Genomic DNA, 66,787 nt, shown 5'->3' on the forward strand with positions numbered 1-66,787 from the left:
GCTGTTCCTAAAAATGTTCATTTTCCCTGTGCTTTTCTAACATAATGTAGCAAGTATTACTTGAGACTTCCCTGACTAACAGTTACTAGACCCTCCCGATTCCTGTGTTTGGTCATAGGTGAGCTTTCTTGCACTTTGTTGTGAACGTGAAACAGACATATTACTGTGTGCCATGTGTTATAGTGCCATGTTTTTCTTTCTTATTTTTATGCTTTTCCTAGGTATTAATGTACCTCCTCATCCTGATCCCTCGTGCTGTTATGCATAATGCCTTGTCACATAACAGTGTGTCTATCTACACCCTATCTACACTAAGGAGTCGGTGAGAGGGCTGCTTGGCTGTCTGCTGTCTATTCTGCCCAGCAACAGACGTCAGTTTAGATAAGTCACTGCATAGCGTCACTGATCTGGTATTTTCACTACATCATAAGGACATCTGTAAGTCAACCAAACTTGATGATATCAATGTGTGCTATGTCCTAATTCTTCACCCATTTCCTGGAAGTGTGCACTCCCCCACAAAATCATAGGATCGGCGTAAGCGTGGGTTTGAGGGCGTTTCAACCACACCTCCTCCTACACTGTCCATAGCTTCTAAATCCATGTGACCCCCCCCCCCCCCCAAACTACACTGGGTTTGCTAGACTGGCTCCGTGAACAGCAGAACCTCACATGCGGCTTGTGGCGCTACAGCGTCAAGTTTAGGATTCAAGTTTATTTTGAACCTCCGTCCACATCCAGATGAAAACAATACAAGTTGAGTCTGCCTTCCGTTACGGGCCTGGTGCAGCGTCACCAGTGCAACTTCCGGCGGGACACAAACATTCCACTGACGCGACAATGCCCAGTCTAGTTAGGGGGGTGGGGAAGTGCACCGTACTCTGCACCACGCTCTGTACTTCAGGAGAAGGATGGAGAATTGGGACACAGCAACAATGCAGTGTCGGCTCTAAACGGATGCCTGTGACCTATAGCAGGCTGCCTTCTCCCTGTGTGTCAGCGCAGTGCTGTATTACTTGAACAAAGAGGGACTTTTGATGCAGGGCTGTATGAAGCAGGCTACTGTAGCTCAGCAGACAACAGTTATTCTAGGTAAGAGACAAAGGAAAGGAAGGAAGGAAGGAAGGAAGGAAACCAGCGCATTACCTTTTCAGTATTCACTTTATTGATTTATGAAAGAATTCAATAGCAGTTGAACCCACACAGTTGGACTGACATACATAACTATGAAACACCAGTGGTGAAAAGTCATCCAACGTTAAAAGTTCAAGTCGTCCGTCTGTAGAACAATAGAAAACTGGTACATGAAGGTTTAGAACATGAACCCTGTTCAACTACTTGTAAAAAAGCATCCTTCATTCTTCCCTTCCTTGAGGTATCCACTGATCTAACATTGATTGGATTGGTAAAAGTTAGTCATTCAGTGTGTCGCTTTCACCATTCATGTCACGTCAGATCAGTGATTTTGTCAAGGAAGAGAGGAAAGAAGGATACGTTAGTGGTCGAGCAGGGCCATGGGATTTGAACAGGAGGTAATTGAAGCAGTTTGGTTGTGAGGTCATCTCTGTGCTGCTGTGGTAGTCATCACTGGCAGTTCTCTTGCATTGAAAACAAACATGGTGCCAAGCTTAGGAGATTAGTCTCCGAAACCCAGACTAGAGGTTGTACAATTACAGCGTTTACAAACAAAAATAAACAACACAAACAAACAAAGAGGCTATTTTTCTCTGGGTCACGAAGAAAACAAATGAAAATAATTTATGTAAATATGGATAGTTTATATCAAAGTCCTCATTCAATTAATTATTTCATGATGTATTGTACTTTTTAAATGTTCTGAACTGAACCATTTTATATTGTATATATTTTTGTTTTTATTTTGTACTGTTCATTGTACTTGCTTTAATTTAGGAACAATACGAATAAAGAACAATACTGTGGCAACATTCTCTCTGATCCTACGTCTACTCTAGCGTACTTACGGACTTCACTAGGAAGGAGGGTAGTAAATAGGGGAAAGCCGGTGGAGGTAGAAATCGGAGGACTCATCTCATGCATGGAATAGAATGAGGAATGGTATCAAATACATGAGGAATGGTATCATTCCACTCCATAATGAGCCAGTCCTCTGATTTCTACCTCCATCAGCCTCCGCTGATATCGGCCTACTTGTGTACTTCGCTAGGAGGGCAGTACACATCTAGGGGTAGATGAGGTGAACAGACATCACAGTCTTCCAACCAAATATTACAACCGTGACATGACAAGACTGCAATAAGACCATGAACTGTAAAACAATATTTGAAGATGAGAATCCCTTACAGGTTTGCATGGAATTACATTTTACACACTCACAAACGCAGCCTTCGGCAGCAAGCACAAGACATCCCAAACACCTCATCTAAAACATTTATTTGGAAATTACTCTGAAAATATAAAGACAACAGAAAATAGTTTATTTGGTCCTCTGTCTCTTGACTGGCTTCTTATCTGCCTCTGAATCTGAATCTGAGTCCAAGTCGGTATTCTTGCCATGGCAACCCTCTGTATTGAGGTCCTTCATAAAGGGGAGCTTCAGCTGATTGGCTACTGCCCACGCCCACAAACACAGCTCCACCCTATGGGGCGTCCAGTCTGGCTGGATGTCCACTGAGGAAGAACAGACACAAAATCTCATCAGCACAGAGCACTAAAGCATAGGATTTCCCAAATGATTAGTTACCCCCCTTGTGTACACACACACACACACACACACACACACACACACACACACACACACTCACACTCACACTCACACTCACACTCACACTCACACTCACACTCACACAGCGTTCCAGCTACTATCTGACCTTTGTTAAGTGCCTGTGTGCGCTGGACCATCTTTTTGAGGTAGAGAGTGTAGTGTTTGGCAGTGTACTGGATGGGACTGAGTCCAGGGATGCTCTCTACAGCCTCATCAGCCATGAAGGAAGCCTGCTCTGGGACTCCTGCCGCCAACACAGCTGGTACACAACGGACAGTCAGTCAGTCAGACAGACAGACAGACAGATAGACAGGCAGACTGAGGCCAAGTTAACATCAATGGCCAATGCTCTGATTGGAATAGTGATTCTGGTTGATTAATAAGTGTGCTCGATGCATTAATATTACAGTTCAGATCAGTCCTCAGAAGGATTTGTTTTTGTCTTAGACTGAGCTGCTGATGTGATTCCCCTCAGCATGGTAAACACCTTAACCTCGGGGTGGGCACGTGCTGCATTATTATTGCTTATTATTGAGACAGAGAGCAAGAGAGGGGGCTGAGCGAGTTCATTACATTTGCTGTCTGCTGGTACTTTTCATCCTAATCTGGTCCCAGGGGAGGCTGCTAGCAGTGGTAGCTAACCTGAGGCGGTGGCAGGTCCCAGGGCTTTGAGGGAGCTGAGCTCAGTGATGGCAGCCTGGACGTCAGGCAGGAGACTGAAGGCCTTCCTGGAACACCTCTCCACCTCCGCCTCGCTGTTAGTGGCTACCAGTTGCTGCAGACGTGGACGGAACTTCCCTCTCTGCAGACACGACACAACACATGATGTCATATATGGGACGCAGTCTAGTGTTTTTGGTCCGCATGTGATTTTCAACAACGTTGAAATGTATTTCCGTGTTTTCAAAATAAAAGTCTGAACATTTTGATTGGTTGCCGACATGATGACCAAAACACTGTGTCACATATACCTACACAGAGAGAGTGTGTGTGTGTGTGTGTGTGTGTGTGTGTGTGTGTGTGTGTGTGTGTGTGTGTGTGTGTGTGTGTGTGTGTGTGTGAAAGAGAGAGAGATAGAGAGAGAATGTATGGCTATATTGAGCTTGTATAGACTCGACTTACAGTGAGCTTCCACTCCATCAGTTTGACCAGCTCTGGGTGGGTGACGTGTCTCTCGGGTCGACCAGTGATGGCTGTCGGCAGCTCCTCCTGAAACCTGACCAGGTGAGAGGTCAGAGGTCAATATCATAAGCGTATTTGATACTCATTCCTCATTCCATTTCACGCATTACAATGAGCCTCTCCGATTTCTACCTCCACCAGCCTCCCCTGGACAGTACACTGGTCCTGGCTCTAGGCAATGGGATGCCATCCTGATAATGGAAAAGGATGAATCTATATGATTTGTACTTATTGTTTAGGCAGCTTGACAGTAGCTAGGACACTAGTCAGACCCTTATCAATGCAGGTGATCAGGGTTCATGGTCTTAAGTAAAGCTCAATACTGGCTTACCATTTGTCCAAGGGGAGCAGTTTTCCAGACTTCTTGCCCTTCCCAAGAGACTTGGCCTCCACCACCTCCCAGTATCTACCATACAGCCTCCTCCACACGGCTGGGTCCTCACAGGCAAACAGGGATCCACTCATGGCTGTACTGGTGAAGAGTTACCAGGCTTGCATGTGATGTCAGACCTGAGGACGGACGGACAGACGGACACACACACGCACACACACACACACACGCGCGCACACACACACACACACACACACACAGACACACACAGACACACGCGCACACACACACACACACACACACACACACACACACACACACACACACACACACACACAGGAAGGAGTACAGCTGTCAGATGCAGAGCAAGCTAGTCTTGAATTAACTTCTCAGAAGCATCAGTTCAGATGCAATAACCTAAACATGTTCGCTTACAATTGCAGTAAACTTCATCAGAGATGCCTGAGCCTGACTTCAACTGACGGTAACTTTATGGTCATTGTGTGAAAATGTATGATGATCACGTCTTGAATAATAAACGTTATCCTATGTGTGTAATCGTGAGTTTAGAATGATAAGGTTCTATCTCCGTTTAGGGCAGTTCAGAGATATTGAGCGTCAAAGTTTTTACATTCCATTATGTTTTGTGAGATGGCATGGAACCTTTGTATTTTATGAATTACTAACTAAAAAATGTCAACATTTTAAAAATAACACCACACAGGCATTAATAAACACCTAATGGATCAGATTATGTAAAAAACTCGATTTTGACAAAAATGGAGATAGAACCTTATAATTCTAACATCACCTAATGTTGTGGATCAAACGCTCTGAGATAAACGAGAGACTGAAAAACAATAACACTTACCACGCAGACGTGCACAGACAGTTTATCTTTAGGTCAGTGTGAGTGTGTCCAACACTTCCGATGATGTTACCTAAAAGTGAAAATTCATAAAACGTGCGAAAACTATCCAGTTCCGTTTTGTGGTGTTTTGGTTTTCGCGTCAGTCACAAAAACTGTCACAGACCATTTCCGGTATTCTCCAATGCAGTGAACAACACTACTTGTCTCAGAAGGTTAGTCCTCCAAAACTATTTAGACTATCAGTTATTTCGCCCTGAACTATTAATACCCTGTAAAAGTACTGCACTTGTTATAGTCACACACATGTACAGGATTTAACACCAGCGGATAAACAGAGAAGGAGTTTAGCCCGTTAGCATCATATGTAAACAGAGGCATGTTGCAAGCGGGGGTATTCCATCAACAGCGCTAAAAGAAAATCCAGGTTTAGTCTGACAAAGTCTCGCGAGAGTTCCTAAAATATACAGGCATATTCCGATAAATCTCGCGAGAGTTATCAAAAATAAGCCAGGATTTTTCCTTTAGCGACGTTGATGGAATACCCCCCAGCTAGCTAGGCTAACCACCCAGCTAGCCTGAGTGGAACAGTGTGTCCTCATACACATGGCAACCAGGTGAGCATCGTAAACCAGACCAATAATGTTAACCTAACTAGTTCGCTCGTATATGTATCATGGTTTCATCGTCTATAGATCGTTGACCTGTGAACCAACATTGATAAGCTGTATCGGACAGTGCGGCATGCGAGTGCGGTGACCCAGAGCAGACCGCCGACCACATAATCACCATCTGCCCCTTATATAGACCACCCTCAGAAGCCAGCCTCTTCGACCTAGAACCAGAGATGCGGGCATGGCTACGCGACACCGAGTTGGACCTCTGACGTTACACGAAAGAAGAAGATTGATAAGCTCAACCACTTTGGCGTAGTAACGTTTAGACACTAGCTAGATTGATATAAACACTTATACTTATAGGAATTATAGCAAACCAACTTCCTGAAACGTGTCAATGTTCAGTGTTAAATAAAAATGAACCCCAACTTTGTAGCGATGCTCCTTGATTATTAAGAAATAGCTGGTATCCATCACAAGGTTCACTCAACGACAGAGCACTCTCTCTGTTTGTGTTTAATAACGTGTGTGGCTCCCCCTAACAACTGAATATGTATGTGGTGGTTATGCAGAATTCATCAACAATGAAACTAGCCTCAGGGACCTAAATGTCATAGTGAGCTGTTGTGACTGGAATGGAATGGACTTTATTTGTCATTGCTACAGTACAGGTACCAAACAACGAAATTTAGGAGGGGTGGCTCCCCTGGTGTTAGGAAAGGGAAAAGAAAAAAAAAACATTTTAGAAAAAGCATAAAAGCATAAAATCACAAGAAGGTAAGGAGCTGGTTTACATCAATAAAGGCTATGTACACAAACCACTGTACTATACTGCACAGATAGTCAACTAGGGTTGTCATATTGCACAAGAGTATTTTTTCACATTATTTTAAAGTGTCACAGTTTGCAGGCTTGAAAATGTACATGTTTGTGCCTCAGCACTAGCTGCCATACAATCCGTCCGGACTGTCCTGGGCCCAGAACTTAGGCCTTTTCTGTGTTCAGGGCCTTGACGGCCCTGTGGTAGAAGCAGTCCTTCAGTCTGTTTGTCTTAGTGGCCGGGGTCCTGTACCTCCTGTTCGAGGGCAGCTTGACAAAGTGTACGTGCCCAGGGTGGGTCGGGTCCCTGGAGATCTTGGAGGCCCTCCTGAGACAGCGTGTGTTGTACAGCTCCTCCAGAGAGGGGAGGGGGGCGCCGGTGATCTTCTGTGCTGTTCTCACGACTCTCTGTAGCGCGTTTCTCTCCGCTGTTGTGCAGCTGTGGAACCAGTTGGAGATGTCGACGGTGAGGATGCTCTCCACTGCGCCGTGGTAGAAGGCCACCAGTATCTCCTGCTTGTTGTGTTCTTTCCTGAGGCATCTCAGGGTGTATAGCCGCTGTTGTGCCCTCTTGATGGTGCCTTTTGTGTTGTCCTTCCAGGCCAGGTCATCCCGCATGTTGTGTCCCAGGAATCGGAGGGTTGAGACTCTCTCCACGCTCTCTCCGTCGATGAGCAGGGGCTGGATCTCGGACTTTTTCCTCCTGAAGTCTACGATGAATTCCTGGGTCTTTGACTTGTTTAGCAGCAGGTTGTTAACCTTGCACAGCTTGCTCAGTTGCTCTACCTCATCCCTGTACGCCGCCTCGTCCCCCCCCGAGATACATCCCACCACGGTGGTGTCGTCTGCAAACTTTACGATGTAGTTGCTGGGGTGGACGGGGGTGAAGTCGTGGGTGTAGAGGTTGTAGAGGATGGGGCTTAGCACGCAGCCCTGGGGGGACCCAGTGCTGAGGCTGAGGGCTGTGGAGGTGTGGGGGCCCACCCGCACCCTCTGGGGGCGGTCGGTCAGGAAGTCCTTGATCCACGCACATATAGAGTGTGATAGACCCAGGTCTAGTAGTTTGGTCACTAGCCTGTCTGGAAGGATGGTGTTGAAGGCGGAGCTGAAGTCCACGAAGAGCAGTCTCGCGTAGCTGTTTCCCCTCTCCAGGTGGGATAGAGTGGCGTGGAGAGTCGTCGCTATGGCGTCCTCTGTGGACCTGTGGGCTCTGTAGGCGAACTGGTATGGATCCAGGTTGGGCGGGAGGCGTGTGAGTATGTGGGCCCGGACTAGTTTCTCGAAGCACTTCATGATGATTGGTGTGAGTGCCACCGGGCGGTAGTCGTTTAGGCAGCTCACCGTGCTGCATCAGGGAGGCTGGGGTATGTAGAAATGGGAGGAAAGGCTCATTGCAATGCAATGCATGGAATGGAATGAGGATATGAAATTCTGCTCCCTCAATTTCTGCTCCCACCGCCCTCCCTTGGACTGCATAGAAATGTGGGTGGCGTAATTGGACTTCAGTTGTGGGGCAGCTGTGCTGACACACTTATCCTCTCTCCCCCCCCCCTCTCTCTCTCCCCCCCTCTCTCTCCCCCCCCCCTCTCTCTCTCTCTCTCCCCCCTCATTCTCTTTCAGCACCTGGGTGTCTCATTCTTTCTCAGTTATCCAGGCCTCACCCCAGGCCTCTTTCTGCATCTGTGTATAATCACTCAAGACTCTGGAGAGCTGGGAGTGTTTGAAGAGGACACCATGCTCCTCCAGCATAGGGAGGTCTGTATTCTCTCCATCCATTGTATAGAGGATTTTTTTTGGGCTTGTAGGTAACTAAGCACTGTGTTTGGTGTTTGGTGTCTGTGTCTTTGTTCATTGTAGTTGTCTCAATCCTTCTTTTGATGTGTCAGTTTCGCATTGGAGTTAGAAATCAGAGGATGGGCTCATTGTAATACATAGAATGGATCAATGGAATGAGGAATGGTATACCAATAATAAATAAAAAAACGATCAAACCATTTCTCACTCCATACATTACAATGAGCCTGTCCTCCCATGTCTGCCTCCATCAGCCTTCCCTGTAGGGTCGCTCCTGTAATCGCTTGGGCAGACAGCATTGGTTTCTATGGTCTCTCTCTCTCAAGCACTCAGTCCGACATTTTGTTCCAGATCAGTTAGGAGATAAATCTTCCTAGTTAAACTAATCAGCTCTTCAGATTCTGGACAGGAACATGGTTCTCTATCGAATTATTTACCCCTCTCGTCTCAGCCCTGTGATAATAACGTGCTAAGTGGATAACATTATGTTGTATGATTACTAATATCAATCTCTCGTTCTCAGGTAAACTCTGACAAGGCTGCATGAGTACGCCTCAGTCTTGCTGTAGAGGCTGACAGGACCAGCACGGCTATTTGGAGTAAGTATGTGACACGCTGCTACGAACCAGCAACACTGCTGCTCATGTGCTAACCTCACCATTTCCCATAGCAGCCCTGCCATCTGCTGGTCAAACTAGTCGTTGTTTTGAAATCTTGTTTTCGCATTCCAGTCAGTGATATTGACTTTGCCATTGAAGATAATAGGTAAAAAAATATGACTTCTAAAATTATGTTCCTCTAATCTGTTGGGAAGGTCACGGTACCTCTCCTAAACCCAAATTGATCCCCACCTCTTGACAGAACGTTAAAAAATGCTAGCTAGCAAACTCAGACACTGGCTATGCCTTCAGAATTTAGATAGAAGTCCTCTGCATTCACATGTATTAGAGCGGAATGTTAGAGTGACAGTGAAATTAACTGATTACATTGTGACGTGCAATGGATGGGAGGGGATTTAACCCTGCCATCACACATAAATAAGTTACCGTAGTTACTAAACTACGTCTCTCCCTGTCCTCAGGCCATGGAGAAGATGTCGAGGGTCACCACGGCGCTGAGCAGCGGCACCATCAGCGGCCGCACCATGTTCTGCCACCTGGACGCTCCCGCCAACGCCATCAGCGTGTGCCGAGACGCCACGCAGGTCGTCGTAGCGGGCCGCAACATCTTCAAGATCTACGCCCTGGAGGAGGAGCAGTTTGTAGAGAAGCTGAACCTGCGGGTGGGGCGTAAACCCTCGCTCAACTTCAGTTGCGCCGACGTCATGTGGCACCAGATGGAGGAGAGCCTATTGGCTACGGCGGCGACCAACGGGGCGGTGGTCACGTGGAACTTGGGCAAGCCGTCGCGGAACAAGCAGGACCAGCTGTTCACGGAGCACAAGAGGACGGTCAACAAGGTGTGCTTCCACCCTACGGAGGTGTACATGCTGCTCAGCGGCTCTCAGGACGGGTACATGAAGTGCTTCGACCTGCGTAAGAAGGAGAGCGTCAGCACCTTCTCAGGTAATAATAACAGGGTTCCCACGGGCCCTTGAAATCCTTGAAAAAGAAAAAGAAATCAAGGTCTTAACATTTTTGGAAAATAGACATGGGTCATTGAACGGGTTCCCACGGGTCCTTGAAACCCTTGAAAGTTTGTGAATTTGAGGAAAAAGAAATCAAGGTCTTAAAAGTTTTGGAAAATAGACATGGGTCATTGAAAGTGCTTGAATTCCCCTCTCTCTCTCGTACTCTCTCTCTAAAAAATATATATATATTCAAAAATGTTTTACTTAGCTCGTCAACTAGTTCTGTCTCAAACTATGGCGTGTTGGGTCCTTGAATTGGAGGGAATTGAGTCTTGAAAGTCCTTGAAAGGTGCTTGAAAGGTGCTTGAATTTGATGTTTCAGAAGGTGTGGGAACCCTGTAATAATAATACCTTTATTTATGTAGCGCTTTTTTAAACGACATTACAAAGTGCTACTAAACAAGGGAAGAGATCATAGAAATACATCAGCGTAAGTAAAAGGTAGGAGGGAGGGAGCCGGTTCAAATGAGCAATGAGCCCGTCTTGCGCCTCTCCTGATGTGTGTTCACAACTGTTCTTTGCTCCATCCCAGGTCAGTCTGAGAGTGTGAGGGACGTCCAGTTCAGTATGAAGGACTACTTTACGTTTGCTGCGTCGTTTGAGAACGGTAACGTCCAGCTGTGGGACATCCGACGGCCGGACCGCTACGAAAGGATGTTCACCGCCCACACCGGGCCTGTGTTCTGCTGTGACTGGCACCCTGACGACAGGTAGGCTAGAGAGAGGTAGAGAGAGGCTGTATAGAGAGGTAGAGAGGTATTCAGAGGTAGAGATATAGGCTAGCATAACATCCTGATACTTGTTATTGTTGTGACATTTTTGTGATGGACGTTGTATGTTGTAGTGCATGGATATCTGAGGAAATACTAGAGAAAGTTACACAAAATAAATGTCATCTAAGCCACCAATGTCTCTGCCTCATTCATTATTTCATTCAATCTCTCATCCTCTGTAGGGGCTGGCTAGCCACGGGCGGGCGAGACAAGATGGTGAAGGTGTGGGACATGACCACTAACCGTGCCAAGGAGATCTACTGCGTCCAGACCATCGCCTCCGTGGCACGGGTCAAATGGCGCCCGGAGAGGAAGTGGCACCTGGCTACCTGCTCTATGATGGTAACTTTAACGTTTATTGTCCCAGAGTAGTAGTAAGTGGTAGTAGTAAAACGTTATTGTTCTATGGTAGTAAAACATTATTGTTTTAGTTGTAAAACATTATCGTTTTAGTTGTAAAACATTATTGTTTTAGTAGTAAAACTTTATTATTCCAGTAGTAAAACTTTATTGTTCCAGAGAGGAAATATGTGCGGCAACATACAAGTAAAAAAACAACAACCTTATGAAAGACACACAATCACAATAACTAGTTAAAAAAGATAACAATAGGCCAGTGTACATCTGTATGAGTCTGTTGTTTGTGTGCTGTGTATATGTGTGTATATGTGTGTATATGTGTGTGGATCACAATATGTGTGATCAGTCAATGCCTTTCTTATTTGCCCCTGAGGGGATGAATAAAAATGATGTTTTTTTTTTTTATTGAATTCTATTCCAGGTGGACCACAACATATACGTGTGGGACGTGCGACGCCCCTTCATCCCCTTCGCCACCTTCGAGGAGCACAAGGACGTGACCACGGGCATCGTGTGGCGCCACCAGCACGACCCCTACTTCCTGCTGTCGGGCTCCAAGGACAGCACGCTGTACCAGCACATGTTCAAGGACGCCAGCCGGCCCGTGGACAAGGCCAACCCTGAGGGGCTCTGCTTCGGCCTGTTTGGTGACCTGGCCTTCGCCGCCAAGGAGAGCTTGATCAGCGGCGACGCCAACAGGTGGGTTGTGCTGTTGAGCATTGCATATAAATGGATCAGGGGTGCAAACTTGTCACCTTTTAGCCATTCTTGTCACCTTTTAGCCGTTTTTACCTCAACATTTTCATAAATGTTCTTTGTTTTAAGCCCCCCAAAAAATTTGCCACCTTTTTGGGCCATCATCAGTTTGCATCCCTGATGGATAGCTCGCTCTAAAATCGGATGACTCTATGATTACGGTAACCACCCCATACCTTCATTCCAGAAGATGCATCAATATATGGGGACTAATTTGTGGCCAGAAATTGGACATCAGTCACTTCCTGTTTACGTGCAAATTGCTAAATAACTGGGGGTATTGACTCCTGTTGTAATGTACAATAAACGTCTGAAATAATCTTCAAACAGGAAGCCGTACCCGGGCGGAGACCGTCGCTACCCCATCTTCTTCTTCAAGAAGCCGGACCTGACGGAGCAGTTCGCCCACGTGTCGAGCGCTCTCAGCGTGTTCGAGACCGACCTGGAGAGCAGCCGCATGGACTGGTTCGTGAAGACGGCCAGACTGTACCTGCTGAGCGGGAAACCCTTCGCTGAGCTGTGTGACCACAACGCCAAGGTGGCAAAGGAGCTCAATAGGCCTCAGGTAAGTTATTAAGACCATCAGAGATGAAACTCAACAGACCTCTGGTCAGTTATTAGGAACGTAACAGGCCACAGGTCAGTTATTAGGAACTAAACAGGCCTCTGGTCAGTTATAAGGAACCTAACAGGCCACAGGTCAGTTATTAGCCCCACAGAGATGGTTGTGTGAGAGTGTGTGATGAGGAGCTTAAGAGTTGGTTGTGGTAGTGTTTTTCTTAACTGGATGTAGTGGATAACAGGCCTGTTTGATTCTCCATTGCTAGGTTTCAACAACATGGACCATGCTGAGAATCATGTTCTCAGACCCAGCTAACCTGACCACACCTGGCCCCAACCACATCGGCCATAAGCTGGGCACACTGCCCTTGATGAGCAGGTACTTGGTCTGGGCTGAAGAATAACCTGTGGCTAGTCATCACATTCTGTTATGTTATGTTACAAGTTCAGGCATTCAGTTTGAAGTTGAACAATACAAGTCACACGTTGAATACATTGTCCTGTACATTTGAATGGTCTGAATAATATAACTTGTGGTCATGAAGACTTGGATCAGAGGCGGCAGGTGCAGGCAGAGATCGGAGGACGGGCTTGAGTTTGATACCATTCCTAAATTCCGTTCCGTGCATTACACTGAGCCGTCCTCCGATTTCTACCTCCACCAGCCTCTCCTGACTTGGATAGTATGCCAAGTTTCTCCAGTGTCCTTGGCCAGTTTAAGTACGGTCTGTTGACTGTGGAAAAGGGTACTTGATGAATCCACGTCTCCCTGTCTCTAGTTTCAGTATGAAGGAGCTGGGTCCGGGGTTGGGGGCAGAGAGCCGGCTTGACCGCGTTAAAGGAGAGAGCAGACAGGACAACATTCACATGGAACCTGGCAACTCTCTCATCATCAACAACAACGACGGTGAGAACCCTTTAAATACACTCTCCAGGTAACCCCTTTAACCCTTTAAATACACTCTCCAGGTAACCCCTTTAACCCTTTAAATACACTCTCCAGGTAACCCCTTTAACCCTTTAAATACACTCTCCAGGTAACCCCTTTAACCCTTTAAATACACTCTCCAGGTAACCCCTTTAACCCTTTAAATACACTCTCCAGGTAACCCCTTTAACCCTTTAAATACACTCTCCAGGTAACCCCTTTAACCCTTTAAATACACTCTCCAGGTAACCCCTTTAACCCTTTAAATACACTCTCCAGGTACCCCCTTTAACCCTTTAAATACACTCTCCAGGTAACCCCTTTAACCCTTTAAATACACTCTCCAGGTAACCCCTTTAACCCTTTAAATACACTCTCCAGGTAACCCCTTTAACCCTTTAAATACACTCTCAGTGAATGATCCAGATTCTTTCTTGCTATCCAGGATCAGATCGAGTTGGCTCCTTTTCCCTATACTGCTAGAAAAAATCTGCCAGATAAATCTGATCCTGGATAGCAAAAAAGAATCCATATAATTCTGATCTATAAACGTTTTGAAATACTTGGCCCCAGTAGACTTGGGTAGACAAGAATTGTTTTACCATTAGCAAAAGCGACTTATAATTACAGATTACAGGGACAGTCTCCCTGGAGTAACATAGGGCTAAGTGCCTCACTCAAGGGCACACTAGTGGTGGTGTTCCCAGGTGGGATTTGAACCCATGACCTTCTGATCACAAGTAACTGACAAGGCACTGATTCCTCGCACAGAGAACGAGGAGACGGAGGGGAGCGAGGGCCAGGCGGAGTACATGTTTGGAGACGCTGAGCTAGACGATGATGACCTCTACTCTATGGAGCACGACAACCAGGCTGGTCAGTCTCACGAGTGACGAGTCACAACCGTCTCTGACCTCTGACCCTAAAGACCCTATACGTCAGTGGAAGCTGGTGGAGGTAGAAATTGCATTACAATGAGCCCGTCATCCAATTTCTACCTCCACCAGCCTCAACTGATCCAATTAAACCTAGCCACCACTAACCTAAAGATCTACGGTCTCTCTCTCTCTTTGATGATGGATACATTCAATGGATACTTTCAATTGAACTCAGTTGTTTTCCCCCCTTTCTTAACCTCTCGTCTCTTTCTGACCCCCCGCCCCCCCCCCCTCCTTTTCCCCCTCTCTCCCACCGACACCTCTCCGTCCCCCACCCCTTCATCCCTTCCCTCCTTCAGGGGAGGAGCAAGAGTACACCCTCCCCCAGGAGGCGTTCCCGCTGCGTCACGAGATCATGGACAACCCCCTGGCCCCGGAGCACCTGCAGCAGCAGGACAAGGTGGACTCCCCCCACGTCAGCGGCAACGAGGCGGAGCTCACCTGCCTGACGCCCATCGAGTCCTTCTCCCTCATCTCCATCTCCAATCCCCTGTTCAGCCCTCACCTGCCCGCGGGCTTCTTCTGCCCCGTCGTCACGGAGATGCTGACCCACTACGCCGAGCAGGGGGACGTCCAGATGGCCGTGTCGGTGCTTATCGTCCTGGGAGACCGGATCCGCAAGGAGATCGACGACCTCACTCAGGTAGAGGGGTAGCGGAGAGGAACGAGGGCCGCTTTTCTCTGCATGATCCAAAAGATCCAGTTGTCGTCGGTTCCTCAGATTGAATTCAGTTCATTCAGATTGGATGGTTTATGGTGTGCAGAAAGGTCTTGGTGAATACTGTGACCATCTATTAGCCTTATTGAAATGGTTACGAGGAATTGCTCGATCGAGAAACGAGGTGATCCGAATATCCACCCCAGTCTTTGAGTCGACATCCATTTGGGCGGCTGTGGCGCAGGAGGTAGAGCCGGCGTCTAATGATCGCAAGGTCGGCAAAAACGGCGTTTCGAACCCCGGCTGGCCACATGTCGAGGTATCCTTGGGCAAGACACTGAACCCCAAAATTGGTGAATGAGAGGCCACTGTAAAGCGCTTTGGAATAAGGCGCTATATAAGTCAGTTCATTTTATGATGATATTGTTACTGTTCAACCTGTTCTAATGTCTGTACGCTCCCTCCCAGGAGCACTGGTACACGTCTTACATCGACCTGCTGCAGCGCTTCGAGCTGTGGAACGTCTCCAACGAGGTGATCAAACTGAGCACGTGCAGTGCCATCACCTGCCTGAACCAGACCTCCACCACGCTGCACGTCAACTGCAGCAACTGCAAACGACCAATGAACAACAAGGGATGGATCTGTGACAGGTGCGAGCGCGCACGCACACACACACAGACACGCACGCACACACATACAAGCACTCACCCTAACCATATAACCTAAAGGGTTAGTCAAAAACGTTACTTGTCTAACCCCTGAGCAGAACTTAGAAAAGCATGAGCGGTCAATTTAATTGTCATATAATTCCCAGCTTTATTGATAGGGACATTCTTACGAGTCATCAATCTATGCTCATCATTGGAGGATGGTGGAGGTAGAAATCGGAGGAGGGAGCTCATTGGAATGCAGGGAATGGAACAAGGAAGAGCCCGCCTCCAAATTCAAACCTCTACCAGCCTCCATTGTGCTCGTCCTTACCACCTTTAACCCTTTCCCCTCCCTCCGCAGGTGCCACCAGTGTGCCAGTGTGTGTGCGGTGTGCCACCACGTGGTGAAGGGTCTGTTTGTGTGGTGCCAGGGCTGCAGTCACGGAGGACACCTGGAACACATGATGAACTGGCTAAAGAGCAACTCTCACTGCCCTGCAGGGTGTGGTCACCTGTGTGAATACACCTGACCTCTAACCCCCCCCCCCCACCACCACCTGACCTCTACCCCACAAATGACCTCTACCCCCTCACCTGACCTTCAGTGTAAAGTCACACAGGTCCTACACTTCACGCAACTCCTGCCCGGTCGACTGCAGACACCTGTGTAAATATCACCTGACCTCCACCACACGCCTGACCCAGCCCTGCCCCACCCAGACACCTGTGTAAATATCACCTGACCCTATACCTGGCTCGCCTCGCTCCACACGGCAGGATGCAGACAGCCGGACACCTGTGTGAGCACACTTGACAACTCTACCTCTCACCTGACCCCGCCCCGCCCACACAGCCACCTTTGTGATATACCTAATCTTACCTCCAGTCCACCTGACAGAAGACAGGTAGAAGAAGCCGGGGAGAAGGCTAGAATCAAGACAGCAGGTCAGGATCCACTGATCCTTTCATAGCCAGGATAACGGACAACCAAGAAAACCTTGCCCAGCAAAACCAATGATTAATTTAAAACGTGGTTAAGAGTTGGGCCCTGGCCGCACCAAACTATGCTATCCGTTAGATCCGTTAATCATTGAGCCAATGATTTCTCTGTGGGAGTCAGCCGTTGAAGGACAACGGAAACGACAAGGGTCTGTCCGTTTCATACATTTTTGGCAGTTTCGTATTGAGTTGCATTGTTTCGTTGCTAGGTTTCAAAAGTACATGCCTGAATTCCACGCATCATTTCATATGGATATGTTTAGTTTTGGTGTGGCCGGGGCATCGGTTGTCGCGTCGATTTTACGCAGAAGTTTAAATCGGCCTTAATCTCCCAATGAGGAAGTGCAGTATACGGCTCACTTCCTGCCCTCTCTCAGTGACGATAACATGAACTCTTGAAGTGAACACAATCATGTTGTGAATATACACATATTTGCTGAGATTTGCCTATTTTTGTTTTTAAAACTCACTTGTGTATTATTGTTCAGCAGGCCATATATCTTAGGCATAGCTGGGAAGATCTATTGTTGTGTATGTAAATATGCCGATAAAGTTATTTTGAGAGGACTGTTTTGAATGTGTTGATAAGGATGGTGGTGTTGGCTTTGCTCAGAGCATTACAACCATCCAACTCTTCCACTGATGATCACCATGATCAGGTATGTATTTCTATGGCAATAAATATTTAGGCAGAAATTGAGCTGTCACTGCGTCTTCATCCTATTGCATCAACGTTCACCCTTTGTATATAAATGTCATAAAACACAATTATTACATTTAAACATTTACTAACATAAAATACATTTTTGAAAAGCTATATTCAGTGATGATCACATACATGTACTGAATCCTTAGTTGAAACGATATGGGCATAAAAAGAAAAACATTTGACAGAAGATTGTGTGGTATGTTTCAGAACAAAACAAAGGCTATTCATTCTGGGTAGAACAAAGGCATAATGGCATAATGGCACACAATTAACACATGACAGGAGACTGACACTTGATACACAATGGAGACATTGTTGGGACACTAGTTTCTATCTATGGGGTTTCACGTCTAGAATGTTCATTCAGCAGGACTACATATATTTACAAAAACACTACTTAAATCATGTAACAAAGTCAGAATTAAAATATAAGAATGTCCTATTTAATTTCATCTTGGACTGATTGATTGCAGAAATAATTTAGCAAAAAATATAAATATTACTATTGATTCATTGACGAACAAAACTGAAATAAGAATTAAAATGTCATGTCAAAAGAGTTTTGCTTTTGAAATACAGGCGATCATTCATCGACACAACATACGTTTCATATATCGACGATAACTGCATTGAGAATCTACAGTCAACATATTTCTCAGTCAGACTGCTTCGGCCCTCAAACGAAGGGTCTTGTTGGTCGACCACCTCTCCCCTCTTTCTCTCTGCAAGAGTCCAACATCTCTAGTTCTGTAGCACAGGCGTGTGTGAGGAACAGCTGTCCTTCTAGCCCGCTTGTTGTGTACCTGCAGAAGCTGCAAATGGCCAATCTCTGGCCGTCCCCTGCTGCTCCAGCCCAGGCGACCTCCTGGACGACTGGCCTGTTCCCACATAGAGCGGCCTGGCTGGTGACCGCTCTGGTCCACACCACAGCCATCTCTCTCTGGTTTGGTCTGGCAGGGTAGGCAGGCCTCAACTTAAGCTCCACTGGCTCCGTTGAGTGTGTTATAGTCTAGGGTGGCACGCTCACCCTCCGTCAGCAAAGTCAAGAACCCCCTGGGGAACACAGGGAAAGACAGTGGGCTATTTTCAACCGGCGCAAATAGGACGCAAGTAACAATACTCATATACCACTCCTCTCACTAACATTAACAGTCATATGCTGAATTTAATAATAAATCGACCCCTAACCCCTTCCCTCTACACACTAGTGGAGATCTGAGACGATTGGATAGATATAAGTAAACGATAATCGCTCCATCTTGCCTTCTCATTGTTCTGGGTGAGAATGTGCTATATTCCATGATACACTTCGATACTCTCAGACCTACAGGTGGGCAGAGGGGGATTTCAGCAATAGGCGCCAATAGAGCTAGTGGTTAACAATAGCGTCAGACATCCAGACCCAGACAAGAGACTCACCAGTGCTTCCTAGGGTTGTTCCCAGCTGTCTGTCACCTTCTCTGGGACACTCAGTCTCCTCAGGCTCTGGAGGACAGTCTGGAGCGTCTCCCCTGGTTGGGTCAAACAACCAGAGTCACACAGTGAGGCGACAGAGACACACACAGACACAATCTGTGATCATTTTTACCTACCCAGCGTTTGTTCGTAGGAATCCAGCTTTGTCATTAGTTCAGAGACACTAGTGGACTTCAAGCCTTCCCCACCTATTGGACAAGTAAGAGGGGAGAGTAACAGCCACTTGTTGAACGGCATCTGGAAGCTGAGGAAGGTCATTCTATTCCATGTCTGTGATTTGCTTTAACTGAATGTTGCCGTAGTAACCATGGCCACAAGTCACTGGGGAATGTGTGAATATCAAGCTGTCAATCCAGCAGCACCACCCAGCTGGTTTCTAGACCACCCACCTTTCCCTTCGGTATTACCGCCCGTCGGTTTGTCGTCGTTGGTGATGTGAGGGCCGCCGTTGCTCTCGGTGCCGAGGCGAGACAGGAGCTCAGAGCGACAGCCCCGCGCCTTCTCCAGCAGAGAGCTCACGTCCTGAGCTAGCCTGTGGTAGAATAGGAGAGCGCAGGAATAAAATCTCTTCTGGGAATAAGAATGCCTTCAAACATTCAGTGAATGCTGGGGATGGGGAATTCCAGACTCACTAATAAGTGCTTTTCAGCTTTTCATTCAGTAGAGGTCAGACCGCTGACTGAAATATATGAAAAGTATTCTAAGCGTTCTTGGAGTATTCTCAGTGTGTGAAGTTTTATTTTTATTTTTATTTCTACGAACCTGTGGTTGTCAACCAGCTCAGTGTGCACCCTTCTCCAGGCCATCTTGTCCTCCATCAGACATCCCTCCATCACGGTCCTCAGTTCCTTCTCCTGGGACACCTGGCCCTGCAGGCCCTCCACCTCCTCGCACCGCTACAGCAGGGGAGCGAGAGAAGAAAGGGATGATGGAGGAGGAGGGAAATGAAGAATAACGTGGCTGAAGCATAGATGTACAGTACTGTATATGGGTTAAAGTTAGCAAATCCATATTGTCTTCACCTCCTCACTCTCAGAAGAGAAGGGGGAAAAAAAGGGGGGGTGGAGGTGTGTGAGGGATTGTTAAGGCTAGCTTGACTGTAGAAGAGAGGCATAGGGGTCACCTTGCGTAGTTGCATGGCGTGTAAAACAGTAGTGTTAACCAGACTTAGCCTAGCATAGTTACCTTGTGTAGCTGGATGGTGTGTAAAGCAGTAGTGTTAGCCAGGTTTAGCTTAGCTTAGCATAGTTACCTTGTGCAGCTGGATGGCCATCTCCTGCATCTCAGCCTCCAGCTGGTCAGCGTACGCCTGCTCCAGGGCATCACTGGGAGGACGGGCACTGCTGTGCCAACGGGCGATCGCTGATGTCATCTTACGCTTGGGCCCAAACAGCCTGCAGGGGAGAGAACATACAGTCATTCATACCAGAGAGAAAAGGCTTATTATTCTATAGACCCAGGGAAGAGTTCATTGGGCTTTGATGTCTAAGAGGCTTTTTTTTTTCTACACAAAACCAAAGCTCCTACATCTATGAGGGGGAGTGAACAACTGTACACTTAGGAGAGACGGGTAGAGCAAATGAATTCAGCGTATATATTCAGCGTACTACATATAATATGCACTGTGGGGGATATATTCATGTGAATTATTGCTGCCTGTACTGTATCACAGGGTTATGTAAAAAAAAAAGTGTAAATGTACAATGTAAAACTGTATTGAATGACACATTACACACAGAATGGGGTAACGTGACGTACGTGATTCCCACTTCCTTCAGGTCGTTCTCTGTCAGGGTCAGGAAGATCCTCAGGTCAATATCCTGTTCCTCCAGCAGGGGGAGGTATTTGGAGAAGCCGATCTGCTCCAGGAACTCTCCCAGGTCCTACAACAGGCCAGGGAGCAAAAGGGGCAACGGTTAGGTAAGAAACCGATGCACTCCCATTCAGTAAAGTAGAACTGAGAGGATGTTCATCAGGGAAGGCTGGTGGAGGTAGAAATCACAGGACAGGCTCATTATAATGCATGGAACGGAATGAGTAATGGTATCAGAATACTAGCAGGACCCTCAAGTGTGCTACCAGTGCTAATGGTGTGATGTATGGTTGGGTGAGCCAACACTGCCACCTGCCTTGGGACCTGCGTAGGAGGGAGGGAGACCGGCGACAGGCGAGCGTATCCCACAATCCCCTGTGCCGCCGGGCGCCTGCAGCACCACGTCGTTGCTGATGTGGCGACCCTTGCCTTTAGGGTGGTGGCCCTTGTTGGCACGGCGGGAGCTGCTCTCTTTGGCTTGGTCCGAGTCCTGGGGGACAGAGGGGTGGTGTCTGGGTCATTGTGGTGGTGGGGGGGCGACACTTCTTGTTGGAAACACAGTTGTGATGTGATGGGTGCTGAATCACAAATTAACCCCTTTTGCCCCTTATCCCGAGATGATGATGATGATGATGATGATGATGATGATGATGTGTTACCGCGGTGGTCTCCAGCGATCCTTTCGTCGCTGAGTCCTACAGTATGACCAGTGTGTGTGTGTGTGTGTGTGTGTGTGTGTGAGTTACCTCGTTGCTCTCCAGCGACCCCTCGCGGCTAAGTCCAATGACACGGGGGAGACCCTCGCTGCTGCTGCTGCTGCTCCTCATGGTGGGCATGTCGTTGTCAAAGAACGGGCTCTCATCTACAGGCAGACACAGGGTTGGAAATGGACTAGTCCCATCAACAGCAAAACATACACTCAGTGTAGTTCAGTACCTAGATTACAGTGGCTAGAGAATAGTGGCTGTGGATAGCAGGGAAGGCTGGTGGAGGCAGAGATCGGAGGACGGGCTCATTGTGATGCATGGAAGGGAATGAAGAATGGTATTACCGTAAACACAAGTGTTTAATACCATTCCTTATTCCGTTCAATGCATTGGCTGTGGATAGAGACGAGTAGATATGAAGTTGATGCTAGTTAAGAATACGCAGAAGCAGAACACCAGAGAGGTCCCAGACTATCTATATTCTTCCTCTCATCCATGTCCGCTCTCTACCGTATTTCCTAGGTTAAGTGAGCAGGGGGAGACAGGCCCCGTGTCCCTGCACACCTCGGCTGCTGTTGCTCTGGCCGTCCAGCTCGTTGATGGGCGACGTGACGTCACGGTAACAGATGCCCTCGCTCTGCTCCCCGGCGGCCACGTCAGGGAACGTCACGTACCCCGGGGGCGCCACCGCCGGCTCTACACAGGGACCAATGAGAAGCCAAAACAGGGATGAATAAATTAGATGCTAACAGTCACAGTGTCTAATAAGTGAATGGAAATAAGTAAGTAGCTATGTCACACAAGGTTTAACGTAGCAGTTCTTAACCCGGTCTGCTGGGACCCAGAGCCACATTCCACATATTTGTTTAGTTCCACTACCCACACACCTGATTCAACTAACCAAGTGCTTGATGCTCAGTTGACAAGATGAATCAGGTGTTCTAGTGATGGGGATGGAAAGAGGAAATATGTGGAATGGCTTAGGGTCTCCTGTGGACCGGGTTGATAAATACTCAACATGACTCTATATGTTACATAATCCTCTGTGGGACCCGATTTGCATGTGCAAAATGTGTCAAATTGGGGCAAAGTCGGCCATCTTTACCTTAATATTCCTGATAGACACAATGAGAAATAATCCAATGGGAGTCTAGCGTTTCCATGCTATGCAACGCTCGGACCGTTTACTAAAACTCTGATTGAATAATTACAGTTCTCAAAACCATCATGCTGTATCATGCAGCTTGGCATTATTTGCCATATTAGGGCCCTGTATGAAGTACTAAAGGCTTTATAACAGAGAGAGGTAACCCCGGTAGAGCCTACCTACCACTGTGTTTGCTGGGGCCTCCCACCCTGAACTTGGCGATGGCTTGGGGTCCGTCGTGGATGCTGGGCCCTTTAGCCCGGCTGCTGCGACTCAGGCGACTCAGTCTAGGGGGGGCGCTGTCAGAGTCCTCAGACGAGCTCAGGTCCTCAAAGTGGCCTGGGGGGGCGGGGGGGGGTTGAGAAAGTCATGTAAGCTCACTATTTGCTGCCCCCGACTTCTAATCAAGTTATAGTGCAGTGGAAGCTGGTGGAGGAAGAAATAGGAGGACGGGCTCATTGTCATGTATGGAATCAAACACAATACAGGACCACGGTACAGGACCATGGCCGCAAGGACAAACAGACTGAAGCTCAGCTTCTACCCCAGGGCCATCCAGGCCCTGAACACAGCAAAGACCTAGGTTCTGGGCCCTGGACAGTCTGGACGGATTGATGGCAGCTGCTGGATTGAAAAAATCAGGTGTAGTGCTGAGGCACAAATGTGTAAATTTCAAGCCTGCAAACTGCGACACTTAATTAATGTGCAATAACACTATGTGCAATATGACAACCCTAGTCGTCTTATCTGTACAGAATAGTATAGTGGATAGTGTACATAGCCTTTATTTATGTAAACCAGCTCCTTTCCCTTCTTGTTTTTTTTCTTGTTTTTTTCTTTCCTAGCACCAGGGGAGCCACCCCTCCCAAATTTCGTTGTTTGGTACCTGTACTATAGCAATGACAATAAAGACCATTCATTCATTCATTCATTCATCATTCAATACCATTGCTCGTTCCATTCTGTGCAATACAATGAGCCCATCCTCAAATTTCGGCCTCCGCTGGTCGGCTCACTCTACCTGCTTTGGTCTTAGGAGAGCGGCTGTCGATAAGGCTGGCGATCTTGGTGTAGCCGTACAGCATAGCCAGGGCACGGGCTGTCTCTCCTTTCGAGTTCCTCTCATCTACCTTGACCCCCTGAGAAAGAGAAAGAGAGAACACACACCCACACCCGCATTATTCCTCCTTTGTCAGGTTTACATCCGTTACACCGGCAGATCAGTCTCTTACATCCACAACTGGCAGGTATACTAGTAATAATGCATTCTTTATATAACGCATTTCATTTATTTACAGCTTCTGAAACATCAAATTCAAGCACTTTTCAAGGACTTCCAAGACTCAATTCCCTCAATCTCAAGGACCCAACACGGCATAGTTTGAGACAGATCTAGATGAGAATTCATACAATAGGAACTATCTGCTCACAGACAACAATTAAAAAGAGAGTCTTTTGAATGTAGAGGCTTGAACACGAGATGGTCTCTTGCCTTCTCTACCACAGCACAGCAAAACAATATATTGTGAAATATGTGTAAAGTTACTGTGTAAGTTAAGCAATACAGACTTATCTACTATAATTACGTAAAAAAATAAAGGAATATATATTATTATTTTTTTAGAGAGAGAGAGAGAGAGAGAGAGAGAGAGAGAGAGAGAGAGAGAGAGAGAGAGAGAGGGGAATTCAAGCACTTTCAATGACCCATGTCTATTTTCAAAAACTTTTACGGCCTTGATTTTTTTTTTCCCGCTAATTCACAAACTTTCAAGGATGTCAAGGACCCGTGGGGACCCTGTATTTACAAGATTAACAATATCCTACTCACGTGGTTGAGGAGGTACTGCACTATGATCTCATGCCCAGAAGCAGCAGCCTCCATCAGTGGAGTGAAGCCGGACGCTGGTTCTCTGAGGGAGGACAACTGTCGCATTACAACTTCCATATGTCCCATTGTCCTTCGAGGCCTATGCCAAGTCAATTAACTTTCACTGTAGAGCACTGATCTTCCTTATATCTCACAAGAAGAGACAGACACTATTATTGTGCTATTCTCTAGAAACCATCTCAAGCCTCTCCTCCGTAGACACTTGTGTATATCCGAAAGGATAGGGTTAAGCTATCTGACAGGTCAGAGGGAATCTTTAATCTCTTGCTTGTACCTATCAGACCCTTTCAGATCTGCACAAGTGTCTCGGGTTTGGGGTTGTTTCTGGACAGAGCCTTTGGTATGCGTTTGAGTGAGGGGACTCACTTGACGTTGGCATTGGCGTTGTTGTCTAGCAGGAACTTTGCCATCTGCTGGTGGCCTGTGGCGGTGCAGTGGAGCAGGGCCGTCCAGCCTCGGCAGTCCTGCAGCTCCAGCTCCGCACCTTGCTTTGGGGAGGGCCGACAACTAAGAACCTTACATATGCATTTAGTCTATTTCATGTCCTTATAACAGGGTTCCTACAAGTTTCAACAAGTCAAATTTAAGACCTTTTTTTAGACCTCTTTGAATAGAATTTTAGACCTATCGCGACACCATATGATAGCTTTTTGTCATCCTCGAGGTGATGAAATTAGGGATTTCACTGCCATACAGACAAAAAAGGAAGCAAAGTGGCATTTTTTTGGTTCCAGCTTGATTAATTTCCACGTAAATAGATGTGGTCTATATCTATCCTAGCACCACATTTTCTTTGACCGAATAACTGAAAGGTAAGACCTTTTTAGGTCATATAAATCGGATTGCTGGATTTTAGACTTTAAGGCCTTTTAAGACCAGCGCGGGAACCCTGTTATAAGACATGTAAAACACAATATGTATAAACTTTACACATATGGGGCCGGTTTCACAGACAAGGCTTAAGCCTAATCCTAGACTAAAAAACATCTTCAATGGAGATTTTGCATTGAAAGTGTGATTTAGTCCAGGACTAGGCTTAAGCCTTGTCTCTGAAACCGGCCCATAGTGTTTTACATGTGTATGTATTGTAGTCATGCATACATGTGAATGATTACAATGAACCCGTTCTACCTCCACTGACTAGCACTGTGACCACATCTTCAGGATCGGTGGCAAGAGAAGCATAGAGATAATGTGAGAAAAGAGGGAGAGTCTGACCTGCAGGAGGAAGTACGCGATGCTCTCATTGCCACAGCTGGCTGCCAGCATCAGAGGTGTGAGGCCTTTAGCGGTGGTGGCATTTACGTTCACCCCCGCCTCCAGCAACAAGTTAGCGATGTTGTCGTGGCCAATGTAGGAGGCATACATCAGAGAGGTCCAGCCACCTACGTTCTTCCTGTCCAGGTCAACGTCTCTTCTGGAAAGACATCGCACGTTTCACAATGGAACGGAATGAAATAGAATAGAATAAAAATAGAATAGACCACAGTGGAGTAGTGGAGTAGTGGAGTAGTGTCATGAATGTAATAATTCACCCTGGTGAACTTCAGGTGATGAATCAATAGATCAACACTATCCTCACCTTTTAATGCACTCTGTTACCACATCATACTGGCCGATAGAGCAGGCCGTGTGTAGGTCCAGCGGGACGTCTAGTTCCTCGGGTCTGACCGGAGTGTCACCCAGCCATAGAGAGAGGCTGGCACCAAGTTGCTCAGACTCACTCAGAGCCTCATCGCTCAACTCCGACATCCTGGCTCACCTCACCTCACCTCTGCTCCCCTCCACTCACTCAGCTGGAACCTGCATACACGGGGGGTGATGACGGAATGATTGGACCACATTGTGATCTCTGCGGGGTGACCCAGAGGGTGATGATGCAAGCAGTGCAGCCCCAAATGCAACAGTAGTACAGGATAAAGACAGTACTGCATCAATAAAAGTGTGAAACCATGACGTTAGAATTATAAGGTTGTATCTCCATTTTTGTCAAAATTTTGTTTTTTACATAATCTGATCCATTAGGTGTTTATTAATGCCTGTGTGGTGTTATTTTAAAAATATTGACATTTTTGAGTTAGTAATTAATAAAATACAAAGGTTCCATCTCACAAAACATAATGGAATGTAAAAACTTTGACACTCAATGGGCCGGTTTCACAGACAAGGCTTAAGCCTAGTCCTGGACTAAATCACACTTTCAATGTAAAATCTCCATTGAAGATGCTTTTTAGTCCAGGATTAGGCTTAAGCCTTGTCTGTGAAACTGGCCCAATATCTCTGAACTATCCTAAACGGAGATAGAACCTTATAATTCTAAGCTCACGAAATGTCATTGGAGATCAAAGTGAATCAATGTAAACGCAACTTGGGCGTGGCAGGTTAACTCTTTCTAACGACGTTGAACACAAGTATTCCGGATAGTCAATGAATGTATCGATCACTGTTGTGGTTGGGGCTCAATGTCAACATCATGTATCTATGTTTGCTTGCTGTAGCTTAGCCTGTTAGCAATTAGCTCCCTACGCAACTTTATTGGAAAGCCTAACGAGTTGAAAGTGAATAGCAAGTCTCAAGAAGATCTGGCAGTTTGATAGAACAAAAAAAACATATATTCAGAAACAGTTTTTTGATGTTATAACTTACTGTACCAGCTGGTTATTGTAGCTAGGGTGTTTTTGCAAAGTTGCCGAATCTTCCAGTCTGCGCTCCTGTTTTGCTTGGTGTTACAGTGAAATGTGCCCGGGTAGGTGTGTATGTGTCCGAACTGTGTTTGGAGTTGATAGGTGGCTGGTATTTGTAGTCATTCATCTTCGAGCAAAAGTATTATCCCAGAATCTAAACATTTGTTGTTGAATCAGTGGTATTTCAAAGGTTGTCTCCATATTTATATTGTGTTAATGTAGACTTTCATAACAGACTTTCAATGAAAGCATGCAAGTGGTAGGCTATGAATTTACAAAAGCAACTCGGATCAATTGGATTCATCAACAGGTTTACATGACCAAATCAGTTGGTTTGTCTGTTATTTCCATTATATCAAATTCAACAATAATTCCGAACAACATCAAACAAATAACTTTATTGAGACTCAAATGATGACATGCATAGGCCTACAATCCACAACGTAAGACGTAAAAAATAAAATGTCAGGTTCCTCCCTGTAGTTTTCTCAAATCAGAGGAAATTGAAGCAGAACTCCTCCTTAGCGGGAGTGAAGACAAACGCTGAGGTGTCCTCCTGGCTCTGCGCACCTGTGTTCACATTCAGAGACATAATCTGTGTTTCCAAGGTTTCTGGTTGACTCTGTGGCTGTGCGTCTGTTGTCTGAGGTAGAGTCTGTGTTCGGCCTTCTGCTTTCCTGTGAAAAACAGATGTCTTGGCAGCAGCAGAGTTGGACACTGTTTTCATCTGAACTGCTGTCATATCTGTGAGTAGGGGAGAAGAGAACAATGGGTTAGGGTCAAACAGTTAAACATCAGTCTTTCTTCAGGCCATATCGCTCGTCACTGGACCACGGCCTTCTCTCTGGTCTAATATCCATAGCCTCTTGTCTGTTCTTTAACTGTTTTATCATTAGTCTGGGGTCCATAGATTAAGGTGCATGTTGTTTTCTTTACTAATTCTCTTTCACTTTCTGTTTAACTACTATGTGTTGTACTGTACCCTCATTAGGGAAGGCTAGTGGAAGTAAACGTCGGAGGTGTGGCTCATTATAATGGATGACAGTGTTTTGTTTTGTTTAGTTTTTTTACTAATCCCTCTTTCTAGCAGTCTCTCTCTACTCACCAGCCTGAATGAGTTTGAACTGCTTGTCCTTCTCCTCCTCCATCTTCTTCCTGTAGTCTCCAGACATCACTCTCATCACCTGCCTCTTCTTGGCCAGGGGGGCCTTGGAGCTGCGCAGGGTCCTCAAGGCACGGGACGCCTCCTCTTCTATACATAAAAACAACACAGGATGATAATAACTGATTGGATTATCAGTTATATTATATATCAACCATAAACTATTCCAAACATGTGGGCCCAATTAAAACACCCAACAGTAATCAATATGTTTAGGCTAGTTCTAAAACAACAGTGTGCAGTTATTTTATATTAACATACATATATATACCCACTCTGTTTTGGTGTTCCCTTCTGGGTCCTCATGCCCAGCTCCAGCTGCTCAATGCACCAGTCCAGCTCTCTCTTCAGCTGCTGCTCTGGAGACTGAAAACATACAACCAGATATACACTAACATACTACATCAGACACACATTTAGGGGCGGTTTCCCAGACACAGATGAAGTGTTTTAGGGTAATTCTCCATTGAGAATGTTAAGTCAAAGCCCCGCGGTGGTGTAGCGGTCTAAGCACTAGCCACTAGTGCAAGCTGCCCACCGGGGACTGGGATCGAATCCCAGCTCGCCAGATCCGGATATGGCCGGGGCACACACAGGGAGCCGCTCCCGAGGGCGGTATAGGACTATTTCCGGACAAGGATCCGTCGCGCAACAGCGCCCCCGGGGTGCCGGAATAACGGTGCTGGGCTCGAGGAGCCAGACAGCTAGTCTGCCTGGCGGTCTCCTCTGGGGCTGCCGGCCACGGGGTCGTGCGGCGGATCCTACGCAATAGGCAGGGGATAATTGGATGCTAGGTTGGGTTCAATTGGATACCAAATTGGGGTGAAAAAAGGGATAAAATCTGAAAAACAAATTTAATGAGAATGTTAAGTCAAGGACTAGGTTTAATTTAGGTCCAGGAAACCTGCCCCTAGTCTAGAATCTCAAACTCTGTGTCCCTGAATCCTAAATGGACCCCTAGTTTCTAACCCTGATGCACTTGTGTAGACCTGAAAGGATTGGATCGGTGTAAACAATACTGTGATTGGTATGGTTTTCACCATATGGTTTTTACCATATTGTTTACACCGATCCAACCCCCCTAGGGATCCACTTGGGACTATTGTTTAATCATTCAATCACACAATTAAAGCTTCCACTGACACCTACCAGCACTGTGCCCTCATCGCCATGACCCGCCTCTGTCGCTGTGTAGCCTGTCACATGTTTCTGTGGCCCTTCAGTCCCCTCTGGGGCTTCCTTCTTCTGGCCTGACTTCTTCTTCTTCTTGGCTTTAGAGGAGGTGGATACATCAGAGGTTTGACTGACATTTGTTTCCTTCTGAGGCTTTTCCCCTTTGGCATCTTTCTGGGCGCCTGGGGCAACTGCGGCCTCTGAGGGGGCTGTTGCGGGTGTGACAGTCTCGCCCTTCATCTCACCTGCTGTATCCGCAGGGATTTGGAAGTTGAACGCGAAACCGGAACCCTGTCCTAAAGTTGATCCTCCGGACTGGGCAGTTTGGGGTTTCCCAAGTTCCTCCTTTACTGCTGGTGGCATTCCCTCAGGGAAGAAGTTGAAGTTAAAGGAATTGTCGCTACGGTTCCAGCCGCCTGGTTTCTCTGCTGCTCCGCTGTGGTTGCCTGGGACAGCTGTTGAGTCATTCACCTGCTGGGGCTTCTGGATATCTGCTCCAGACAATAAGAAACACAGCTTAACTTGTCGTCCTCCTTTCTCTAGCACTGTGTTGGCTGATGGCACTTCTTCTTATCGAACGTTTTACTTACATTTACTGATGTATAGTTGATTTACTTAGACAAATGTACTTATTGTAAGTCGCTTTGGAAAAAAGCATCTGCTAAACGACTTAAATGTTGAATGGTAAATGATAGAGGAATTTCAATTAGCTTGATGTGACACCTTATGTACAGTAAGTGTCATTCACCTGAGGCATATAGGAGCAGATATTCCCCCCAATATCTGCTCCAACCTCCTGTGGAAGATTGTGATAATTAATCAACTGATTATTAATCCTATTAAGTTTCTGTCTACTTGGCATAATAATAAAATTAGCTTTGAATTAACTTTGGTTTCTTGATTACAGAATACGTAGTATACTAGATTGTGACTAACCATAAGAACTCAAGTTTGGAGGGGTTTTCCTCCACACTCCAAACAATAACAAACACAGACAGATATGTACATGACCATTGACACACAGATCATTTCTGACACAAATTCAGCACCCAAATGAAACAGCAGGATACAGAGGCATTTACAAGAGATTGATGTGATGATGCCATAAATCTTATATTACCTATACTTAGTGTCCTGTGCTCTGTCATAGTGGTCCACTCAGCACTGGCGGTTTCCAGGAGTCAGGTCTAAAGACATTGGACTGGGAATGGTGTTTCAGATGTAGTTAGCTGCAAAGAAGACGAGTGTCAGTAGAGTGACACTAATACTATTAATAGTTTAAAAGTTAGTTTATTAATATTATAATAGCCCTTCTGAACAGAGATTAGGTTATTTGTTACTAGTAAGTCTGCAGTGAAAGGTGTTAACTTGACAGATGATCAGAACATTGACTGCTTTAAGGACCTTTATGGCTACTAAATTAATGTTAACTTACCTTTGAAAACTGATTACAAGCAATGAATCTATATTTGTTGTTCGGACTTCACGAGGACAATTTTGTCAAGCATGCCCAAATGGAGATGTACAGTATGCCTAATTCCGACCAGGCAATGTTTCCTTACGCATTGGGTTCCGCCTGCACTTGAAATATCATAGTTATTACCCTAAAAACACAATTGTAATGGGAGACGTTATGAAGAGTTCGTTTTTATCTGTTATAGAGTGGGATACATACATTATCAATAATAGCAAACACTATGAGAGGGAAAATGCAGATGTATTGTTTATTTTTCTTCGAATATCCCCTTGGCGCTCGATCGAAGGTGTTCGAAAACAGTTCGTTATTTCTCTTTCAGATAACTTTACTATCATCACTACACTATCAACTTTCTAAACATATCATCTGTTATTATTGTTTGATATTGTATTCATTCAATTTGTAAACAACATTTAGCTTTTTGGTACGTTATTTAGGTTTGGCCAATGCTAAAGCTTGGTATATTATAACGACATTGCTTTGACCAATGAAAAACGTTCGTGGGCGGGTCCTCGACTAAGACGCGTCATAAGAAGTATAAATAGCTGCGCTCGTCTTCAATTCTTTACAGTTTAACCAACATCGGAGATAACGACGACTCGAAGGACCAACGACATTTTGGTAAACTTATTTTTTTAATATTGTTTGTTCTCGCAGGTCTCAAATCTATTGTTAATTTGATTATATCGATTGTTTATTAATACAAGTCTATTTTCACGGCCGTTACTATTTGAAAAAGGCTTATTCGGTTAGCTAGCTAGTTAGCTTTAGCTAGTTAGCGTTAGCTCGTTTACACAGGCTGTTGTGTGACCAGCTTAGGCCAGCATTTTCCTATTTTTGTTGTTTGCCAACAGTAGTCGCTTGTTTGTCGGTTAACGAGTCTGATGTTTTAGTTAGTGGTGTTGTTCGCGTATTAATTATGCGTTTGGTAATTGTAGATGTGATATTCAACGCGTTTCATTGTGGCTACACTTCGAGCAGACAGCAGTATATTGTACGTAGGGTTCTCCCTCGCAGAAAGGACAGAACAGTTCAAAATGGCAAATATGTCGTTGGTGTAGCGAGACGCCATGTTACAAACAGCTACATGGAAGAAGATGAAGAACGAAACGTGTCTGTTGCATCGCATGTAATGGTGGCGTAATATGTTACTATGTTGGCATACACAAATCGTCGTTTTTCAATGCGATTTAGTCTTGTTACTAAGATTTGTCTGAAACAAAGCACCTCTTTAGATTTGTTTGCTATTTAGCTAACGCTATATTTACACATTGACCCTGTTTAGAGAGCCTGGACAGGATCCGCTTATGGCGCTGGCGCTGTGTCCAGGCAGCTAGAATATTGAAAAATGCAACCGTTTCACTGTAGCTCGTGTGTCTAATCGAATGTTAAGCTACGGTGTTCGTTTATTTTTAAAGGGAGATTTTTTAAGATATTGAGACTATTTACCTGATGAGAGTTTGGACGAGAATAGAGGTTTCCCTCTTGTTTTGAACGTTGTGTTGCCTACGCTATAGCTTCTTGGCGCCATTAGCTTAGCTTTGAAGCTAGCGACATTGTTTGTTTCTCACACATTTGAGGTGAATGTGAGGTGCAATGTCAATTAACCATTATATTAGGAATTAATAATTCGAATTTGTCCATGTTATTGGCTGACCTTGGTCAAAATAATCCGGATTAAGGGGGGGGGCACGGGAATCTTGACATAAAATTAACTTGCGCTGAATCTAAAATGTATTCCTTTATCTATAATTGTCATTTTCAGACAAATTTCAGACAAATACCAGTGAACCATGGCTCGTACAAAGCAGACCGCTCGTAAATCCACCGGAGGAAAGGCGCCCAGGAAGCAGCTGGCCACCAAGGCTGCAAGGAAAAGTGCGCCCTCTACCGGCGGAGTGAAGAAGCCCCACAGATACAGGTGATTCTTATCACCTGGACTTTGCATCTTAATGTTATTGCATTTTAATTATGTCTTCATCTTCCTAGGTGTGCAGTAGTTAACTCCTTCACGTGAGCTCAAAAGTGTAGACATGTTGGCATTGGTGGGAATTGTCCCCCAATTGTATGGTTTCATGTTTGTGGGAGTGCTGTTCATGGTAAATTGTATTAAAACATTTATAAATTGTGAGGCAGCATGTGCAACAGTCCTGATTAAGTGCTTTAACCCAAAACCTGTTGCATTGATTATAATATTTCTTGATTGTTTTAAGGCCCGGAACCGTTGCTCTGCGTGAGATCCGTCGGTACCAGAAGTCCACTGAGCTGTTGATCCGTAAGCTGCCCTTCCAGCGTCTGGTGAGGGAAATCGCCCAGGACTTCAAGACTGACCTCCGCTTCCAAAGTGCAGCCATCGGTGCTCTTCAGGTGAGCTGACTCGTTTGTGATTAGAATCTGTGGCCAATATATTGCATTGTGATGTACAACTAATGTAGCTATTGGAACACTACTTGTCTTGGAGTGCTCTTGGGCTTGGATGTGTACATTGGTGCTAATTCAAGAGGAAGTGGTACACACTAAGTGTAATTGTTGCCCCTAGAACTAATATTGCAGAGGGTTATGTGTAAGACATTCCTTTGAGCTTTCTCTGACATAGTTTCTTGTCCCCTTATAGGAAGCCAGTGAGGCATACCTTGTCGGCCTGTTTGAGGACACTAACCTGTGTGCCATCCATGCCAAGAGGGTTACCATCATGCCCAAGGACATCCAGCTGGCCAGGCGAATCCGAGGAGAGCGTGCATAAAAAGAACCGAACAATTTTTTGAGATCTAATCTTTTGAGGGGGGGCAGGGTGGGAATGGCTGGGGTTATGTGTTTTCTCAGAACTATTGAGTTACTGTTGTAGTTTTTAAATTCATTTATTTTGTAATTGTCATTGGTAGGATTAAAGAGCTTGTTGTGGTTTATAACATGGAGTAAAGTAGCAATGTGTCATATGCAAAACATTCCTAACCTCCTCAGGTTTTGAAATTGTTTGTATTTTAGAATTTGTTATACCTTCAGGTCCATTGTTCTGTAGTGCAGTGTTTCCCAACCCTCTCCTCGGGGCACCCCAGCCGCTCCACATATTTGATCTGTTCCACCACCAGCACACCTGATTCAACTAATCACGTACAAATCAATTATGGTTTGTACTTGATTAGTTGAATCAGGGGTGCTGGTGGTGGAACAGATCAAATATGTGGGTGCGGCTGGAGTGCCCAGAGGAAGAGGGTTGGGAAACACTGCTGTAGTGTGCATGAGTCATATGGAGTAGAAGTTGTTTTTTTATCGCATTGTGGCCATTTGTTGTAAATAAAACTTTCCACTACCTCGATTTGACTCCTTTGTTGTCAATGCTGGAATGTCCAGGTTTGTTTTTATGACTCCAGGAACTTTTATTTCAAATCTAGAGTATTACATTTCTGTAGTTAAGCCTCACATTCTATTTCCAAATAGGAAAAATACATTAACATGACTGACTTAACCCTTCATCCTGTGAGACACTACCTGAGTTCCTCCACTTATTTCTCCATGGTAACATGTGCCTCACTGGTGTTTACACCTCCAGGTAGAGGTGACACAATTCCGATTTTTTTGTGGCACAGTTCGGTTATGTACATGTAAAAAGCAAATTGAATCGGATCCGATTCAGGCCTCAATCTCATACCGGTCTCAGTCAGATACGAATCTGATGGGTCATTTCGACTGCGATCTAAGCAGGCAGGTAGCTCTACAAACAATAGTAGTTCAAATTCCGTCACGTTTGCCTGTGACTGCAGCTGGATATACTTGCATCTAAAACGGTCAATTCCGATTTGCACGTCATTGAAAATACGACGGTCTTCGCGTCTTGATGACGTTTGACGTTTCATTTTTCCGCCTTAAATTGTAAATTGTAAATTTATTAAAAATAATTTATATTTTTGCGGACCTTTTTAAACATACTTCGAAAAGCTGATTGATGATGAATACTTAGTCTCTGTTTGCGTCCGTTGCAAGTGCCGGCTGTTTTACTTTCGTTTTCGGTAACCAAAGCAGCATGTGGGATGTTTCAAGTGTTAGGAGTGTCAGCACAGGTATCGGATATGGGTCATTTTTTCAAACTATAATAATGTAAGCACTGAGCAGGCGTTGAAAATCCTTATTGCTGACGCTCTTCCTTCACGGTCCTGCACTAGGTAATCTTGTGTTAACTGGGTTTCCCTTTCATTTACTCTGGTGTCCATCTGTGTTATGGCAACTTGGTATGTGGTCTTGAACTGTTGAGGTTAATGTGGCCAAGCCATCAGAGTGGCTGTCAAGTGATGTTATGACAAATGATCGGTCTTATGCAGTTTGATATTTTGGATTTTGTTTGGTCAGAAGATGCATCAGATTGTCCTGAGGATCCATTATGGAAAGACTCCTCCATGTGATATCCAGTTAATTTTTTTGCCTCCCATTCGTCAGTTGATCTCCTGGCCTCACTGCAGATACATGTCTTTAAACTTGCATTTAATCGTTCATTTATTTAAATGTATTATTGAGTAATGTCTGTTTAAAATGTAATGTCTGTTTTTGATTCTTTTATTTCAACGTTTTTCTTCGTTTGGAATTGTACTTATACTTTCTATGATCTCTCTTTTAATAGCACTTTGTAACCTTGTTTATAAAACAGGTTCACAAATGAAGGTATTATTATGGAGGGCACTGCCTATGCCTCAATCTTGAATTAAATTGATACGGACCATTTACTTCCTGATGTGTTCACTGCCTATCTTTTCCATTTATCTGGGATTGAGCCATGGAGATCTACACCACAGAGGTTGACAGGATGTTGGCCCATCTTGAAATTTGACCACTTAAAGTCTGGAAATATGACTGTTTTAGGTTGTCACTAAATGCATTTCCTGCTGGATTGATGTGCTACTGTTGACATGATCAGCCGAGAATTCTAACCTGAGCAAGGGCAATGTTCATATAAAACACAGGGCAATTGGCATCAAAGCAACTTGTCCTTCCTCAACATGTAAAAGGCTCACTGTTCAGTGCCACTGAGATCAGGCATCCTCTCAGCAAGCCTCAAGCCACTGGCGGACTCAGGGGGGGCGACCGGCCCTCCTGGTGCCCCCACGGTTGAAAAACGTCTCTCTTAAGTGCCCTTTTGAGTGGTGAAAATGAGAGGACGTGCCCTATTGGTGCCCCTCCAATGGTCTAAACTTGACCATGTGCCCCCACAGTTGAAAAGCGTCGCACTAAAGTGCCCTTTTGAGTGGCAAAATTAGAGGATGTGCCCTATTGGCTGCCCTTCCAATGGTCTAAACTTGACCATGTGCACTGATGGGGTCCCATGTTGTGCAGTAGGTGCCCTTTTTTCCTTTTCGCCCCTGCCCTTCAAACAGCCCGAGTCCGCCACTGCCTCAAGCCATAGCATAAATCATACACACCCACAGTTAAATGACATGGCTAAGTCTGCATATCCACATACAAATCAACTCAGATTGGAAAACCGTTTAATGTATTTTGGAGTAAATCACAGAAGTCAAAGTGTTGCTTGTCAGTGTAGTGTTGGTTATACAACCAAAACAAACACATCAGCATCACTTGACTTGAGAAGCATTAGCTTTAATAACTTAGGACAGAGTCATTCTAATGCATGGAAGGTTTTTGATACAATTTCTCATTCCATTCCATGCATTACAGGGGTTGTAACTGTCCTACGATTTCTGCCTCCACTGCTTGAAACTTGGTTGATATCGAGACACCTTTGTACTGCTGTGGATGGACGTATCCTGGAAACAGATTGACATGGACGGCCGCCATCATCATCATCATCATCATCCCTCTTGGCACATACACACCACTTGTGCATACTACAGACTGAATGAATCAAGCTAAAACAAATAAATAAGATCAGCAAATAAAGATGAACTCGTGTCTGAGCTCATGTTCAAAATATTAGCTCGATTTGCTTTCGACTTCCTCCTCCTCCTCCACCTCCTCCTGGTCTGAGAGCAAGCCAGGTAAACGTTCATACAGGTTCTTCCCCAGTTGCTCATCAATGGTCGCCTCTTCCCTGAAGAAACACCACAGCAGGAAGCCCATCCCGATCACACTCAGGGGCAAGACCTTCCACACGGGTCTCCGGTAGTTGCTGCCCAGGGAGCGATCTACACTCCAGTTAGTCTGACTCGCTTTGCTGGTGGAGAACTTGATGGGCCGTGAGTCCACCTCCTCATTGTCCCCATTGTCTGTTGGTTTCTTTGATGTGATGTCCCATCTCTCTGAGGTCAGGGACAGGGTCTTTGTGTTGTTTAGTCTGCTCAGATGGAAAAGAGAGAGACATGTTCAGAATGTTCAAAATTCACATTAAGCCAAACATACTGGGTTGTAAGGATGATTGATTAAGTCCACAGACACGGTGAATTTCACTCACCAACACAATTACCTAGTGATGGACTATTGAGGTATAACGCCATGTGGGGGGGGGGGGGGGGGGAAGAATCGCCGAAACATGGTTCAGGGTAAGTCCCCAATTAAACGTTGAGTAACCAATACATATCGTGAGCTTAGAATGATAAGGTTCTATCTCCGTTTAGGGCAGTTCAGAGATATTGAGCGTCAAAGTTTTTACATTCTATTATGTTTTGTGAGATGGAACCTTTGTATTTTATGAATTACTAACTCAAAAATGTCAACATTTTAAAAATAACACCACACATGCATTAATAAACACCTAATGGATCAGATTATGTAAAAAACTCAAAAATGACAAAAATGGAGATAGAACCTTATAATTCTAAACTCACGATATTACACTATATTAACGCGTCAGTGATGATTTAGGTCATCTCTGGAGCATCGATTCGTCACAGAGATAAGGGAACTTCTAGAAGCTTTGGTGTCAATCACTGGCTACGGATTTGTCATTGAACAGAACAGGATGAGCTATATTATACATACCTCAGAATTGTCCTCTTTCCATCAGTGACAACTCCACGTCTACCAAGCAAAGAACACCGTGTCAAACTACACAAAAGACGTCCGACTCCAGACATCGTAGAGAAATGGTCATTTCAGGACGAAATCCCCAGGTTCGAAGTCAGGTCATGTACTCTTCGTTGTGCAACACTGAATTGTTTCCGTCGAGACTAGGAATGGCGTTTACCGGTTAGAATGAATCGTTCCTACCGAACTATCGAAAATGACAAATATCGGAAACCAATGCCTCTGATTTGGTTGCGGAAAAAACATTCAATACTAGCTTGTTTTAATTAATACCCTTTATCGGATGAAAATATATCTATGTTTATAATATGAATCATGCTGATTCCAAGGGTAAACTTTGACCCAAACGACATTGGTTGAGGACGACTGCCGTCTATCGTTTTGTTTTGGAAGTGCGATTGCGCATAATCCTTAAAACTACAAATCCCACAGACACTTAAAACATCCGTGACCGTTCACAAAAATTGAGAGAAATATCTGACCAATGATAATGCAGCAAGCTACACTACTTCCGTAACCGCTCTCACCACGTGTTGTGGCTGAAAACCCTGCTCGTCTTCTATCACAGTAAGTTACTTCTGTTGATTATCGTTGCCTGGTCTGTGAACATTAAAACGAGCAATAGATCATAAGAAACCACATGAGGGCAAGGTGATTGAAATGTTGCCGTGATGTTAGAGACCATTATTAAAGAGAGAGTAATTGATTGTGATGCTTTGCCAATGTAAAGTGAGTGCTGAGTATTCTTGCCTGCCTGCCTGCATCACTACTTTCATGTGTCCTGTGTTTTGTCTTCTTTAGGTTCAAGCTTCTTAGGTTCAGAGATAGGAAATTTTAGGATATTTATAGCATAGCATAGAGTACAGCACAGTGTTTTATTTGTATAGTATAGTATAGTGGATAGTGTATATAGCCTTTATTTATGTAAACCAGCTCTTTTCCCTTCTTGTTTTTAGTATTTTTTTCCTAGCACCAGGGGAGCCCCCCCTCACAAATTTCGTTGTATGGTACCTGTACTATATTAATGACAATAAAGACCATTCATTCATTCATTCAAGCTGGTCGCCATGGTAAAGAAGTCCCATGAGTCAGAGACCCGTGGGTCCAAGAGGAAGAAGCCAGCTTCAATTGAGTCTGAAGTCTGTACAGACCAAAACATGGAAATCAAAGTGAAAAAGAAAAGAAAAAAGACCGAACTAGAGGTGAGAATAGTGTGTGTAACTGGGTGTCTGTGTCTGTGTCTGTGTCTGTGTCTGTGTCTGTGTCTGTGTCTGTGTATATGTATATACGGTAGTGTTTTTATTTTTATTGTATATTGTGTGTTGTAATGTGTATTATTTGCAATGCCTTTTGTACAGCTGCAAAACCAATTGCCCAAGAGTTTGACAAGTTTTTTTTTTACCCTGAATCTAAGAGCTTTGATGATTCTTTCATTTGGCCTGTTACAGTGGAGGCTGGTGGAGGTAAAGGATGTAGAACATGTGCATTGTAATGCATTGAAGGGAATGAGGAATGGAGCCCGTCCTCCGATTTCTACCTCTACCAGCCTCCCCTGACCTGTTCTATAACTGCAAAAGTCCAAACTCTCTCGCTCTTTCCTAGGAGGCTCCTGTACCAGCTTCAATTGAGTCTGAAGTCTGTACAGACCAAAACATGGAAATCAAAGTGAAAAAGAAAAGAAAAAAGACTGAACGAGAGGTGAGAATAGTGTGTGTAACTGGGTTTCTGTGTCTGTGTATATGTATATAGTGTTGTTTTGTGTTTTTATATTATGTGTTGTAATGTGTATTATGTGCAAATGCCTTTTGTGCAGCTGCAAAACCAATTGCCCAAGAGTTTGACAAGTTTTTTTAACCTGAATCTAAGAGCTTTGATGTTTCTTTCATTTGGCCTGTTACAGTGGAGGCTGAGGGAGGTAGAAGGATGTAGAACATGTGTATTGTAATGCATTGAAGGGAATGAGGAATGGAGCCCATCCTCCGATTTCTACCTCTACCAGCCTCCCCTGACCTGTTCTATAACTGCAAAAGTCCAAACTCTCTCGCTCTTTCCTAGGAGGCTCCTGTACCAGCTTCAATTGAGTCTGAAGTCTGTACAGACCAAAACATGGAAATCAAAGTGAAAAAGAAAAGAAAAAAGACTGAACTAGAGGTGAGAATAGTGTGTGTAACTGGGTTTCTGTGTCTGTGTATATGTATATAGTGTTGTTTTGTGTTTTTATATTGTGTGTTGTAATGTGTATTATGTGCAATGCCTTTTATACAGCTGCAAAACCAATTGCCCAAGAGTTTGACAAGTTTTTGTAACCTGAATCTAAGAGCTTTGATGATTCTTTCATTTGGCCTGTTACAGTGGAGGCTAATGGAGGTAGAAGGATGTAGAACATGTGCATTGAAGGGAATGAGGAATGGAGCCCGTCTACCTCTACCAGCCTTCCCTGACCTGGAGGCTATTCCACGAACGTTGATTAATATATCGGCGATAAAAATAAATCCTGCGATCAGGCAACTCGGGATTGGAATTCAAGCCTCAGGTGATTCCTCGAACGAGGATCAGGCTTGTGTCATGAGTGTTCACAGAACACCGGCTTAGAAATCCTCGATATGGGCGCGTGCACACAGACATAAAGAGCCCCGAAGAGTCAAACTGTCGAAATGAAGATTGATCTTTATGAAGACGACAAATAAGATGTAAAATAGTGTAATACTGCCGCAATTAACAAGGCGAGGGAAATGGTTTGGCAAGAAATTGCTGACCGATTAAATGCGTAGGTCATACTAGCCCCAGTTATTATTATATGTTCATATTTTAATAAATGAATATTTACTACTGTGGTGATATCAGCAGCAGGCTACAATCCGTCATATCGTCACGATGGCCTAGTGGTATTGACCGCTGCCATGGTATTTATTCGTCATTTTAAGACGGTGGTTCAAATCCCTCTTCAGACACACTTTTTATTGCATTTCGTTGTCTGAATCTAATCTAAAATCTCATCTAAAAAAAAATATAGGCTATAAAATGATGGTGCAGGCTAATTTACAAGAACTGACACGATTACAATGGTGTTTGAAGCCTTTCTGAGTAAATTATGTTCTTCTAACTGGACCCTGGATTTGGCATAGATAATATTTTCTTATGATTACTGATGGATAGATGATTCACTTAGACATATATATATATATATATATATATATATATATATATATATATATATATATTGTAAATCGATTTGCATGAAGGCTTCGGTTAAATGCAAAAAAAACACACAAAGAAACGTTAAGTTAAATCAAGTCTCGAACCCGCAGTTTTCGGAACTCTAACTGGCTGCCTTAACCCCTGCGCCAGCCACACCGCTGTCATAATGGCAATGCAAGTTGATAGTCACATACCTATTTTATTAATTTTTTTACACTTTTTAATTTATTTATCTATCTATCTATCACACTTTCAAAATATCAAGTCATCTATCACACAATCAAAATATCTATCTATCGATCGATCACACTTTCAAAATATCAAATTATCTATCTATCACACAGTCAAACTATCTATCTATCTATCTCGTGTGAAGTGGGAACTAATATTTCCTAAAAGACACTTGAGGAACTGTCGTTCGGGATGTAGTTTCCGCCTGTGAGCCTTTTTTGACGCACGCATTACCTAAACCAGCCTGTAAGTCTGCTCGGGACCAGAATTACTCAGAATTAATTAAGCAGCGAATTATTTGAGCCACATTGATGGAACCGACCGCAAGCTTATTTAAACCTGGATCAGAGTTAATCGCCTGGATTAGAGTTAATCTCGCGTAGTGGAACAGGCCCCTGTTCTATAACTGCAAAAGTCCAAACTCTCTCGCTCTTTCCTAGGAGCCTCCTGTACCAGCTCTAACTGAGACCAAGAAGACAAAGAAACACAAACAACAACCAGAAGAGCCACAGAAGGAAAAAAAGAAAAAGAAGACAAAGGTAAAATGCAAATTCAAACTTGTCTGATATTTGTATTTAATGTGCAGTGTATTGCAACACCAGGAGGTGGGGCTGCGCACCCCTCATTGTGGCTATTTTAACAAACTGTTGGAAAGAAATATGGCAGAGTTATCTGTTCTATTTATATTGCTATATTGGAGCTACGTTGACACTGGTTTCATTGAACTGTATTTTTTTCATACCGCAGATAAGGCCTCAGGTCAGGCCTATATGGAAACAGGCTTTGGTTGATTGAGATATAATTCCATGCATACATGTGCCTTTTCACCAGGGGAGGCTGGTGAGGGTAGAAATCTGATTAAGGGATCATTGTAATGTATGGAACAGAATGAGACAGACATTATGTTCCATGCATTACAATGAGCATGTCCTGATCCACTAGCTTCCCTTGCTTTCCACGGTGTGTTATGCTTGGCATGGAGGCAATCAACCTGTGTCACTGCAGAGGTGTTAGGGTAGCCCAGGTTGCTTTGATAGCGGCCTTCAGCTCGTCTGCATATCCATGGAAAGTTGACTGGAAGGGAAACGTGTGGTAGGAAAAGGTGCACGAGCTACAGGGATGACCGCAGCTTTGCGAGGATTGTCAAGCAAGGCCAATTCAAGAACTTGGGGGAGCTTCACAAGGAGTGGACTGAGGCTGGAGTCAGTGCATCAAGAGCCACCACGCACAGACAACCAGTAATTCGTGCAAAAGGAGCCCAGACCAAGTATTTAGTGCATAAGTTAACATACCTTTCAGAAGGTCAACATTTCTGTTTTATAAATCCATTTTTTTTTAAATTATTGGTCTCATGTAATATTCTAATATTTCGAGATACTGGATTTTTGATTTTCATGAGCTGTAAGCCATAATCATCAACATTAAAACAAAATAGGCTTGAAATGTTTCACTTTGTGTCATGGATCTAGAATATATAAAAGTTTCACTTTTTGAATTCAACTACGGAAAATAAGGAACTTTTCCATGATGTTCAATTTTTGAGATGCACCTGTATAGTCCAGAGGCCGTGGTGTTTCCTGTATTTGCCTCTGTTTGTCAAAGAGCTGTATTTCGAAGCACTGTCAGTAATGTTCAGAGCTGGCCTTTACATCTGTCAAACTGCCTGAAACGGGCCTTTCCTCTAGTTGCTCTTGCACTGTCCGGAGTCTGAGGTATTCCTTGTATGTTGAGGCAACGTCAGTTTGCAGCTGGCCTGTCCTTTAGCTGTCCAGGGCGTATTTGTGCGGTAGGATGTCTGGTAGGTTTGGGTTTGAGTGATGCATAACAGGCTTGTGGAGGCAGTAAGAGCTTGGAGAGGGTTGCGTAGAAGGACAATTCGTTTTGGGGCGGTAGGAGTTCCCAGCAGGCAGGTCAGAGGAGTTCCCCGAGTGGGAGCTCTGCAGCTTGGCGAAGCTGGCGTTCTGCTTGAGGAACACCCTGAGCTTGTCCCGGAAGGTCTCCCCCAGGAAGCTGTAGACCAGGGGGTTCAGACAGCTGTTGGAGAATGCAGCCAAGCTGACCACGTGTGCCGTGAGGGGGTAGTCATGCCACAGCGTCCCCGCGCCAAGCCCGCCGCTTGTGCCGTCCCCATCCGGGTCGCCTCTCAGCAGGTGAACACTGACAAAGACATTCTCTGGGAGCCAGCAGAGGAAGAAGACAAGCACAGCAGCTGAGATCATCCTCAACGCCTTCTGTCTCCGCGGGCGCCGCCTCCGCCCGCGACCGTCTTGCGTCTCACTGTGAGAGCGGTCTAGCACATGCCCGATCCTACAGTAACACACACCCAGCACACAGAAGGGTACCAGGAACCCCAGAGTCACCTGAAGTCAGAGAGAGGGAGAGTGAGTTTATTTATTCTTCAGGACATTACTGTACATTGTATCAATGGCAGCAAGAGCTGAATTTCTCTGTATAATTACAAATTATAGACAGATAGAATAAGTAACACAAGTAATAGACAAACAACATGAAGACTAACCTCCAGCCACTGGATCTGGGAGATGTTGGCAAAGCAGAAGTGTGTCTCCCCTGCGTGTTGGACCTGGGCTATGGTGAAGGGCAGGAGGGTAAGGAGGGCAGAGGTCCCCCAGATCAGACAGCAACTGAGGCGGGCTTGGGGCATGCTGCTCCCCAGCCTCCCCAAGCCTCTCTGGCCCTTCGAGGAGCAGCCCCCCAGTGCAGAGCAGCCCCCCAGGGCCACAAACCTGTCCAGGCTCATCCAGGTGAGGAAGAAGACGGAGCTATACATGTTGACCTGGAGGAAGAGCTCCATGAAGGTGCACAGGGCGGCCATGTTGTCATAGTACCTGATAGGAAGAGGAATTTCATTGCGCATTCTAAGATTCTGTTGTCCATTGGGGCATACATTTGATCAATATTCAGTTTACAAGGATGTAGCTAGGTTTCCTGAGTTCTGAAAACAGCATCTCATGAAAGCCAACTGTCGTGTTGAATAAAAATGTAAACACACTGCACTAAAATGCCCAAAATTGGCATACAGAATAGCCTAGAATGAAATGGGTATAATTAGCCCTCATCATTCCATTGCAGGGACATTTGTCATGTTTTAGTTTTATACAGTATGTTCCCCAAAGCCCCAGTGTATTCCCTACACTGACACTCGGGTACTTCCAAGTATTTCAGGTATTGCAGTACTTCAAGTTTATAAGTAGTTCAGTACCTGGCACTCAGGTTGAACACCTCGATCAGGGAGTCTACCACCAGGATCAGGTCTGCCGCTGCCAGGTTAACGAAGTACAGGTCTGGAGCGCTCATGCGACCCTTGTGCCCCAGGTTGACGGTGAGGATGAGGATGTTGCCGAAGAATCCGACAGGGAAGAGGAAGATGGTGTAGACGCAGGAGAGGACGAGGCCGAGGGTGTAGTGGGGGTGGTGGTCAGGGTCAGTGCGGACGTTGTCCCCTGTGGCGTAGGAGCCGTTAAGGTGTTCTGTGATGTTACTGTGAGTTCTGTGTGGGTGGTCAATGAACATAGTCACCTCCATGTCATTCTCCGTTCCGGTTGGCGTTGTGGTCAGAGGTCACCACAACTTCATTGTGATTTTGTGGCTGGCTGGCTTCATCCAATAGTCAGTTACAATGGGGTTAACCGTGTTGAGTTGTTTCCAGGTAGAAATATCATCTTTATAATATTAATAAGTAGCCTACTGTTGTAGATCCGTCTGTTTCTCACTGAGGAGGAGGCATGTTGACTTGTTTTTTCAGCTGTAGTCACGAAGGTTTTCCGCAGAGCTTCCTCTTAGTTCAGGTTGAGGTTTTGGTCAATAGCTCAGAGGACTAGGGGACTAGGGAGAGGATACAAATAGAAATCAAGGCAGTGCCTTTCAGTTGCTCTTAAAATCATGTCGAAGAAATTGGCTGTCATACAGGTTGTCTGACCTACTAGTACTAGTTAAGTTGAACACAATAGACTACCATTGGTATGTAAGCAAACATATTACTGTATGTAGGCCTAACTGTAACATAACTGTTTAAAAGCATCAGATGACTTCCAGAACGTTCTGATTTTAGAATCAGAAGAGAATCCCAGGGTTTTTCATGGCTCAAAATAAGGCTTAGGTGGTAGAAGTGTAGTTTTTTTTTCTTTGTGCGCCCGCAAATCCAGTGCTTGTTCTTATAACCATCGTGCTGACATTATTGAGATGTATAAAAAATGAAATGCGTGACATTAAACATGGGTAGGCTACATTTTAAATATTGAAGTATTTGTAAACGCCCGCTCTGTCGCGATGCTGGCTTGCTGATGCTGTGAGCGTGCGATAAAAGCAAGCTCGCTGGCTTGGAGCGGACATGGAGCCGCCTATTGTAATAACTTTAATAATAATAATAATAATAACTTTTATTTGTATAGCACTTTTCCTGCAAACGCTCAAAGTGCTTTAATCATTATATAATCATAATGTAATTATTTAGTCATTTAAAGGCAATATTAAAAATATGTTTTTTTGTTTTTTTTGTCTTGACTTGAAAATATTTGCTGAGGTTGCATTCCTAATGTAAACTGGCAGTGCATTCCACAATTTGGGTGCTTAAAAGGAGAATGCAGCCTCACCAAATGTCTTATTTTGTACACAGAGAAAGCCAGCGTCAGAAGACCTGAGAGTTTGGGCTGATATGCTAGCAAAAGATCTTTCAGATATTCTGGTGCTGTGCCAGTGTAGTGTGTCGTGTGCCAGTGTAGTGTGTCGTGTGCCAGTGTAGTGGGGCACTTCTGGTCAACAGAACAGGCGCTGCGGGATGAACCGAACGTCGGGTTAAGGCGCACGATGTTTAGTAAACAACTAAAACGTTATTTTATGACCTTTGTAATGATGCAGTATCCCTAACTAGACAGACTATTTAAATGGGTAAATGGCTCTGCACAAACGAATCTTCCACGGGTATTCCGTTTATAACGTAACGATATTCTAGCTGCACCTGCTGCTGGGATGATCGATTTGCCACAATAAATGTATGGACAATGTTTAACCGGTTTTTCCTGCGTGATTTCTCCTTTTTCTCTCTTTTCTTTAACCGGTTTTTCCTGCGTGAAGCCGCCTAAGCCTTTTAAATGCCGGAAAAACCCTGAATACAAATAGAATCTCAATCTAGCACAGCGACAGATGAACACACTGCTTGGGCAAAGTCTCAAACACAGCCTACTGTAAGAAAACTTTCCTCACTGCCACCTGTAACATGAAACGAGAGTATGTTCTTCTGCAATGAAGACCACACATTCACAGCCACTGACATGCACTGCACTTTAATGTGCTATACTGCTATTAGCTGTTTGGCTTTGACTGAAGTATGGAAACAACTTGTTACTGTGTCTCTCCAGCTATTTCACAGTTTCTCTGAAGCCAATTACCTTTGAATTAGGCTAGTATTAGGATGAGAGAAGTGAAACTTACTGTGGTGATGGCCTGTGTCTGGATCCAGCTTTCTCTCCATCAGTTTATCACTATTATCCAGATATTTCTCAGTGTGAAGGTTGCGGAGGTAGTTCCCATTACAGGTGCCTGACTATATACCTGAACTGAGGTAGGCTGAACTGGGACATGCAGCTCTTCCCTCAGGTAGTTTGGCACCACCTTCTCCTTCAAGGAAGAGAGGTGTGTAGATACACACACACACACACACGCACGCACACGCACGCGCGCACACAAGCACAATCAATAACAAGCATGAACACACACACACACACTGTATGGATTACAAACACAACGTTTGCAGGAAAAGTGCTATACAAATAAAAGTCATTATTATTATGGATAGGTGCTTAGGAATGTAACACTGTGTGGCTAGATGAGTGATTTCTTAACATCATGTAATCTTACATTAGACCTTTCCATCATCAATACTCCCTATAGAAACTCTCAGAATGGGGGTCATTTGATCTACGCGTAATCGTCCATGTCAGAAGTGCAAGTCATTTTGTATATTGTTCAAATATGTAAATACGGGCAACTGGCCGCCGTGGGGTGACTTCTGGGTAATAGTGGGCGGCTGTATGTTTACAGTAAACAAGATGGTGTCTCACATCACCGTTGTTTGCTTCACTACCTTCTGCACTCGTCTAGATACTGTATATCAATATAGGCTAGAGTGGAGGCCAACCTGTACTAGGGTAGGGAGCAGGGGAGGCCGAAATCAGAAGACGGCCCCATTGTAATGCGCGGAATGGAATGAAATGAGGAATGGTATCACACACTGGAATCAAACACCATGGTTTGATAGTATTGCAACATTTCCTCCCATGCACTTACAATGAGCTCTACCTCTACCCAGCTGCCCCTGCTGCTCATCGACTGTACCCGCCCGCTGCCCACACTGGCACAGGAGCGAGACGGTGAGACATTCTGGCGAGAGCCAATCCCATTTCCTGGTGCAGGTGCCTCTTGGTGTTAGGGTGAATAGTGGAAATCTTCACACGCCTGAAAGTTTAATAACTTTGGACCTGCACCCAGTATTTTCATGTTCACCCAGTCTAAATAGAGTCAGTTCGATATCCAGTATGTAGGAATGGTCACAGCTTTACTTGCAATTGTGGTCAACAGTTTGATTGATAAAAGTGTGTCTAGCATGTCCAAACATGGTGCACCATTGTAACTGGCAAACTAACTCAGTACACTAATGAGTGCAGCTGGGGTATTTTAAGGTGTTTGACCCAGATCTGAACTGTCTGATGGCATGAATCTTAACAGGTACTACACTACCCTTTTCTGACTAATGTGTCACTAATAGTCTCACTAATGTGGTTTTAGTGCCCAAGATGTCTATGCAAACATACAGGTAGAGCCTGCCTGGTGCCGGGAACCAGGGGTGTGTCACAGAACACATTGGGAGTGCAGAGACTGGCACACACTATGCTACAACATACAGTTTTTTAATGAGTTTTTTTGGCACAGGCATACATATTTCAACACTGACCGTCATTTGGAAATTCTTTCACTTAATAAACATATTGAAAACAACACAAGTAGAATACAAAAATAGTTACAGATAAAATACACATGTTGCAGACAGACTTTTTCTTTTGTTGTGCTTTTCAAACCTGGCAGTTAAGTGTTCAGAGTCCTGAAAGATATTTGTTCCTGTTTGCTTTGTGAGATGAGCCACTGCTTATAAGCCTTGATAGACCATGATCATTAACATGTAAAGAAACCGTGCTGCCTTTGAGACGAAGGCACACATTGTTGTAGCTAAATGGTATGTTTGACTGAAGTCATCTGCTGCCTTAAGGCTTCTGTTACACACATTACAATCTGCCATTTAAATATTTCCAGCTTTGCTGATTGTGTGTGTGTGTGTATGTGTATATGTGTATATGTGTATATGTGTATATGTGTGTGTGTGTGTGTGTGTGTGTGTGTGTGTGTGTGTGGACGGCCCCTGTGGTCACTAGTAGTCATGCATGTCAGAGATCTCCACCTGGGGGGCCATGACGTGCCTGTGTGTCTGTCGGCTGCAGCAGCAGTCTCTGATCCGCCTGACCCCTTCCTGGAGGCTCCCTCTGCTGGGTCGGTGGAGCAACAGCACCAGGAGTAGACAGACACAGCTGCCAGAGAACAACACATACTCTGCCACGCTCAGGAACACCTTCTCAGCGGGGGCAAGCCCCCACCCCGTCCCCTCCCCCTTCCCCAGCCCCGCCCCCCACACCTGCACCACACCGTAGAACAGCTGACAGGCGAACATCACTGTGGCGACCGACAGGAACACAGGACCCTCCTCCGACCCGGAGAGGAAGCGCCCGCTGGATTTCCATTGGCGGACACAGCCGCCCATCAGGATCCCCACTAGAAGGGCATAAGGGAGGACGAACCCGATACAGAGCTTGGACACAGCGTAGCATAGTCCCGCCTCCGCTGGATCTATGACACAGATTTCCCCGTTCCCCATCGCCAGCCCCCGGATGCCCCCCAGCACCAAAGAGACTAGCCCCGAGGCCAGGACCACCAGAGCCACACACACCCCGGGCCTCCGCAGCATCGCGTGGGTGGGTGGGTCAAAGGTCAGCACATATCCCATGAGCACTAGCAGCAGCAGGCCGCAGAGCGATGCCATATTGACTGAGAAGGCCAGCGCTGCGCAGCCCAGCTGGGTGGTGGCCAGGTAGTTAGGCCTGTGGACCAATGAAGAGAGGGAGAAGAGCAGGAGGAGTAGCTGGGAGCTGCAGAAGGCCCAGAGGAGGACATCCACTCTGGCCACGCCGCCTCGAGGGGTTTTAGATGACTGGATGAAGGCGTAAAGGAGGCAGCACGCAGAGGCCATGCCCACCGTGAAGAAACACGCATAGACGTAGTTAGCCCTGGAGCTGACACTGTTGGCGGCGATGATGTCTAACAAGTCTGATACGTCAAGGGTGGTGTTGGGGGGACTGTCTGTGTAGGCTTGGGGGGCGGAGGGTGCCTGGATGGAGCTGGCTGGGGTGGAAGTGTCCATCTTGCTCAGGAACTCTGTTAGGTTTGACTGTAGAAGAATGAGGGAAAAAAACAGTAAAAAATTATGATCATCCATTTCCCTTGATAAGGTTACAGATGTACAAAGTGTGAGTTTTCATGGAAAACATGAAATTGTCTGGGTGACCCCAAACTTTTGAACGGTAGTGTATGTATTAATACAATGAAATTATTTACGCTTTACGAGCCTCCCCTGGACTCTTTTTGATCCATCAAGGGACAAACGGAACAATTAACTTTATTAACTCATTGATCAGGACAGAGGAAGGCTCAGAGCTGTATAATATATATATAAATGTATAATTTAACCAGACAGAAGCCTTTCATGCAGTTTAGGTCTATTTGTTGACAGTTGCCACATGTTGAGACATGCTGTTGAGACAGAATTGCTTATTTTCTAACAAAATGCATACTTGTACTTAAAACATGTATTAAATATGTTTGTCTGGAAGTGGTCTTTTAAAGGAACATACCACTCAGATTCTAATCAGCCTGATTTGACAAGTGATCTTCATTTGTCTTCCTATCTAATATCTCTAAATACAAGCAAGGGCCTGCCCTTATAGAAGACCTTAGTCATAAAATGTGTTTTCCAAACAAAGGATTCCTGCTCTTGCCACAGAGATACGGTTATATGCAAACATGGCTTTTGCACTCATCAACAGAGAAAGAGAGACTGCCAGTTCAGTGTACCCAACCAGGTCAGTGTGCTTCAGGGAGAGGGACAGTATCTGTAGGGGTTGGTTTTAGTAGCACCACGTAGCCCTCCCCCCCTCTACTTTGACAAACTCCTCGCTCAGAGAAATTCGCTGCCCAGACAAAACAGATGTTTCCACTTACCATTTTCACTCTGTCAGCCTCTGTCTTCTCTTCTGGTTTGTTTTTACTCTCTCAGCGCAGCTTGGTGGTTCTGCTACGACGACAATGCCGATATATAAACTTCCGTCCTCTGTGTATGATGCTTGGTGCATGGAAACAGGAGAGCTATGAAAGCGTTGAGGTCTCAGTGTTGAGCTGGGTGTACTTTCCTACCCTTGTCAGCCAGTCAGCATACTTTTAGAATGACTTGGTGGTCACATGGTCTCCCTCCCTACTTCTCTCTCTCTCGCTCTCTCCCTCCCTCTTTCTGTCTCTGCCTTGTTATATGACCCTCTACGCGTCCGTTAGAAACCCATCAGAATATCCCTGGTTCCTCTGATAGGATGTCCATGTGGTTCAGATAAGGAGGTTAAAGGTCTTCATAGAATCACCATTTATCTAACATTGTATTGATCCAGGTTAGTCTCAAAGATCAAATATCTTTTTCAAGAGAGACTTGGTCCTATTCTCTCTGTCGTTGCTTCACTCAACTCAGGTTCCTGCTTTCTCAGGATATACAGTATGTACAGTATGTGAAACTCCTCATTTTGCACACTTCACTTCAACCTCGGTTGTGTGTACAATCTAACAAAAAAGATCTTAATTTAGTCTGCTCGACTTGCTGTGTGTTTCACACATTCACTCTGTAGAACCTGTCGATGGACTGTATTTTCACCATGGAAAAGTCTCTAAGCATCAATGGCTGTATTTTCCCTGGGCTTTCCCTGGGCTTATTTCAAACTGTGTAAACTGTAAACACACACCGATGAAAACGGCCATGAAGGGGGTCTCTGTGGCCTCACTGTTGGCTCTCTGTAGTTTGAACCTCCGCCCGCCCAACCAGTTAGCCGCTCTGCTCTCCTACCTTCTCTCACACTCACCCCCCCTCCCTCTCCGCTGAAGCTGTTCTCCTACCTTCTCTCACACTTGATACCATTCCTTATTCCATTCCATGCATTATAATGAGCCTGTCCTCCAATTTCTACCTCCATCAGCCTCCCCTGGTTAGAAGTCCTGTTTTCTCATATGAGAACATCATAATAGGATCTCATTATATTTCCACCTTCATTTTTTATAGAGCCTAATTGTTTATTTATGATTTATTTGAAAAGGAAATTGAAAGCGAGTTGTTTTATAGTGTTTGGTTTGGTGTGAAGATGGGTGTATATGTGGTGGGTGGCTGCTCACTTGTACATTGTGCAAGAGACAGGATGTAGAGAGGACAGCGAAGGCTTTTGTCTCCAACATGAGATGCAGTCAGAAAACCAAAAGTGAACTTTCGATAGCTTAGACAGAGTTGACGTGTGCGATGCTGGTGTCACTAGGCTGTTGATACAGGAAATGGCCCTCGATCAGCCGAGCCTCAGGAAACAGACCTGGCCCAGCCCAGATACAGGACGGAAAACTCCCATCATCTTATAGTATCATGTGTGTAAGACCTTCAGATGAGGCCTAATATTAACCTGCATTATCAATCAAAGCATTTTGACGACTACGATATTGCAGAATACATGTCCACCACATGATTACATCATGTTTGTAAAGACAGATGTATAATTCAACTGAATGAATCACAGAATCCACCCCTATACAGCCTATGTTGGCCGGATGCTTGATTACCTCACTGCAATAACATGGTAACTGATAATCGTCCATACTAAGGAAAGACTTAGATAAAGCTGTTCCTCCTTTGTTTTTTGTTTTCTTTGAGAAGTCTTTAGAAGAGCCAACAATCAGTCCCGAGGAAGAAGGGGAGAATGTGATCGAGGGAGAGGAGGACCTGAGTCCAGAGGAAAGACGAGTCCTAGATAGAAAGATGAAGAAGATTCTGAAGAAGGAGGAGAAGGAGAAGCTGAAAGCTGAGGGAAAGACAGAAGACAAGGCGGAGGCCGACAAACCCGTCGCCTCCCAGCATGCATTAGACTACCTCACCTGGTAAGACAGGAGACAGAGGCATATGATTACAACATGTGTTACACACACACACACACACACACACTCACACTTCTCTCTCTCTCTGTAAATGTAGCTTAGTTGCTATCTGAAATACGTCATCCTCATTTGTGGGAGATGTGCTAACATCGGCTCATTGTATCTTCTTCTATGGTTGCAGCTGGGCTGAGAGGCGTCAGGAATGGAAGTTTCAGAAGACCAGACAGACGTGGTTACTACAACACATGTTTGACTCAGACCAGGTAATATGTAATAACATGTCTGCAGAGCCCTGTTTGAATACTGTTGGAATGCATCCTTCTGTGATCCCTTTCTTGAAGTAATGATTGATCTGACGTGACTTGATTGGTGAAAGCTACGCGGTAGAGAGCTTGCTTCGACCAACCAACTCATGTCAGGTCAGTGATTACTTCAAGGAATTAAGGTAGGTAGGTAAAGGCATTTGTACCAGACCCAAACCCTTAAAATCATTCATAAGGCTCCCCCTGGTGGTGAAGGAGGCTCATGTGTCATAACTATATTGTGAGGCAACTGAATGTAACTATATTTCATTAACACGCTCCATCCCCCTTTCTCTCTGTATGTGCAGGTCCCGGACGAGAGCTTCTCTGTGCTGCTCTCCTACCTGGAGGGTTCGGTTGGGTTGGCCAGGACCATGACCATCCAGAAGGCGGAGACGCTGGTCCGGGAGAAGGTGGCGGTGACGGAGGGGGAGGAGGGGAATGAGGAGGAGAAAGACACACAGGCCCAGAAGAAGGCAGAGAGGGCCAGAGAGCTCATCCAGCTACTCTCCTGACCAAACAACCAACCACGTTGTCTTTTTGTCCCTAAACATTAATGATGTTGTATTGTAAACCATATTAAACCAAGTATCAGCATGTTGTGAACCATACCTGTAAAGTACCATCATGTAGTAAACATTTTGTCTCTTAAAATCTTATTGCAGAGCAAATATGTGATTGATGAGGACGAAATCAGGTTTTCCAAGTTTTGCACACCTTTTGTCCATTGCTGTGGTGAAACGCAATAAAAAAAACATTGACATTTAAGTTTTTACACACTGCTACTTCTTGACTGTGAACCATCAGTATTGAATACTGTATTTCAATGAATGAATGAATGGTCTTTATTGTCATTAATATAGTACAGGTACCATACAACAAAATTTGGGAGGGGGGGCTCCCCTGGTGCTAGGAAAAAAACTAAAAACAAGAAGGGCAAAGAGCTGGTTTACATAAATAAAGTCTATGTACACTATCCACTATACTATACTATACAAATAAAACGCTGTGCTGTACTCTATGCTATACCTATTCTAACATTTCCTTTCTCTGAACCTTATGTACCCGAGGGTTGTCATATTGCACATAGTGTTATTGCACATTCATTTAAAGTGTCGCAGTTTGCAGGTTTGAAATGTTCACAGTTGTGTTTCAGTATTGCACTTGATTACAATCTAGTAGCTGCCAAGGCTACAAATGAACCCATGTTGCAGCTTTAGACGGAGGCATACAAAGCTTTAGATTAGTTAGCTCGCGCATCATGAGACTTCCCCTCCCCACCCAATTCATTTTTTTGCAGATCGACACAATTCAAATGGATGACATATTTTGAGATAAAAACGGCTAATTTAGTAGAAAGGTGACATGTTTGCACCCCTGTGTGAGTGCATTATTATGTTACTACGGGGTGGGGGGGGACCAAATGTGACGTGGGTGTGGGGGTCCGAGCTGTTTTCACTTTTGAGAGAAAGTCTATTTGGAAAATGTGGTCTTCTGTAAATGCATTTCATGCAATTCCACATACAACATTTTAAGCACTTACCAATTCTACAGAGTTTGATATTATTAACATTTGTCCAGAACTTGAAAATATTGTTTATTTTATTTTTGTCAGTTATTTTCACTTTTGGGGACAAGTAATCCAAACTCCATACGCATTACTAGGATTTACACCTCTTCATCATAGTCCTAGACTATGCACTCAGGAAGGCCATAAGTGGAACTCGGCCTCACTATAACACCTAGGAGGTCAAGACGACACACCGCCGTAGTCCTGACCTGGACTACGCGGACGACATCAGCCTGCTCTTCGACCACTTAGAGTAAGTACAGGAGCTCCTGTGCAGAGTGGAGACAGAGTGTGCCACGGTTGGCCTTCGGCTAAATGCCAAGAAAACCGAGATAATCACCTATAACATCCTCCCGGACTATCCACCTCTAACAACAACAGGAGGCATTGCTCTGAAGGAAGTCAACAACTTCAAATACCTGGGCTCATGGGTCAACTCGTCCGAGCAAGACCTTAAAGTGAGGAAGGCGCTTGTGTGGAGGGCCCTGAACAGCATGGCCAGTGTGTGGCACTCCAACCTCCCAGGACAAATCAAACTCAGCTTCTTCTATGCAACAGTAGAGTCCATCTCCTATATGGCCGTGAATGCTGGACCCTGAAGCCTACCTTGCAGAAGTCCCTAGATGGGTGCTACACCAGAATGCTGCGTGCAGTACTTAACATCGACAAGAGCAAGCATACAAGCAGGGCCGGTCCTAGGCATAGGCGAACTAGGCGGTCGCCTAGGGCGCCAAATGCCTGGGGGAGGCCAAAGTGTCTATGAAAATATGTCTCAGCCTACTGTCTATTTTTGTCTTGAAACCATTGTTGTCCATATTTTTACTGTTGAATGTGTGGGTGGTGATGAGGCAGTACTGGTGGCTTAATGTGGTGGTGGCGCCATCAAATCATACTCTCGCCTAGGGCACCTAAATGCCTAGGACCGGGTCCGGCGCTGCATACAAGCATCTGTATAGGGGCCCTGCTGTCACCAAGGATAAGAGAGAAAATAGCAGTCAGGAGAATGAGGCTGGCAGGTCACTGCCAGACACCAGGAGTTGCCAGCCAGCAAACTGGTTATGTGGGAGCCAACACACGGGCATCACAAGGGCGTCCCACTGACTAAGTGGACGTACTCAAGAAAGATGCAGGAGCGGAAAGTACCGGCGAGCTAGCCAGATGTATGGAGGATCGGGATGACTGGAAGCGTCCAAGGAAGACATAGTAATGTACACACCTTCGGGGTTCAGCCGCAGGCCAATAGGCTACAGACAGAGTAGAGGGTGCGGGTCAGTTGGTAGAGCAGGGCGCTAGCAACGCTTAGGTTGTGGGTTCGATTCCCGCTGGGACCATATATACTGAAATGTATGCACTCACTGCAATGTAAGTCGCTTTGGATAAAAGCGTCAGCTAAATGGCATATATTAGCTCTCTCCCGACAAAATATGGCCTTTTTAGAAACGTATGTAATTCTAGGTTATTTTTCATGATAATTCATCTGACGGCACAACACCGGCTCTGACTTGATTGGTTATGGGGCCCTTGGCAAAAAAATGTGTATGTATGAAAATCACCACAGGTGATTTAACCGTGACATCATTATTCAATCAGCTTTGTCACGCCTCTCGTCCAATCACAACGCTTTTTATAAAACCGTAGTATAACGTCACGTGTGATTCCGTGAAATTAACGTTTAAACATTTCGGCGTCGACCACCTCTCGACCAGGCTTGTTCTGATCAAACTGTTTAGTTGTTTTTAAAGTGAAATTCGCAGCGCCTTTTTGGGGGAGAAAACACCAAAAGTCGACGATGGATGTGACATTGCAGCGCTACGCCGTCAGCGCGCGAATTATTGGAGTTAACGTGGGAGCATCTAAAACAAAGGTAAACCATTAGAATGATACAATGTTATTAGCGGTGTGCGTCTAAAACAAAGGTAAACCATTAGAATGATCAAATGTTATTAGCGGTGTGCCGAGGCAGGTGGAGCTCAGCACACGCGGATGAGATACGAGCACCTCCAAAGCTTCTATGTCTAGGCTAAACAAAGTTGCGTCAAAAATGCATTTCTCTGTAGCAGTCATTCTTCTAACAAATCTGTGTTATAATGAAGCCCCAGGGGCTGAACCTGGACTGGACTGCAGTTTTTCACTGAAGCGTTTGTGTTTCCATTTTGTAACAAGCCGTTTCGATGTAAACTATTTAAAGTGCATAATCAATATTGTCCTGTTTTTCCAACAGATGTTCATGACCTCTGTATTTTGGTCAGATGACAATGAAGTAGCTGTGTATAGATCATTCCGGGACTTTAAAAAGTTCCATGTAAGTAAAATTGTTTATAAAAAAATATTTATACCCTAAACATTTGTAGTTGGTTGTTAACTACTGTTCTTCAATCTATTTCAGAGGACATTGAAGAAGAGGTTCCCCCTTTCCGGAGGAAAACGAGTGATTCCCAAGTTCAGAGGTAGGCTACAGTATAGAAACCATACAGTTTTTTTTTTCTACCTTCCAATACCTACTTTTTTCAGCTCATCATTGCATCTCTTCATTAAGTTATTTGTTTAAACTTCAGCTAGAGCAAGGAAGGCCAACCAGAAGAAGAAGGGGCTTAGTAAATGGATGCGTCACTTGAGGTTCCTTGAAGTCTACTGCACTGAGCTGCTCACATGTGACTCCACAGTGACCCGCTGTTTGGAGGTCAGGCAGTTCTTCATGCCTAAAGACCATGACCTGCAGGACAATTATAACAGGTAGGCGAGAGCTTCACTTGATCACGGGTGTAGGGAGCATTGAAAATGTGGGTGGGATTTGATGGATGAAGCACGGACACAGAGCTCTGAAAAGAGCTGATTTTCGACATTGGTAAAAGTCAGGGACTAAACTAATAATTTTAAAAAAGTGGGTGGGACTTAAATAGCTGTGATGTCCATGCTGTAGCATATGTCTGTCTCCACACACACACACACCGTTCTTTGAATGAAGGTGAAGTTTATTTCTTGTGTCTCCACAGCATCGTGATTCTGCGCTCAGACAACCTGCCGGAAGACGACTCTGGAGTCTGGAGAAGGGAAGTCGAAGTGGGACAACCGTTTGTTACCCAGACGTACCGCTGTATGGCCCCCTACGAGACCAAGGACACTAAGAACAGACCCTTTAAGGTGGCCCTGGATGAGATTCTGCAGGTGCTCATGAAAGATCCTGGTGGCTGGTGGCTGGCAGAGAATTACGAGAAACGCATGGCCTGGTTCCCGGCACCTTACCTGGACATGTGTGAGGAAGAGGATGGAGATTGCTTGGATGGAATTCCCCTGCCGGGTAAAATACCTTTATGTACAACATAAATGTAATCCTCAATCCACTTTTGTCTAATCCCGGTAATCTGATATAATATGGTGCTTTATATAATGTTTGTCATGTTTGAAGTATTACCATACAGTATGATTATGCAGTCTATTAGGGCGTTAAGATTCTGCAAACGATCTTCAGGTCTGCTCTGGTTCTGAGTACGCCCTCAACACCACATGCTTGTTAACAGTTTTGTGATTGTTCAGAATTTTGTGGAAAGTTTGGATTTCAGGAAATCCCTCAGATTTTTTCAAAGAAACTATTTCATAAGCCATCAGACAATTCCAGCTAACGTTAACGCTATAACTGGGGATGCTCCGATCTGGATTTTTGGGGCCGATACCGATCACCGATTTTTTTCCTCAAGATCAACCGATACCGATTTTTTTTTAAATACATAACTGTAGGCCTACTGACTGGATAGCCTACATATTTTTTGCTTTTTAGACAAAAGTTTTGATCCATTAGGCACCAAGCAAACGCAGACCCATTTTTATGGCATAGTAAAGGTCTGGCCTATCACCCAGTTAGGGCCTGAAGCCCAAGTCAGTCGATATGGCTGTATAAAAGACATCATAAACGTGGCCTTCATGGTTTACATACTGTTACGTCCTCCTATGTTTTCTGTTCAGTTATCTGTCTTCCCCAGGAAAAATAAATAAATAAAAATAAAAATCGTTTTTTGCGATCGGCCATTTTTGCCGATCACCGATCGAGTCATTTGGAGTGAAATCGGCCGATTTAAATCGGTGGCCGATAAATCGGAGCATCCCTAGCTATAACGTGAGTATATGCTGATTAACATCCATCTAGCTTAAAAATAGTAGACTAGGCTATAGAGAATTTATGCTTTGTGTGTAGGCTATATCAATGCAGAGTAACATTATGCTATAGCCTAGTAAGCCTACACAAAGTTTTCTACCTCTAGGCTATGTCTGTGTCTTCTTGTTACTGTTACGTGTTATTTGTTATTATGCGACAGTGCAGGGTAGGCTACAGCAATTGAGTTGTAACGGTTTGTGGAAATGGTGCGTCCTCACTGCAAACGAATCGCTCCGTGGAGTGATTGCAAGTGGGCTGAGAGGCCACCCTTTCTAGGCGGTCTCAGCCTGGTTGATTTGTTGTGGAACAGAGTGCTATTGCTGTGTTCACATATGCCCAAAGGAACCGATCTATGCACCCTTACATTGCCCCTTGCCAGTTCATTACAGTCTGTCGAACACCAGATGGCAGTCCCGAGCTGGAGAAACATTCCTCATTACTCACCATACTATAACTTCTCCTGTAGGATATAGTAGATCTCAAGACTATGACTGTTTGAGAGAATCATTTTTGTGTTGATGGTTGTGGTATATGGTGATTTCAAAGAGAATTCGTAGGATGTTTTATTGAGCTATAATTTTTATTTATAGCAGTCATATTTTCAAGCCATCAGAATTGCATTGAATTGTCCAACTTGAGACTGCCCAGATGCACTGCCCTGCATCTGTTCTCACCTAGCCTCACCTGAATCCTTGTCAGGTTAAAAATGTAAGTCAAACGAGCCCAATCTCTGACGTTGTTTTAACCCTCTTCCTGGTTTTGCCCTCAGGCACCTGGTACTATGTAGTGAGAAACTACATCACTGAGGAACGTGACGAGCTGTCTGTTCCCTTCGGCTCTGTGGTGGAAGTGCTCCGCAAATCAGACGACGGCTGGTGGCTCCTCAGGTATTTTAACTTGTGCACTGGGGAACACACTTACTACAACAGTTAGTTTGGGACAGGTATAGCTGTCTGCTATGTTGAGGCAATATTCCATGAATTATTTCTGAAGCCAAGATTAGCTAGGTGGAAGGGAGGACACAAAGGGCCGGTTTCACAGACAAGGCTTCCTAAAGACAAGCCTAGTCCTGGACTAAATCACACTTTCAATGTAAAATCTCCATTGAAGATGCTTTTTAGTCCAGGATTAGGCTTAAGCCTTGTCTGTGAAACTGGCCCATAGTCTTGTACTGAAATGACATAATCCAGTGGTAATTCAGTAAATAATATTTTGAATGGTAGGACAGACATGACCATCAGCAATTTCCACATGATGGTTCCATTTGACAAATGATGATTGATGGTGACCAGAAAATGTAGCTTAGTTTTGGACTCAAAATGTCCCCTGAATGAAATTAAGTTAACCTATTTTACCCGTGGCATATGTCCCTTTCAGGTACAAAGGCAAGACAGGCTATGTTCCATCCATGTATTTGCAACCCTACAACAACCCACATGTCAGCCTTCATAGTGTGCAGACGGAGCTACACAGATCTGCTCTAAACTGGGAAACTATGGACCAATCTAGCATACTCGCCCCAACCCTCCCCAGGAAGGTACACTCTCTGGAGACCCAACCTGTTCCTGCTTGCCTGGCACAGAGAGAGCTTAAGAACCCAGACCTGTCAGACATCCAGAAGAGCAGCACCAGCTGGGACAGCAGAACCAGCACCAGCTGGGACAGCAGAACCAACACCAGCAGCGACTGCAGAACCAACACCAGCAGCGACTGCAGAACCAACACCAGCAGCGACAGCAGAACCAGCACCAGCAGCCCCAGCAGCCCCTGCGGAACCAGCAGCGAGTCTGACATGAGCTTTGTCTCTGTGACCTCCTTAGGCATTGACTGTTTGGCCCTGAGTAGGGTCCCCTCTTCGTCTCTTCTAGAGAAGCCAGAGAACTCCCGAAGCCAGCGTAGAAGTTCAACCCTGCTTGAGGAACACAGCCTCTGCCCTGTGGTTGTGAACCTCTCCTCTAGCTTCAGCTACAAGGGCTCCCCTGCTACCTCCAGGTTGTCCCCACGACCCCAGGGAACCCCTCCTACCCCTCCTACCATCATGGTGGCTCGACGACCCCCACGAACCCTGGCTACCCCCAGGTTGTCACCACGACCCCACGGTACCCCTGCTACCCCCAGGTTGTCACCACGACCCCACGGTACCCCTGCTACCCCCAGGTTGTCACCACAACCCCACTGTACCCCTGCTACCCCCAGGTTGTCCCCACGACCCCAGGGTACCCCTGCTACCCCCAGGTTGTCCCCACGACCCCACGGTACCCCTGCTACCCCCAGGTTGTCACCACGACCCCACGGTACCCCTGCTACCCCCAGGTTTTCCCCACGACCCCAGGGAACCGCTGATACCTCCAGGTCGTCCCCACGACCCCAGGATAGCTTCAGTACCCCCCAGATGCCAGCACGACCCATGGTCCAGGAGATCCTGACCCGATGCACCACCGTGACACGCAAGTCTGCCTTGGTTGGAAGGGCTCGCCTGTTCTCCCAGCAGCAGCAGATCCTGACCCGCTAGAGATGGTGAGGAAGTGATTGGGTGATGGAGTGGGTGTTTCAGGTGATAAATGTGCACTTATTATGTTTGCCTTGGTTTGCATACTAAACTAGACATTATCTTTATTAAACATTTTTGGATATGATTTTCTGTATACCTTTCAGTAGGCTGTATTATTGTAGCTTTTGTCATGTGCAAAGACCAGGATATTTTATTATATATTTAAACATGATTGTTTTTCTTGTATAAAATATTTGGGGTGAAACTTTGGGAAGTTTGGTTTTACACTGTGAATATGCTTTCAGTGAAAGTCAGTAATGGCCTGTACTCAGTCCTTTCCTGTTCAAATGGCATTCTCTTAAATTGGTTTCAGAAGTGTTTTGGGCTTAAGCACTGGTGGGATTTTTGGTGTGTTGTTTCCACCCCCCATGCCAGAAGCTTTCAAATCTAAAGCCACGCCCAAGTCAAGTTTCCACCTTGACCCTCACTGCAAATAACTTACTGTTGGTCACTTTCATTGTTGTTATTTATGTAGTAATTGGTCTTATTTATTGTGTATTTATTTATATTTCAATAAACGTTTTCATGGGTTTGGAGTATCATTATTAAAGTAGTTAGCTGTCATCACGATCAGTCACCTGCATTACAATTCAAATACAATTGGAAAACGTGCTACTACTGCTGTGGTGCTTGCCACTGTGGTACATCATTCCGTGAGGGTCTATTCTGAGGAGTGAGGACTTTAATAACTAAAACACAAAATCTGTCAAACACATGACTTTGTCTGAATAGTGTCACAATTCACCAAAGATGGAAGAAGTGGTGGAGTTAATTCTCCGCATATTCCTCTCTAGGTTCTTTTTAATGCGTTTGTTTATTTATTTGTTTATTTATTGGAAGGATCCCCATTAGCTATACCCATAGGCATGAGCTACTTTTAGTGGGGTCCACATGTCATTCCACGAAAGCAGTACAATTTGAGTCTCTGTGACTTTGGGTTACCAAAATCTAGTTTTAAAAGCTTTTTATATCCATTGAAATCTCCCCTTTAATAAAGTGTAAACATAATAAGAACATAGGCCTATGCAATATCAGAAATGATCATGTTTTTTTTCAGTTGACCACCTATTTTGTCATGGCTTTCGTTGAAAATGTACATAATATGGGATAAGAGAATTTCAAAATGTATGGACCTTTTCTGATTTTATTAGTATATCTGTGCTTTTTTGCTGGTAATGTTTTGTTTTCTAAAAAAGGTACCTCAACTCCTCAACCCTGTTACACAAATCATTCTCCCCCATAAACATAATGAACTGATCCATATGTGACATCATAGAAGTATTCTGAACAACATGGTGCAGAACAGGCAAGTTATCACCTTCTTTTAACTATATTTCAGTCATTTATTTTGTGAGTTGTGTGTATTATTTCTCACTCCACCTTTAAATACAAAGTTTTGGTATGGGAGTTTCAATCTCTCCCTCTCCACAGGTATAGTGCCCTCCTGCTTCAAGTCATCCATCATTGTCCCTGTGCCGAAAAAGAACAAGGTATGCCTGAATGATTATCGCCCTGTTGCTCTCACTCCCAAAGTGAGCAAATGCTGTGAGAAGCTGGTCAGCTGATTTGCTACACATCATTGAATAAGGACACCAGAGGTTACGTGAAACAACGATGGGAAAAAGAACTGGACATTGAAATAACCGAGGACATGTGGCTGAATGCCTGGAAGACACAGTCATCCTCTATCAACTCTGACCTGGAGGGACCTCTGCTGGATTTTCTTTCTTTTTTTCCCCATTACCCCAAAACAGAAATCTAAACGAACTGGTACACAATTAGGTTGTTGGAGGGAATGTGGAGAAATCAGGGCTGATCACGCGCATGTCTTCTGGTCCTGCCCCTCTATTCAGACCTTTTAGAAGGAAGTAACGGCAATAACCTCAAAAACCCTGGGTTTTAACATCAGTATAACATTTACTATACCTTGGATTTATTCCTGATGAACTAAGTAAAGAGGATGCCTACCTCCTAAAGATATTGTTCTCCAGAAAAAGTGTCCAACTGCTGACCTCTGTCAATATTGTAAACCAACTGCATTACTTAACAAATGACTCACACTATAAGGCTCCAAAAAGAACTGGGAGGAAAAAAATGGTGTATATATTTAGCCAAATGAATGTATCTGATTCTTCATGATTATTCTTTGTACAATATGTGACGATGTATGTTAGATTAGACAAATTATGTACTGATTTAAATTGACTATCCCATGACCTCATTTGTTTTGTGTTTTTTCTTTTTTATACTATTGTGTTCTTTTTGTAAAGAAGCTCTGTTTGTTTGAGTTTCTTATATCTAAAGTGAAAATGTTCATAAATAAATAAATAAAATATTTATTTCTAGTTGTACCAATAGTGTATCCTGTCTTATCTGTACTATTGTCACTTTTTTAAATCTTGAATTATGCCTATTGCCTTATGTGTTGTGCTGCAATGTCAAGAACCGCAGCTTAAGCATTTTACTCTTACACATGTGTAATGTGACGTAACAAGAAACTTGAAACTTGAGGTGACCCAAGGATCAGATTTGAATACACCAGTTTATTGAAAGCTTGTAATTGTTTTGTGTGAAATAAATAATAAATAATAATAAAACGGTTTGTATTATTTGCATATCTCTCCTCATACACCTGCAGGCAAATTTACATTCTTCACTGTTGGCGCCGTCAGCAATGATGAGCAAGTGTCACACAAATTGTGCAGTGGCTGGCTGCAGATTATTATTTTATTTTTTTTAAAGGATGCACCTTAAAAAGTGTAAATGTCAACATGCATGGTCTATGCTGTGTGTTGCCCTCAACAGGGGGATGAGTCATCCACTCAGATGGGAAGCACAAGGAGGATGACGCGGCTGTGGGGCGCATGAGGTAAAGCCGTCATCTAATGATCGCAAGGTCGACAGATCGGCGGTTCGAACCCCGGCTGGCCACATGTTGAGGTGTCCTTGGGCAAGACACTGAACCCCAAATTGCTCACAATGAGCAGGCCGGCGCCATGCATGGTAGCTTGCTGCCATTGGTGTGTGAATGGGTGAATAAGGGGTCATTGTAAATCAAAAACAAAATGCCTTTCAAGTGAAAGAACAACAACAACTTGTTGTTTATCACTCTAGACAAACTCAGTTGTAAGGTCATTAGGCTTATCATTGCTGTCATGGTTAAAGCAAGATGGCTTGAACTTGAAGCTCAAATGTATTTATTTTCTGTAAAATGTCAAGCAATGGATGAGTGTGAGCAGGAGTGTACACGTACTTCAGGGAGAAAGATAGGGTGTTGAGACACACAGAGAGATTCATGGAATCATGGGCCATATCTGAGTGTTTTTACCTCAAAAACCCAGTTAGTACGTTTCCTGAAATGCCTGGCAAGGCCTAATGATGATGTTGTGTGATCCAAGTGAATTCTCCCATCTTTATTCTGCAGGTGATTCTGACCTGTGGAGGGAGCAGCAAGCTGGCCCAGGTATCAGAGCCCACCACTTGTGTGTACTCTCTCACCTTCGAGACTCCACTAGTGTGCCACCCCCACTCTCTCTTAGGAAAGACAAATAGCACTGCCTCTTCATTCAACACTGGATCCCAGACTATCATCCCCAAGCACATCCCATGTATACGGACTACAAAAACCTTAAGCTCACAGCCACTTTACTACTGAACTCAAATTCATATTTTTGCACACAAACCTTAGGCTAACCTAGTAGCAGCCTAGTACAGTACCTTTGTTGGTGGCTACTGCACATGAAACCACTGCTCTGAATAATTATATATATATATATATATATATATATATATAATATATTTGAGTTAAAGATGTGACAAAGATTTTATGTTACGTATCAAACAAGGCCTTTTATTATAGGCTAGGCAGGACAAATGCAAGGATTTTGCATGTTTTGTGTGTGTGTGTGTGTGTGTGTGTGTGTGTGTGTAGACATACATTAACAATGTAGGTCATGCCATGAAAAGCATGACAAAAATTGTGTGCACCTATCACACTCATGCCAAAAATGTAAACAGTAAAACATCAGTAAACAAAACCAAAAAAGGATGTAGTGAAGTGATTCCGGGTCACACTGGCACGCGCTGAATCATTTCCTGGGTCTACCAGCATGGCCGCATGGCCAGTGTACTTGAATGATGACACGTGGTTCCGTGTGGCTGGAGAATCTTTGCGCGACAGTGTGAAAACGCTCGTATGGCCGGAGATCAGATCGGCTCCGAAATCGCGTAAAACATTCTCAGAAACGAATAACTTTTTACAGCCATGGTGAAGGGAGGCACTTCATTTGTTTGGACCGACGACGAGGTGGAACTGTTACTCAAAGTAACACAGGAGTACCACGAGGTCAATGTGGCCGAAAACATCGACTGGGAGTCGGTGCAGAGCAAGTACAGCGACATACTGGAGAGATTCCGGGAACATTATCACTCGGAGAAAAGCGCCGCGGCGACAGGGAAAGACTACCCACATAAGCCAGAAGAAATCACAAAAGGTATGTTGTTAATACGTTGTAGACCTTGTTAACGTTTGGTCTTGCGGGGGGAAACAAACAGAAAGGGCACCTGTGACGCTGACAGGTAGTTTTAAATGGGAACGAGATGTTAACAACTCCTATGTGAAGTTACACTATGCATGCGCACACCCTCTGTGCTGCCTGGCTGTGGAAGGTGAACGTTTCTCGCGCGATCTGTTAAACCTCGAGATGGGGAATGTAGGCTACAAAACCACGTAGGCCTACTTAGCGGTCGTCTTGTAGGCTATAAATAATGAATGAACGAATGAATGGTCTTTATTGTCATTGCTATAGTACAGGTACCAAACAACGAAATTTGGGAGGGGTGGCTCCCCTGATGCTAGGAAAGAAAAAAACAAGAAGGGAAAGGAAAGCATGTTTTCTTCAGTTGTTTGATTGGCAACTTTCGCATGCTGTGAGTTTGGCTTGTGTTAGGCCAGATATCCTGCATGTGTGTGTTAGGGTGAGCCAGATATCCTGCATGTATGATGTGTGTTAGGGTGAGCCAGATACTGTGTGTGTGTGATGTGTGTTCCTCCTATCATGTAAAAAAAACTTTTGTGTTCACAGTTCAATTGAGTACCAAGCTCAAGAACATACGGAACAAATACAGACGGGCCATGGTTGACGGGAGAAAAAGGCACCATGGACGAGTGATTTTGCTGTATTCCGAACTCTGTGACGCCATTTGGAGTGGATGCCCTGCTGCTCGTCCGCTACCCACGGGTATAGAGTCCTTGGATTTATTGGAGGGGCCTGTGGAGGGGGCCGTGGAGTCTGGCGCTGAGTCTACACTGGTCGAGGATGGAGTGGCAGATGCCTCCGCCTCGGCAGAGATTGTGGGCGACCAGCGCTGGAGACTCAACACTACCCTGGGTGGCTCCAGGAGAGAGAGACTGAAGAGGCGACTCCCCGTAGACATTGCGCAGGAGGATCTGGAGCTTAGGAGGAGTCTGGTTCAGCAGATCCGACAGTCAGACGCTGAATTCATTCAGAGACTAGACGAGTGGTCGTCCACCATGCGCAGCGTCAGCTCTACGATGAGCAGCCTCAGCTCTAGTCTCACCCGGATGGTGGGGCATAGGGGTGAATATCCTATACTAGTATTATTGGGGTGCGTTCATGAATACGCTCGGGAAATCTGCTCTGGTATCAGAGCGCTCTGGT

At 44.9% G+C, this 66,787-nt stretch overlaps 8 protein-coding genes across 13 annotated transcripts; 3 read left to right on the forward strand and 5 right to left on the reverse strand.

Moving 5' to 3' along the window:
* Positions 1-2,395: 2,395 nt before the first annotated feature.
* LOC308167702 (uncharacterized protein) lies at positions 2,396-5,203 on the reverse strand. The gene is made up of 6 exons (XM_080542165.1): positions 5,128-5,203; positions 4,257-4,435; positions 3,866-3,959; positions 3,386-3,545; positions 2,850-3,002; positions 2,396-2,649 (listed from the first exon to the last, which is right to left on the reverse strand). The coding sequence occupies exons 2-6, from the start codon at positions 4,388-4,390 to the stop codon at positions 2,456-2,458; spliced, it is 735 nt and encodes a 244-aa protein (XP_080398291.1). The 5' UTR covers positions 4,391-4,435; positions 5,128-5,203; the 3' UTR covers positions 2,396-2,455.
* Positions 5,204-9,438: 4,235 nt separating this feature from the next.
* On the forward strand, positions 9,439-17,217 carry wdr24 (WD repeat domain 24; the record flags this gene model as incomplete). 2 transcript variants are annotated; one of them, XM_080542036.1, is made up of 11 exons in its annotated part: positions 9,439-9,919; positions 10,517-10,694; positions 10,940-11,099; positions 11,539-11,816; positions 12,204-12,438; positions 12,701-12,813; positions 13,214-13,341; positions 14,104-14,238; positions 14,600-14,943; positions 15,427-15,611; positions 15,973-17,217. In XM_080542036.1, the coding sequence occupies 11 exons, from the start codon at positions 9,439-9,441 to the stop codon at positions 16,139-16,141; spliced, it is 2,406 nt and encodes an 801-aa protein (XP_080398162.1). In that variant the 3' UTR covers positions 16,142-17,217. The 2 variants fall into 2 exon arrangements, with proteins under 2 accessions (XP_080398162.1, XP_080398163.1); XM_080542037.1 differs by having other exon boundaries at positions 14,134-14,238.
* A 191-nt stretch (positions 17,218-17,408) lies between these two features.
* Positions 17,409-27,076, reverse strand: anks3 (ankyrin repeat and sterile alpha motif domain containing 3). Its single transcript, XM_080541617.1, has 17 exons — positions 26,997-27,076; positions 25,933-26,153; positions 25,569-25,767; positions 24,717-24,838; positions 24,291-24,372; positions 23,484-23,601; positions 22,646-22,801; positions 21,880-22,011; positions 21,355-21,470; positions 20,925-21,098; positions 20,554-20,678; positions 20,048-20,189; positions 19,558-19,691; positions 19,185-19,327; positions 18,912-18,983; positions 18,739-18,830; positions 17,409-18,372 (listed from the first exon to the last, which is right to left on the reverse strand). The coding sequence occupies exons 2-16, from the start codon at positions 26,100-26,102 to the stop codon at positions 18,748-18,750; spliced, it is 1,968 nt and encodes a 655-aa protein (XP_080397743.1). The 5' UTR covers positions 26,103-26,153; positions 26,997-27,076; the 3' UTR covers positions 17,409-18,372; positions 18,739-18,747.
* Positions 27,077-27,465: 389 nt separating this feature from the next.
* Positions 27,466-30,848, reverse strand: cUnh8orf33 (chromosome Un C8orf33 homolog). Its single transcript, XM_080542622.1, has 6 exons — positions 30,805-30,848; positions 30,490-30,598; positions 29,346-29,860; positions 28,472-28,562; positions 28,140-28,286; positions 27,466-27,778 (listed from the first exon to the last, which is right to left on the reverse strand). Exons 2-6 carry the CDS (start codon positions 30,515-30,517, stop codon positions 27,528-27,530), a joined length of 1,032 nt encoding a protein of 343 aa, XP_080398748.1. The 5' UTR covers positions 30,518-30,598; positions 30,805-30,848; the 3' UTR covers positions 27,466-27,527.
* A 574-nt stretch (positions 30,849-31,422) lies between these two features.
* h3f3d (H3 histone, family 3D) lies at positions 31,423-33,961 on the forward strand. Its single transcript, XM_080542237.1, has 4 exons — positions 31,423-31,467; positions 32,612-32,767; positions 33,060-33,213; positions 33,461-33,961. The coding sequence occupies exons 2-4, from the start codon at positions 32,640-32,642 to the stop codon at positions 33,587-33,589; spliced, it is 411 nt and encodes a 136-aa protein (XP_080398363.1). The 5' UTR covers positions 31,423-31,467; positions 32,612-32,639; the 3' UTR covers positions 33,590-33,961.
* Positions 33,962-37,945: 3,984 nt separating this feature from the next.
* chlsn (cholesin) lies at positions 37,946-53,592 on the forward strand. Of its 5 annotated transcripts, none has more exons than XM_080542198.1 (8): positions 37,946-38,382; positions 38,772-39,017; positions 39,418-39,513; positions 39,871-39,966; positions 41,685-41,783; positions 52,313-52,536; positions 52,715-52,796; positions 53,144-53,592. In XM_080542198.1, the coding sequence occupies exons 2-8, from the start codon at positions 38,883-38,885 to the stop codon at positions 53,348-53,350; spliced, it is 939 nt and encodes a 312-aa protein (XP_080398324.1). In that variant the 5' UTR covers positions 37,946-38,382; positions 38,772-38,882; the 3' UTR covers positions 53,351-53,592. The 5 variants fall into 5 exon arrangements, with proteins under 5 accessions (XP_080398324.1, XP_080398325.1, XP_080398323.1 ...); XM_080542199.1 differs by having other exon boundaries at positions 38,852-39,017; XM_080542197.1 differs by having other exon boundaries at positions 37,949-38,382; positions 38,874-39,017.
* Positions 43,005-44,787, reverse strand: LOC308167426 (G-protein coupled estrogen receptor 1-like; the record flags this gene model as incomplete). The annotated part of the gene is made up of 3 exons (XM_080541847.1): positions 43,005-43,604; positions 43,763-44,090; positions 44,465-44,787. The coding sequence occupies 3 exons, from the start codon at positions 44,785-44,787 to the stop codon at positions 43,005-43,007; spliced, it is 1,251 nt and encodes a 416-aa protein (XP_080397973.1).
* Positions 48,683-50,791, reverse strand: LOC308167428 (uncharacterized protein; the record flags this gene model as incomplete). Its single annotated transcript, XM_080541849.1, has 2 exons — positions 50,584-50,791; positions 48,683-49,753 (listed from the first exon to the last, which is right to left on the reverse strand). Exons 1-2 carry the CDS (start codon positions 50,584-50,586, stop codon positions 48,683-48,685), a joined length of 1,074 nt encoding a protein of 357 aa, XP_080397975.1. The 5' UTR covers positions 50,587-50,791.
* Positions 53,593-66,787: the final 13,195 nt, after the last annotated feature.

The sequence above is a fragment of the Nansenia antarctica genome (genome assembly GCF_963989245.1).
Source record: "Nansenia antarctica genome assembly, chromosome: 11".
Classification (NCBI taxonomy): Eukaryota; Metazoa; Chordata; class Actinopteri; order Argentiniformes; family Microstomatidae; genus Nansenia; species Nansenia antarctica.

Excerpts from the sequence above, each read along its gene's own strand:
- LOC308167702 (XM_080542165.1), bottom strand. The coding sequence starts at position 4,390 with ATGAGTGGATCCCTGTTTGCCTGTGAGGACCCAGCCGTGTGGAGGAGG. Across the intron at positions 3,960-4,256 it reads CTGCTCCCCTTGGACAAATG|GTTTCAGGAGGAGCTGCCGA; the intron begins GTAAGCCAGTAT and ends TCACCTGGTCAG. Across the intron at positions 3,546-3,865 it reads TGATGGAGTGGAAGCTCACT|AGAGGGAAGTTCCGTCCACG; the intron begins GTAAGTCGAGTC and ends TCGTGTCTGCAG.
- anks3 (XM_080541617.1), bottom strand. The coding sequence starts at position 26,102 with ATGTCGGAGTTGAGCGATGAGGCTCTGAGTGAGTCTGAGCAACTTGGT. Across the intron at positions 22,802-23,483 it reads CTCTCCTAAGACCAAAGCAG|GCCACTTTGAGGACCTGAGC; the intron begins GTAGAGTGAGCC and ends CCGCCCCCCCAG. Across the intron at positions 20,679-20,924 it reads CCTCCTACGCAGGTCCCAAG|GACCTGGGAGAGTTCCTGGA; the intron begins GCAGGTGGCAGT and ends GGCCTGTTGTAG.
- cUnh8orf33 (XM_080542622.1), bottom strand. The coding sequence starts at position 30,517 with ATGACAGAGCACAGGACACTAAGTATAG. Across the intron at positions 28,563-29,345 it reads GCGATGAGGGCACAGTGCTG|TCTCCAGAGCAGCAGCTGAA; the intron begins GTAGGTGTCAGT and ends GTATGTTTTCAG. Across the intron at positions 27,779-28,139 it reads GTTCAAACTCATTCAGGCTG|ATATGACAGCAGTTCAGATG; the intron begins GTGAGTAGAGAG and ends CCCTACTCACAG.
- h3f3d (XM_080542237.1), top strand. The coding sequence starts at position 32,640 with ATGGCTCGTACAAAGCAGACCGCTCGTAAATCCACCGGAGGAAAGGCG. Across the intron at positions 32,768-33,059 it reads AAGAAGCCCCACAGATACAG|GCCCGGAACCGTTGCTCTGC; the intron begins GTGATTCTTATC and ends GATTGTTTTAAG. Across the intron at positions 33,214-33,460 it reads CAGCCATCGGTGCTCTTCAG|GAAGCCAGTGAGGCATACCT; the intron begins GTGAGCTGACTC and ends GTCCCCTTATAG.
- chlsn (XM_080542198.1), top strand. The coding sequence starts at position 38,883 with ATGGTAAAGAAGTCCCATGAGTCAGAGACCCGTGGGTCCAAGAGGAAG. Across the intron at positions 39,018-39,417 it reads GAAAAAAGACCGAACTAGAG|GAGGCTCCTGTACCAGCTTC; the intron begins GTGAGAATAGTG and ends GCTCTTTCCTAG. Across the intron at positions 52,537-52,714 it reads GCATTAGACTACCTCACCTG|CTGGGCTGAGAGGCGTCAGG; the intron begins GTAAGACAGGAG and ends CTATGGTTGCAG.